Here is a 72,089-nt window from a genome sequence, read left to right as displayed (position 1 = left end):
CTGATTTTAGGCACTTGTTCTACTCACCCTAATGTGATCCTTTCTTGATTTGATATCTATCCATATCCCTTGCTTTGTTTTGATCAACTGGATGTATAATTGCTACTTTGTTCCTCAAAGTCTTTCACACTTCATACTGAATTTTTCTATAGTCTCCCCATGCACTGTTCTCATCCACATACAAAATGGGGTTTTCATCCTCCTTTTAAAGATTGTGAAGACTTAGGGTTAGGTATGGATCTACAATCCATATTGGAGCTTAAGTTCCCAGTTCTTCCTTTCATTTTTCTCATTGGTTGGATGCCTTCTCCATTTTTCTAATTGGTTGCATGCTAATTGCATAGGAAATGTAAAAGATTCGTTCTTATCCTTATCATCCTTCAAAATATTTCTATTTCAGCTCCAAAAATGGTTTACATGTGAGTTTGTGAGGGCACAACCTCATATGCTGATTCTGTGTTACTCGGAAAATACTAGACTATTGGTGCTTGGCACATACACTATCCTAGTTTGCTCGACACCTATCACATTCTATCTTGCTTGGCACTTGTATAATTCTAGCTCACTCGGTATACAAAGCACTCTGACTTTCTCGGCATCAACTGTGACTCAATACTTATATATCACTTGGCACTTATATAATGCTCGAAACCTAAAGTCACTCGACACCTATTGGAATTCTAACTCGACACACACTATGGCTTAGCATACATAGTGTACTCGTCTTCAATATAAAAGGTGGTTAAGTTTGTTGACACTCAAATATCAAAACCATTCTAAAAACAACACCATTTAATATCAAATTCCCCAATGATTCCATCTTACTATTGACACACCACACTTGGGTTATTTTCTTTGATGGATCATTCACACAACAAGGGTTCGCTACTATAATTTTGTTCATTACTACACAAAATATCCTCTACCCAAGGATTACAAGATTATTTTTCCTTGTACAAACAACATTTTTGAATATGAAGCCTTGATTAATGGGATGCAATTTATATATGAATGGAGGGTAGATGAGATGAAATTTTTTGGAGACTCATAGTTGGTGATCAACTAGGTCAATGATACTTATAAAATGAAAAGTGAAAAAGTGATACCTTACAAAAGAATGGTTGATGATATGAAACAATACTTTTCACATGTTACCTTCCAATAGATTCCTCAAGAAGACAATAAGATAGCTGATGAAATGACTACCCTAGCTTCTTTGTTACAAATGCTAGAAATGGCTTTCAACATGAGTTACTAGTTGAGATGTTACCCTACGATGCCTATGATTCCCCTTACTACATAGTGATCTATTCTATCATAGGACATGATTCATCTTTCTACCATGACATATACTCTTACCTTATCTAAAATGATTCACAATATGTCATCATTGCTAATGATTTTTTTAGGTGAGGCCTTTATGGTACACTCCTTAGATGTTTAGAACCTAGAGAGTCAAAATGTGCATTAACTGAGGTATATGAAGGAATTTGTGGATCACACTCAAATGGCCTAAAACTAGCTCACAAAATTATTAGAGATGGTTACTATTGGCCAAAAATGGAAAAAGAGGCAATAAAATATGCCAAGTCTTGTAAATAGTGCCAACTCCATGGAAATATGATTCATGCTTCAGACAGGGAGCTCATTCCATTCATCACACTTTGGCCATTCCAACAATGGGCCTTTGATTTTTTGGGTCACATTCATCCATCCTCCTTGAATTGAGACAAGTTCATCATAACAGCTACAAAATACTTCATGAAGTGGGTAGAGGTAGTACCTCTTGTTGAGGCTAATGGAAAAATTGTAACCATATTCGTTCTTAACTACATCATTTGTAGGTATGGTGTACCATCCTCCATTATTACTTACAATGGAGGAAAATTCAAAAACAAGGATCTCAAAGAGTTATGTTCAAATTTCAAAATCATGCAACATTGGTCTTCTATAGATACTACCCCCAGGGTAATGGGCAAGAGGAAGCATCCAATAAGACTATTTTCAAAATCCTACATCCCACAATTAAAAAATCTAGAAGGGACTGGCACATTCAAATCAATTTGGCTCTATGGGCTTATAGAACAAGTATCAAAACACCTATAGGGGCAACACCCTTTTCTTTGGTATATGAAGTGGATGATGTGCTTCTAATTGAGGTTGAGATTCCTACTATGGGAGTCTCTCTAAAGGGCCTCACTATTGATGATGACTATTGAATATATCGGCTACAATAGCTAGAGCTACTAGCTGAACATCGAAAAGTGGTGTTTGATCATCTATGAGCTTACCAAAAGAGGATGTCCAAGAGTTACAACAAGAAAATTAAACCATGAGTCTTCCAAGTGGGTGACCTCATTCTAATGGAGAACCCTAAGAATCAATAACATCAGGTACATAAGGTAAAATTTGAGCCAGGCTAACTTGGTCCATACATTGTCACTATAGTATTCAAATTAGGTGCTTATCAACTCTCAACAATTGAAGGAGAACTTCTCAAGGATCCAATTGACACCCTTCATCTGAAAAGATTTTACAATTGGTATCTTTTAAAGCTCTTTGTACATATCTAAATGTAATAATAAAATCCTAAAATTTGCAAAAAGTCCTAAAAAAATCTATTACCTAGGTAAAAATCTAAAAATAGGTGGCTTGGTAATACCAAAAAAAAAAATTGGAAAAGAAGAAAAGTTTCATTGATGAAAACCAGGAAAACATGCACTATGGTAGCAAAATTAGAATATCTACCAAGAAGGTGAAAACTTAGTAAAAAATTGCCTCTTATTTCAAATGCTCCATCTCATAGTGCACCTTCTTGCTTATGTACAATTTCTTTCCTAATTTATTTTTATGCTTGCACTCATACATACACTCTCAATTATCTTCAAGACTCTGCTCAAACCTACATGGACTGAAACTAGTCATAGTCTAGGGGGAAACACCCTATGTTTTTAGAATATCTATTTTGCACCAGTCACCAATTGTTCTAACTACATCTACTTACTATCACTTAGTCTATTGATGAGATTCCTCTTGAAGATCTCTATGATGTTAGTCACCAATTTTTCTAACTGCATCTATCGATTGAAGAGATTTCTCACAACCTTTATGAAATTCAATATTTGACATCAATCCTCTAACATTGAAACTAAAATTGAAAACTGAAATTGTTTGAGTTATGTTGAGGTTTTCTTTGCGTGTTTGTTTTCACTTTGTTATTCGCCTTCAAGAAACTTGAGGATGTCTAATTCAATTAGAGAAGGAAGGACTAGAGGTATGCTCTTTTCTTTACTTTCTATTTTCTCATTTAGTTTTAATGACCAAAAGGATCTATATAAAAAGGGTGTCCACTATAAGAGCCTCTATCTTGTGTTGGATGGCCATGTGTACCTTGAATCATTTTATATGGACACTTTTGGTAAGGTTGGTTCTTCTCCTTGTCTATTGAGTGAATTCTCTATGCTATAGTAAAACACTGATACTCATCCTGTAAAGTAAACATATGGGTCAATATGAGTATGCTTAACACTTTGTTGTCTCAAGTTATGAATGCTAGGGTCATTGCAAACATAATACTTGCTGATTACTTAGCATGCAAAGGATCTCTTTTGTATCTATTGTGCTTGTATGCAAGAAACATTTTGGTCATCCTAGCATTTATGCTCTAATGCTTATGTTCACTTGCCAAATTAAGAGGAAAAGATACTCTGGTCATTCTGGCTTCTCATGTCCTAAATGCTTACATCTAATTTTGACAAAACTATGGCTAATTTCATATTCATATCCTTATGATTGCAATGTTACTAAGGGTTGTACGACAACCAATGACCCTTGTAAAAGGCTCTACAACGAAAACTATATCTTATGGGTTTAGTAACCAAGTCCTAGGGATTACATCTAGCATATAAGGGCTACACTTCATTCCAAACTTGCATCTTGACATGATCATAGTTACTTCTTTGATTCAATTTATCAACTTGACAGGTGGAAGGCTTCTTATGTGTATCATGTTTCATCTCTACTACACAAGTGTTCAATCCCAAAGTTGATCTTTGTGAAAATTGATTGAGTACCTGTCATGAGCAATAAATATAAAACTTGCATGGGATGTTAGTACAGGTCCATTTTTACATCATCTTAACATCAATTTACACTTATGCATAATCAACTCATGTCATAAACATACATACCACATCTATATCTAATGCATCAGATATGCATTACATATCATATGACATCTACTATATATATTCATACATCATAAACATTTTCATAGATGCAAATAATCTATGAAACATCTTGTGCATGGACATTATCAAGAAAAATCAGGAGACACATGTGAAGATATTGAAAGGAGCTCTTGTATATATATCTCAAATGAGTCAAAATGTACATCAATACAAAAAAAATGCTACTCAAGCATTGTCAATCTCAAAATGATACAAGTGATGTTGATACATTTGATATACATGATATACAATCAAAATGTCAATAGAGAGTATCCTAACTGCAACCTTCCCCTTGATCTCTCGGTGGTGGAGGAGGAGAAGGAGCATCTACTCTAGCAGGTGGTCGAGAACCCTCTAATGCTTTGGCATACTTTGAGAAGTGGGGCACCTACTCTACAACCTTTGGTACCACCCCAACATATGCCTCATAATAATAGGTTTCGCATGCTATCTATGTCTGGGCCTCATCATGTTGTCTCTCTAGCTATTGTCAGAACTCCCAAATCTCTTTATCGTGCTCTACCAAGCATGCATCCAACACTGCCACATGGATTTACATCTCTCCTAGCTATTGTTGTACTATTCTAACTATCTCCCAAGATTAGCATATAGCTTCCTGCATCTATGCTATCACATCTCCACCCCATGGTCTAGGAGTAGGTTGATCCTAAATCTCCTCATCACCCCCTTCTCTCCATGGTCCTCTTGTTGTGGAGGTTGATCCTCTACCTTCTACCTCTACACATAACCACCAATGGAACCCAAGGTTCCCATATCTCCATGGGGTCTCCTTTGTCCAAACCCACTCTCACCAACACTAGAATCAAAAACTATGTCACCATCTATCAAGATCCCTTTGGCTATGGTTGTTGTAATGGGTGCACTGGCTAAATGAGAATTGTCATGCCCATTGGATCTATAAATCATGGAAAGGGATGATTGATAATATGCTTTGTGAAATCAGGAGTCATCCCTCCACTGCAAGAAAGTAATCCCAGTGGGTGAGTGTCAATCCTTGTACATCTATCATGGATCACCTAATATCAAACCTTGCTAACCACACCATCTTCACCTCCTCAATGAAGTGGGCATATGAGAAGTACTCTGATGATATATCTTGTGGTTGACCATATTGTCTCCACACACGTGTAAGTGGGAATCTCTTGATCACCTAGATTGATCAATTGATCAGTGGTCGTGATGCAAACATATAACCAAGATGTGTTCATGCATCATCCCAAGCCTCTCTCTCTCTCTCCATAGTCTCAATAGTATTAATACTAGATCATCATGGTGAGCACTCTACTGCTCAGTCTTACCTAGCATGGATTGGGTCATCTATCCTATGTATCTAAAAATATAAGGCTCATGAGGTTTTCTCAGATCCCCAAAAATTGGAATCATCATGGGAAAGTGCTCCCATGGCCACATCTGTAACACATACACCCAACACCATGCTCTTCGTCTCTCTATAGGTGATCTCATGCATCTCATGGAACATATGAGCCAACATGCACTTACCCCAACCAAAATGAGCGACCTACTTTATCATCCTATGTAGCATCCTCCCCCAACCACACTCTAATCCATGTTGACCATTGTCAAGCATTAGGTAGAAACCAATAAATGCCCCTGGTACGACAACTAGTCTATGGGCCAGACCATACTATTGTATTATCTCATCCCAAGGGCTGGCCCTACCCATAATAATGTAAACCTAAAATATCATTCTCAATGCTAAAGTACCTAGCTTTGGTTGTGTATCATACTAAATACAAGGACCATGGAATGGGATCCTCAGAATCCTATAGATCTCCTATGCTGTAACTATCATATCTCCAAGAGGAAGGTGGAAGGTGTTCATCTTTGAATGGAAACACTCCACTAGTGTTGTCAATAAACTATGATTCACCTGAATGTCAAGGATATCACATAAATGAGTAAGAACCAATGAATTAATATGTGCCAACTCTATGACATCCAATTGTCTCACTAAAGCACTGATGGCTAGATAATGTGATTGGAATCTAACATCTACGAAGTCAACCTCCAACCAATCAAATAACATAACACAATCAATATGAAATCAATCAAAATACTATCTCTAAACACTGCAACAAGTTGTTATAACTGCCTATGAAAATGCTACAATGACTCACAAGGATGCTACAATGGTAAACAACATGCAATTTTACTCATGAATTGACTTGATAGTAACCAAAAGCTCACACAAGATTTCATAATCACACACTAGACATACATTTTTGTCATGCGAGGAAAGTTTCTAGGTTGCATGAGAAACCTCACTCATGTGAGTTTACTTTATCTGTGTGCAAGTTTTGACCCTATCCAAGGATTTCTCACGTGAGACATGGGTATGTCTCCCATGAGAATTCCCTCCTATTTGTTGGTGTTTTTCAACCACTAAACAACAAAAGCTCAATACCAAGATAATAATACTCACAAATCTAGGAATTAGCTACTCCCCATTAACAATTATGTATGCATATTACTTGGATCCAACTTCAACAAAACCAAGACTAGTTTTCTACTCTCTAGGCTCTACAGAACCAAGGTGGGTATACCTAGGGGATGATTCAAATGAATGTTGTTGTATGAGAATCCTATTAGTTTCATTCTGATTTTCATCTTCTATCTTTGACATATACATAGTTTATCCATTCCTTGACATTTTTAGATGATATACATCCCTTATAAGTAGATTTGGTCACAATTCTCCCTAGGTTTACAAATATTTCTAAAAATAGTAGCTATCTAAGACTCAGAAATCAAATGTAAACAAGTGTTGACCCTCTTTGAAACTCTTCAAATGGTAAAATAAAATTGATTTTAATTTTAGAATTGGTTATTCATGATCTTTCTATCTATAGACTGGATTAACTAGATTAGTGCTTCATCCATTGGGATTCTAAGTCTACTTCAATTTAGAGATCTAATTGATTGCATTACAACCAATACTATTAGTAATTCTTACTGGAATTCATTCTTATAGACATCCTTCCTATGACCTTAGCAACCCTACCAAACTCACTAGAGCATTTACTTAATTCATTGAATCAATAGCAATAATGAATTAACATACACTCTAAGTGAATTGCATTCAATTGGAAAAGATTTGCTCACACAACATCAGAATGACCAAGTAATAACAATGGAGACAAAATTTAGCAAAAATAGATATGGGGACAATTCGACTTTGTATTAATTTTCTTTGAAAATTGTATAAAATTTTAATAAAACTTAGAATGATTCTGCAAAAAACATTAGACCCCTGTAACATCAATATATTCCTAAGTATTTGGAGAGAAAATACATCATAAGTTTTGCACTAATAAACTAGACCAAACCATATTCAGTATAGACAAAAATTATCAATGAAATCAGACCCTTCTCTAGCCTTGGAATCTCACTTAAATAGAGTGAGATGCAATAAGCTTTAGGTATAGAGAACTGACAGATGTCAACTAGACAAAAGATATTTACATTTAGCTGTCACAAAAAGACAAAAAACTATGTAACAAAAAAACTTATATATCAAATTATTCCTTAGGTAGGCCCCTCCTCTATTACATTTTCAAATGCTACAAATCCCACGATTGGCTTTTAGTTATTTTGAGTCCTTGACACATGTAGCTATCAAGTTTGCTAATGATGTGTCAGGCTTTGATTCCTGAAAATTCACCTCTACTTTGGCATTTCCACTTGCATCATTATGTACTACCAAAGTGACAGTTATATTTGGTTTCATTTCTACCACATCATCCATCTGACCCAAGGTACTTTCCACATGAGATGATTGCCCTTCTTTGTTTTCTTCCCTCCCTCAATCTTCCAAAGGTGTATCAATGATCTATACTTATCTAGATTCATCTCATCATCATCACACTCAACTTCTTCCAACTGATCATCGAAAGCAACATTAGCCATCCACTTGTCAAAGAGAAGTGTCATCTGGCTAGTTAAACTATAGAATATCACTTTTCTTTTTTATCACATATTCTGCCTCTTTATCAATATTAACAAAATCTTACTTTAAAAAATCAAAGAATAACTAGGCCCTTACTATTTCTTCTATTGTGGCTGCCCATCATGCATGTCCTTTTTCATTTATGACTTCATTCATTCTTAAAAAAAATAGATCATCTAATTTGTTATCCCATTCATCTTTATTTTTCAATTTATTTTTCTTATCCAAAGCAAGTGGAAATAAATCAAATTTGTTATGCTTGTACTTATCCAAATAGCTAACAATTCTTCTTTGTAGCTCAACTCTCTTATCATCAAATTCTGTGTGATCATGAGCAAAATCATAAGTTATTTCAACATGATCATGTGAAGACCTTATGACAGAGTAGCACGAGAATGTGATTTCATTTCTCCTCTTACTCCACTTATTAACAATAGGTTTCAAGGCCTCATCACTTGTTTTTATTTCATCACACCTATTTATTACTTTTTCTAATTGATCATAAAACAATGGACATTCAATTTTATCAACCAGATATATGAGAGCCTTTCTCAGTTTGTCTTCATATTGCACATTTAGCTCTACATGTAGTGCCCATAGTTTGTTCTTTTTTCTTCAAAATCTTCAACTGTGTAATATTGTGGCCTTTGTGGAGAATTTGGTATTTCTATGAGAGGAGTAGATTTAAAAGGTTGCACTAGTGTGTGAGGGTATGTGATCCTAGGCCTAGTAGATCATCCCAACACCTTAGTCTCAAGTTCAATTCTCTTTTGAACTTCTTTATTATAGGCTTCTAAAACCTTTTCATATTTACTCTGTAGTTCAAACATTGCCTTCTCTTCTTTCTGTATAGTAGCCAGAACTAAGTGAGATGTTCCAACATTCATATGTGCGGCCTCTACATGGGTGGTATCTACTACTCTTTTTACAATGATATTTTCCATTAACCTAGAGTCATCTAGTTGTGATGAAATAACCCTTGATCCTTTCCTTAATGAACAAATAACTAAGGTGGTTGTAATGTCCCGTTTAGGAAATTTTCTTATTTTCTTCTTTATTCCTATAAATCTTCATGATAGTTCCTATCTAATATCCCTAGTCTATCATTTGTTCTCTTATTTATATATTTTATTACCCATCTACAATACTGGTCTAGTATTTTATAAAGGGATAGCCAACCACCTTTTATACTCACAAATTGGTGAGTTGCAGTGCAAATTGAGAAAATTGACCCTCTTCCCCTTTTCGCCAAATAATTTTCCTCCAATCCTCCTAGCTGCCACAAACACTCAGCTACCCCTAGCTTTAATGGCACCTAGTAGGGTAATACATGAGGAGTTCCTTTGAAACCATAAATCCTAAAAATGGTTGAAACAGAGTATGGGATAATGTCTCCCCAATTATGTGATACTTTCAAATCAGTAGGATTATCCATGGGCCTGATAAGATTTACCAGTGCCTTAGGCACTTTGGGATTGTCACTTAATAAAAGGCACCTCAATTTTGAAGCAAAGTACCTATCAAATCTGACAAAACTAGCTTTTTCCACATCCCATGTCATATTTGCACTCCATAACTAGACTAGGGATGCTTCTCCATCCTGTTCTTTGTTCATCTTCATTTCCTTACCAAAATATGCTACTCCTTTGAATAACAACATATGCATCAACAAAGAATAGTGACCAAAAGTTTTATCTACCTTGCCTTTTGTGATCCCCACCAGGCCTGTGTGAATTTCTTCTGCTAAATAGGAGGCAAAATAAAAAATAACATTAACACCAAAAGAAGAAATCTGAATGATCATATACATAAAACTTATGGGCATACAATTCTATCATCTTCACTAAAAACTCTACACAGGGTCTTGTATGCCTCCACAGCCCGAGTAGTGAAATACCCCTTTTTGAAAGGTTCCCTAGAGGATTTTGTGATTGCTGGAAAATTTCCAATTGTGCCTATATGTGCCCTTAGTGCACCTTTCCTAATTGCATCCTTCTTTGATAAATATTGTTTTTCTAACTCTTGTAGGTCAATGGGTACATGATATTTTGTTAGTGGCTCTAGGCCAAATACCTCTCGAATTTCCTTAGGGTTGATTATGATCAGAATCTTTCCATCAATTCTTCTCACTACTCTGATTGCTAAATCATAATTTTTTGCAACAACCTCTAAGAGGTCATAGTCCATAAAGACACTAGGAACCACTAGCTTTCCCAAATCAAAATTCCAGACATTTGCATGAGGGGCAAATAAATTCCTTTCTGAAAACCATTTTTTAAACAAAGAAAGCCTAGTTTGAGAAGTTTTGGCATCCCTAACCCAATTCCCCTTATTGTATAACCCATCTACAATTTTGAGTCTAGGGTTTAATGAGGTTAACTTTTTCACTTTCACAATTTCATTTGTGGATTCAGGCGATAATTCAAGAAGATTATCATGGATATTCCTTGCCAAATAGTCTTCCTGACTAGAGAAAACCTTCTTTGGAGGCATAAGGAATGCAATTTAAAGAAAACCAGATTACTTTGATAAGTACGGTTCATAGGAACTTACTTGATTCTCTGCTTATCTTTCTGTATAATTATGCGATGTTTTGTGAACAAAGGAAAATTGTTTCACATTTCAATCATGCCCAGCATAAATTCTCAATGACTTCTTCTTTAGAGACCTAAAATTTTGTTGTGTAGGATGGAAATGGAAAAACTTTCTACAATATACTCTATTTTATGCTCGCACAAGAAGCTTTCATTCCTCATTAATGAACTATAAGGGAAATAGAGTGGCACCACCTTCTACCTTCAAACTTGCACCGTTGATCTTAGAAAATTTGATGATCTAGGAGTGAAAATGGGGATGTCTCATTTTCCACTCTCCACACTGGAAGTCAATCCAATGAAATTTCTCCACATGTGCTTTTCCTTCACTGCTGGCAATATAAATTGGACCCACTAGTTCTAGAGGACACGTGTTGCCAAGTTGCTACATCACTATGCATAAAAAGTGAGCTTGTTGTCTATGTGACATAGCGATAACCATTGATTTCATTTCAATCTAACGATGAGCATTTGATTGATGGTTTAATACAATTGTGGTGGGTCCCTCCTTTTCTTCTTTTGGTCACTATGTTGCTACCCTTAAAGAACGAGAAATTCCCCACAGCGACTTGGTGACGATTGTTGATCCAATTTTAACCCAATGATCACAGTCTTTTATCTGCCCTTTCCTTTTGGGTGTGGGTCCATGTCACTGTCTAACTTGGAAATATCTTGAAAAGCTAGAAAATAATTCAATATTTTAATTCCTTTATGACATCACAGGACTGGGCTTAGTCGTGTTTCATATTTTCAGGTTAGGTGCTATGTCGCTACTGGTAGAAAGCAAGGACTTTCCAGTCATGACATAGCGACCTCTCGTGTTCTTGAAAAATTTGGTGCATAAACATTTCTTTGTAGGATGCCAACGTGTCAAGGCAATTATGTGGCTTATTTTTTATGAAAGGATTGGGACCCACCTTTTAAATTTCTGACACAAACCCACTTTTCCTCAAGGTGCTATATTGTTACCGATGGGATTCCTTATTTTCTTGATTGTGACATAGTGACCTCCTTAATACTATTGAAAATACGGTGTCAGGAACATCTCCATGTTTCCATCATGATTACCATAATCAATGCCTTTGACAAAGTAATAAAGGCACACATCGATATTACAACTGAGAACTTTACGATGCCCATCTTTTTTCAAAAACCTGTCATCCTTTCTATTCTCTGGGAAGGTGCTATATCACTATTGGCAGGGTGCAGTCTTTTTTCGGTTACCAAGAAAAACCAAATTCCGGTGATGCCAATTTCAAATTGTTCCCACTAGTCCCTTCTCTGGCACTGACAACTCTAACATTAATCACATCACAAAAAGTTTGAATCAATCATGATTCTGGCACCCATTTTCCACTTTCTGACATTGCCATTCCAATTCACAATAGTTGCTATGCCACATGGGTTAAAAACCTCAAATTTTCTTTATGCGACATAATGACTGCTGTAGATCTTATAAAGATTGGATGGTGCAAACAACTTCAATAACAAGCACTGGAAAAGTGGTAATTTAATTGGGTCCCGAAGGAATATTCAAAATTCAAAACAGCTTCACACCTAATTAAAATTTTAAAAAGCACAAGACTTGGGCATAAAGCTTAGGGTTTAATAGGGTTTCTCATAGGGTTTTAAAAAATTGCAAAACCAAAAAACCAAAACCCTAGCAGGCAAGACATAGAAATTATTCTGATTTTTATACCTAGAACTAGGAAAATTTTATTTTGTAAAAATCAGACCAACACTATCCACACAAGCTTGTGCTATTGCAACATTTACTCACACTTGGAATTTGGTAGGCCTATGCAAGGAAATGAGTTCTTGCATGAGAACCCAATTCTTAGCAAATTGAAATGATCTATAATAGAAAATTTTTCAACCAAAACATATAAAATTTGTAATCAAAACAAGGTTTATTGACTACTTACAGGCAGTCCATAGTTTGTTGGTAGACTATGTTGCCTGGATCGCTCAAATCGATGACAACACATGGGGTCCACCATTTTCATCTCAGAGCTCCTTCAGAAAAGACAAATCCATAAATGATTTGAAAATGACCTTTTGGGGCCTTATATAGGTTTTGATCTAATTTATCAAAGTGCTTAGCTTCACGTGAAAATCACCCCCCTAGCTAATTGGACTACTCTGAACTCATTGCCATGATCAAATTTGAAATTTGACACTCCTAAATAACTCATAATCACATTTTAAAATTTTGGGACTAACGTGATCTAAGGCTTGTACACTCAATCTTTCTAATGCCATATGCATCTCAACATCTCATCATATCAACATTTTTTCAAAATGCTCAACTTTTTCCTCAAAAATCAACTCTGGTCAACCAAGGTCAACCTTGGTCAAACTTGGTAAAAAAACACCCTAAAATCACTCTAAATGGACTCCAAGTCTTTTGCAAATTCTTTTAACCTTCTTTACATTATTTTGAATCTCTGGTCACATCTTTATCTTTGAATCTACTACACTTCTTCATTGTTCAAATGTGTCATCTTTTGATTTCGCTCCCAAGGGGGTAGGATGATTACATCATTGAATCAATCAAATCTTTCTTCAATCTAATCTAAAATCAATGTCATAATTGCTAGGGGCATCTCATCACTAGGGGAATCTTTTCCCCCCCTATATAGCATCATATGCCATCTATCTCATTTATCAATTAGTTGATCAAACTTATAGCAGTCCTTATCATAGCATGATGGACAGGTATCTAGGCATTTTCTTTGGACTCTTGAGGTTTAAGCCTCATTCTGGGGATAATTCTATGAACCATGATAGGTCTTGCTATCTCCTTTATGGACCAGTATTCAAGTGTTCTATCTAGACTTTAGAGGATTAAGCTTCATTCTAAAGATAATCCTAAGCTTTCTTTCAATCACTATTTAATGGACATGCATTGAGGCATTCTAAACCTTACTCCTGAGGATTAAGCCTCACTCTGGAGATAATCTTGTGAATTGTGATTGATCTTATTGTACTTTAATGGATAGGTATCTTAGTGTTCTACTTAGACTCCTGAGGATTAAGTCTCGTTTTGGGGATAATCCTACGATTCATGTTGAGTACTTGTTGTTATCTTTTAATGGACATGTATCTAGGTAATCTTTGGACACCGGTGGGTTAACCTTCGTCCTGGAGATAACCCTACAAATCTCATCAATCGGTCTTCGTATCATCAATCTCAAAGCCGATCACAATTCTTGATCTATGCTTCAAACTTTAAATTTATTTGAATCAATGTGATGCTCACACATTAATTCAAAGAAGGACAAATATAATACCCAAAAATTGGCACATTGTCATTTTGAACCAATTTCGGTGCATTAATCTTAAAACATCAGTCTCTTGATCATAAAGTTCTATTTTACTAGGCATTTCTGACCACTTGCCGTTACTTGACCTAAGTATCAAATGCAGAACCCTTAATTTGCATTAATCACATACTTTATTTAATTCCTAAATCTTGACTTAAAATAGCTAAATAACCCTCTTAATCAAATTAATTTAATTATAAGTTCTAGCACATTAATTAAATTAAATCCACCCCCTTTAGCTAATACACATGAGGAATTAAATATGTTTAATACATTAAATACCTTATCATAATTGTTGAATTCAATTATTCAAATAATTAACTTATGAGTTCATATTTAATTTATTAAATTAAATATTCTCCCCGAATTCCCTCTTCAGTTTAGAAATAGAAACTCTAAGTTAACTTGAATCAAAAGGGGAAACAAGACTAGTTAACTCCTTATTCACTCCAAAAAAGTGATTTAACTCCCCTTTGACAAGGAAACTTTCTATTTGAACTGAATTCTCTTTTAATCCCCATTGTTCATCTGGTTTAATCTTGATCATTGATTGATGTTGAGATTCTATAAAATAAGCCTTCTTCTTCTCATCGCGGGGGATGCATTTTCTGAGTATGGAATCATTGTCAGTTTGAATACTCAAGTAATATTGCATTCAAAATACTCCATGACTATCACTTTGCTTTTACATACTCATTCATTCACATAGATTGTGATGCATACATTTAGATTAATTTTCTTATCTTGTTTGTAGATTAGCTTGCATTGCATTCTAGCTTAATTTTTCATTCACATAGCTATCAAATCCTTCATTTTAATAATGGTTTATGGTTTATTGAACTCTCAATTTTAAAAGCAATTAAAAAACCCTAGCTAGATAGAAGGCAATAGGTCACATTGTATAGACATTTAAGATGAGTAATCTCATGTTCACTCTTGGACGAACTTGACAAACAATGACTACGTTGAAGTGTGTAGTGGGATTAGAGGCTCATATTTAACTCATATACATATACATATAGATATACACACACCCTCATTCTTTGGTATTAACACAATTTCTCATTTAGAAAGGGTTCCTTTTGCAAAAAAGAAATTACCACTCCAAAGAAATTGATGAGAGAGCTTTTCAAGCAAAATCAATTACAAGGTAGTGTGATGTCTAACAACAATAAGAGGAATGCCCAAATAAACAAGGAGAAGAGACCCAACATAATATCACAAAATGTCACTACATCCATGAATGTTCTTGATTATGTTATGTTCTTACAAGTTGCATTGGTTCTTGTCTTTTTATCTTTATCTTATTAAATTTCCTTTTCTAATTTAATTTATAATATTTATTTTTATTTTTATGTGTTTCTAAAATACTCCTAACTTTTGTTTCAACTATTAATTGATTCTTTACTATGTTCTTATTCTTGCTAATCCTATTTATTTGGGTTCCTTTATAATGTTTTATGATTTATTTTTTATTTACTGGTTTGCTTCTAATTTTTTTATACTTTTGTTTTTATGTTTTAATTCTTAGATGTATTCTCTAATTTGATCTGTTATCTTATTAATCCAAAGTGGAGAAAAGAAATCACAATCTTTTTAATCCAAAAACTTCAACAATAATAATAATAACCTTCAATTAATTGAAATAAATTATATGGACAAGCTTTATGGTTTATTGGAGATCAAGAAACTCCACATTGTACGCTATGGAAATCAACAAAACCTGGTAAAGATGCGACAAGCTTTATTGAGCACACAAATCCCAAAAGGCGTCCATTATTTCATGTCAAGTTTTGTTGCTGTTGTGAACAACGATTGCCGGCACAATGAAAAGATCTTCCACTTACCTTCTTAAAAATATCAATCATTTTGTTTTTGTACACATTCACTTTTATCAATGGTATTAGGGCAAAGTAGAAGCTTGTCTGGTATTCACAGGTAAATATATTATCAATAGTTTATCTCAATGCAGAAATGGTCAGAGGAAAGTCCAATTTTTAAATTTAAGAATTTTTATCTATCATTTTTCTGAATTTAATGCATTAATGTTTTCCTTAGATTATAACGCTCTCTCAGTGCTAATAGTTATTTCAAAATACATGTAATATTCAAATAATTTTTGATATACTATACTTTAAATTAAAAAAATAAAATATAAATTAAATAGTAGTGGCTTTAGAAAGGTAGTATAGAATGAGTTGTATTTTCTTTAACCAATTTTTTTAGTAGAAGTTTTTTAGTGGGTGAAATGGTAAATTAGTTTACTATAGTGATGGAATGTTAAAATATGTTTTTGCATTGACATCTGTTTCAATGTGTTTTATATATTAATTATTTGAAAAATATTTTAATGAATATTAAGTATTTCACAAGAATTTAATTTTTTGTGAATGAGAAAACAAAGATGATTATTGTTTAAATATTTTAAATTATATTTGAAGGTTTTATTGTATGAATGAGATTATTTATATTTTTAGTTATTTTTAAAATGTGAAATGTCAAATTGAGATGGATAAGAGGAAATCATTTCAATTTTATATTTTTAATATCTTAATTGGAGAAAGTTATCTTATCTTTTTCGCATCTCATTTTTTCCTAATATTCATTTTTATGATAAATAATCTTACTATGTTGTTGAATTGTATATCCCATTAATCAAATTGCTTGGAATAATTCAGAATTTTTAAAATTAGAAAATAAAATATAGTACATCATTCAAATTCAATTACCAATTGGCATGGGCTTTGGGAGTTGTTTCTGTGGCATCGACTACAGTGTGTAGAATTTGCAAGTGGTTACCTTACAAAATAGTATCTTGAATTGAATCACTCCTACACACCTATGTGGAATGTACAAACAATTAGATCAAATACTCACAAATATGCCAAAGCTTAACAATGTGGTGCATGATAGAGTAGTGCCAAAATTAAAAGAAGCAATAACAAAGATATATATGGTGCAACAAAATGCCCACAATCCTTTATTTTTTGCAAGCCCATATTACATAAACAAGGATAGAATGTTATATTAAAAAATAAAGGTCACCTCCAAGGTTTTGTTAGCATGAATGCTGATGATATTCCTATGGGGTAGTATCCTCGAATTGCTAGAGCATTGGGGAGGTTGTTAGCATGACTGTGTGTTGCATTTGTGACTGTGTTTGTCATTGATATCAAAATACTAATGATTATCTGAAAACTGGCAGAGTAGCATACATAGATTGAGATCATGAGGTTTGAGGATTGAAGATGAGGTTATTTGCATTTTTGGACATGTTTTTATAGAGTGTCATGATGGCATCACTAAGAGAACATGAAGAAAGATGAGGACAATTGACAGTTATTCAAGATTTATTAAAGATATCGTTCTGGTAGAGTTCCTGAGGCAATTTTGGTAATTGGATTATATATCTCTGAACAAGGATAGAATCTAGTTAAGCAGAGTTGTATAGAGAAAGAAGAAATGACAAAGATGGCATGGTTGATCACACTAAGTCCAATGTTGCATGTGTGAAGGATTGTAAAGGCTGTGAGATGATAGTGTTATCTAATTGTGAAAAGATGTAATGTAACACGTATTGTATTATCTCAATGTGTTTCTATTGTAATTGTAAATTGATAAAGCCTCAACATCAATTGAATAATTAGTTTGAGGACTTGGTATAAAAGAAAGTTAGTTTCCTTGGATGTAAGTTTGGTGTTGTAAGTGATTGAGGATATAAGCAATATATGTGTAATGCAAGTGAGTGAACTTTAATGTGAGATCCAATGAACCTAATATTGAATGGCTTGAGATCAGACGAGTGTTTGGTGTGGATAAGCCATGATGAGACGACAAAGATACTATATTTGGCAAAGAGGTTGATGTGGATAGTTTTTTTATTTGTATTATTCTACGAAGGATAGTACTAATATCAGTTGGATTGTGAGTTCGATGATCTTGCCCCTACAACTATTTAGACATTGCATTGTTCTGCCTTCCACAACTCCTAATAGGGTTAGCACAAATAATAATAGCATTGAAATCTCCTTCAAAGTCTCTTAAAAGGGACTAATATGTACTAAATGTATTTCATTGACTCCTAATAGGGTCCATCTTCTTACAAGGAACTTTTGTATTGGTACATAATTTAATAGGTACCATCTCCACCAAGGTTTTTCCTCTAATCAAGGGTTTCCCTAGTTAACAAATCTGGTGTTATTGTGTATGGTGATATTGCTCTGGTTGTTGTACTTATTGATTACATGTTTCATGATTTAATAAGATTGATAAAAGTTGTTTTAATTGGATAATTGATTCACTCCCTCCTCCCTCTTAGTTATCTTGGTGGACTTTACCTTCTAACAATTGGTATTAGAGCATCAAGCCATTGAAGGAAAAGCTTAACAACTTAAGGAGATCTATAGAGAATCATTTTAGAAAAGAAAGTGTGAAGTTCATGGAACCAACTATGACCATTGGAAAGAGAAGATGAAGACACATTTTCTATGCATGGGTCTAGGATATTGTATGATCACTAAAAATGAGAAGGAAATAGTTGATTAAGATAAGCTTGAAACTTGTACAAAAGGTTTGAGGTTTGTTAATGTGTAATAGGCTTGATAGAGAAGCACTTTTGATAGCTCTTCTTGAAAATGAGTACAATTAGGTAAAATGTTTTAATTTTGCATATAAGATTTGGAAAGCTTTAGAATCTACTTATGAAGGTGATAAGCATCTCAAGAAGGTGAGATTGCAAAATTGGATATATCTATTTCAAGAAGCTAAAATGATGGATGATGAATATGTAAGAAGTTACTTGGGTAGAATATCAGAGATTGTTGCATGTATTAGGACTTGTGATGGAATGAAAGATGAAGATGAAATTGTATGGAAGATCTTGAAAAGTTTGACACTTGCATAAAAGCACATAGTGCAAATGATTGAACAAGTTATACCTTGCACAAAAATATTCAAAAGAGAGAATCTTCTTGAAATATTGGAATCAACAAGGATAATTTTGATACAAAGTAGATATTTACCTAGAGTTGAGACTGCTTTTAGTGCATTGAGTGTTTGACCTACATTGACAATAAGTGCAATTACTATCAGAGAATATGCTAGCGGAAACAAAGGAAGATTTGAAGATGATAGGGAGATTGAAGAAGGAATTGGTCTGCTTGTGAGAAGAGAACTTGAAGGTAAGAAAATATTTAAATGTTGGACATGGAATGAACACGGTCATTATACCTTTAAGTACCCTAAGAGAGCTAGCGTGGAAAGATTTTTGAGTGAAATTGATAATGAAAGTAATGAAATAGGATTTTTTGCAATCAAAGAGGAAATTCCCAACAAAATAATAAATTAGAGAAGAAAGGGAATTAGTGTTAGAGGTTGAAAAGAATAAACCTTATTGGATTATAGACAATGATTGTTCACATCATATGACTAGCGATATGAATAAGTTTGTTGAGCTCAACAATGTGATAGAGGAATTTTTAGAGTTGGAAACAATGCAATGTGTAAGTTTTGGGTATCTGATATATATCAAATACCCGATATATCATGTATTTGACATATCAAATACCTGATAATCCTTGGTGTTTTCTATTTTGCATTGGTATTAGGAGTGTGGGCAAAAATTTAGAGCAAATTTCAAATCAATTTAGAATGTTTTTAGACCAGTTTTTTTTCTCACATCGTTGGGTTTTGTCCCAACATGATCCTACACATAACCTTTAGCTATAAAGAAATAAATTCAAGATAATAAAGTTTTACATAATTCTATTGAATCACACCCAATATCTGATGCTAGAAAGATTGAGAACCCTACATGGGACCAAAATTACCCTTGCTCTAAAATAATGCAAGTCAGCCTCACATCTTGGCTCCTAGTTAAATGTGAAGACCTAGTTGGATCACATGAACAAGAAAGATACTAACTCAATGTGCCAACAAGGTAAAATGAGTCATCCTAGTCAACCCAAAGTATATAACCCTTACATCCTCCCCTGCTAAACTAGTGGCAGCACCTTCGACACCTAGGCAAGTTTGCTTTGTAGTGGGAGGTCAACCATATGCTTAGTTATTCAAAGATGAGTTCCTCCCATAGAGGAACCTAGACTCCTCATTGACCACATTCTCCATCTTGTCTAAATTCTTGGTATGGGTAAAAGCACAGATCTGTGTCACCATTTATGATACCAAAACCTATTATGGTCAAATCTCATTTCTCTATCAAAACTCAATTTTTTCCAAAAACTAAAAATACCCTTTTATAGATCTCAGATTCAATATCATCATTCTATAAATTTTTGAATGTTTTAATTAGTTATAATATGTTATAATCTCAAAATATTATAAGTCGATATTTCAACATTTTAGAAGATGCTCCCTCAAAAAAGAAAAAAAAAGTAAATCATATCAAAAAAATAAAAAAATAATATTTATCTCTAGAGGAGAGAATCCTCTTCATGAATATGTAATTTTTTTAAGAGAAGGTATAGATTTGATAGGGAAGTTTTGATGGGACGAAAAAACTGTTGGATTCTGATAAGGTCAAACTTGAGTACTTATAACAATGAAAATATACATCAAAAATAATTTTTTTCTTTTTTTATTCACTAGCTATACATGTCATCTACAAGATATTTTCAAATTAGAACAAAAAAAGATGATTTGCATATTCTTGTTTGATGGGAACTACATCCTATATTTTTTACAGTTAAAAGGGGACTTCAAAATGAAATAAAATGAATAAATTCTCACTCAAAAAAATTATAAAAATTATAGGCATAAAATTCATCCAATTCTACACATTTCATCAGTTTACATCATCTTCATATTTTAAACACAAATACCATTTTTTTGTCATTAATGTTGAACTATCACATTTTGATATCACGTTTCTCTATAAAAGGTGACACAGGTTTGTGCTTGTACCCATATGGATTCTTCCAATAGAACTTGATTTTCCTAGAATGGTTCATAAAATGCCTCCTCATGATTGTCCCAAGTCTCTATGACTTGAGTGCAATGTGCCAAGATCTTTGAAGTACCTCTGCACCTCTCCGAGTTAGAAATATCTCAACTACCTCCAAGGTATACCATATCTCTAGAATGGATGGACCCATGATGATCCCATACTATCACAACACCATCTTTATGAAGTCCATAATTGAAGCCAATGAAATTTGTAAAAGTGTCTATATTATCAATACCAAGATGTGTCGAATCATTACCAAACTATGTCAAGATAATGGGGAACACATGAGTCTCCAAAGGTATGCTATCTTGGTCTACACCATAAGGAAAAGTCCCTAACTTTTCTACATCTACATCTTTAAGTTGAGCTACTATAGAACCAACACTGCTATCCTCAATGTCATGCTCCATAATGCATAGTGTGTTCATCATGATGCTAACACCTCTCTTTGGTTGGATTAGAATAGGAAGAGGTTGTAGGAATCCTATAAGATACATCATCACCACTTTGTCTTGTTAGAAAATGAGATAATTTGTCACATATTTATAAACATCATCCCACATGTTGCACTAATTAAAACCTCTCTCCAACAATGCCATTATTTTCTTCTATCCTTTATTAAAGCACGCCCAATATATGATGCTAGAAATAAGTGGAACCCGAAGCCCAAATTAACCTTGCTCTAAAATAATGCAGGTCAACCACACGTCATGGCACCTAGTCAAATGTGAAGACCAGGTCAGCCCACATAAACAAGAAAGATACCAAGTCGGTGTGCCAACAAGGTAAAATGAGCTAACCTAGTCATGCCAAAGTGCACACCCCTTACATCCTCCTCCACTAAATTGGTGACAATACCCTCATTGCATTTGAAGTAATTATTTGAACTTAGAGGTCAACTAGATGCTTAGTTATGTAAAGATGAGTTCCTCCCATGAAGGAACCTAAACTCCTCATTGACAACATTCTTTATCTCATCATATGTATTCTTCCAATCAAACTAGTCTATCCTGGAATGGTTCGTAAAGTGCCTCCTTGTGACTGGCCCAAGTCACCATGACCTAAGTGCAATGTGCCAATATCTCTGAAGTACCTTGACACCTCTTCAAGTTAGAATATCTTAACTATGTCCAAGGTATACAATATCTCTAGAATATATCGACCCATGAAAATCCCATGTTGTCATGATATCATCTACGCCTATGAAGAATGCACAAAGAATCAAATTAGATTCTCCCACGTATGTAAAAGATTAACAATGTGGTGCATGAGATAACAATGCCAAAATTTAAAAAAAAGTAATAACACAGACCAAGACATGGTTGGAAAAAATTCCCATAATCCTTTATTAATGCAAGCTAATACTACATAAACACAGATAGGATGTTGTATTAAAAAATATAGACTGCCCCCAAGGTTTAATCTTGGCAAGGTAATCTTGACAGATCTTATTACAAAGAAAAGAGCCCCTAGATCAAATACAAAGTATGCTCCAAAATTTGCCTAGTAGGAGTACCCAATGTTCTCATCTACTCCAAGTTCCATCACTAAACTACTTTGTTGCTTGAATGCAAAACAGAACGTGCTCTCCATAACATCATATTCTTGGGTAAGAATCCATAAGTTACATTAATTAAGAAGCCATAATGGCTACCTAGGTTGCCCCCAAAGAACAATTTTTAAGGTAAAAAAGTGTTACATGACTCCATTGAAGAGTGCCCAATATCTTATGCTAGAAGGAATGAAAACCCCACCGTAGGACCCAAATTACCCTTGCTCCAAAATAATGTAGGTTAACCTCACATATTAGTACCTAGTCACATGTGAAGACCTCGTTGGCTAGTTGGCTCCTAATTTAATAGTGTTTAAATAACCAGGAAAACTAAAACAAATTACATCTAAGGGAATCTAACCCTTATGATTGATGCACTCTGAATAGAACCTAGACAAGATAACAAGGCTATACTTCCTCTACAATTTAGGCTCTACAAAACCTAGATGGATAGACCTTAGATTCATCCATATGACCAGTGCTAAAATGTAGATATAAATCTAAAAAAAGAAAATAAAAACAAAAAAATCATCTATACTTATGCAATAAAAAAGGTATGCAGTAGCTAATTATAAAACCTATGCATTCACTAGCTAAGTGAGGGTTATCCATTCAACTCTTCAATATAAAAGGGAAATATATTTTTCATATATGTTTATAAATGATTTTAGCAAGAACCGATATATGAAACAACAAAAGTATGCAATCTCCTATTTGAGATCAATGCCCTATCCATTAGGTGTTACTCAAATCAATACATACACCATGATCCTTGCAATCTATCCATTTTCTTGGTAAATGAGACATCAATTTTCACTTTGAATCTTCTACTTATCAAAATCCTTACATAAGTTCTACAATTATGTCAAAGTATGCTAAAAATTATTTGATTCATTGAATTAACAACAAAACATATAATGATGTGCAACTCAAAAAAAATTGTAACTAAGATATGTGTTCTTTGCCCACATAATATAGAAAATTATAGAACTCAGAGATATGAGACAAGAATCACAATGAAATTATTGTAAAAGTTTCTTTACATTCATTTCCTTGACACAAAATACATCAAGATGTATTTAATAACTCAAGGAAAATACCAGATAGACTAGAACTATAACTATCATTCATTATTTGTTGTTCATACAAAAAGAAAATGTTGAAGAATATGGTGGAATCATAGCTTGAGACTTGTTTAAAGTGTTGGAACCAACCCTATATAATGAGGAAGAAAGAGAAGATATAGAAGAATGAAAGAGGGTTGGATTTGATTAGAAAGTGTCAAATTTCATCTTCAAACTCCATTTGATACTATTACAAAACTTCTCTCATCTCTCTTCTTCCAATTGAAAATCAAATCTCCATCATTGTTGTTGAAAAAATAAACTTGAAACTGCTCAATGATGAAGAAAAAAAATTGCTTTTTAGAAGCCAAATCGTCTAATAAAAAATGTGCTAAAATGCCCACCAAATGGTTTCTAAGGACAAAAATCAATGTGAGGGACATCTCCACCAAGTTTGGGACAAACCCAAATAATTGTTTGCCCAAAAACTAAAACTAAAACCCTATGGTAAAAACAAGATAAGTTGTTTGAGAAAGCCCCTATTTTACAAAATTGAGAATATCTTTTACGTGGTTCCAAATCCGCACACATGTGGCTTGCGAAAATGGAATCCTCATTTTGAGACCTTTCCAACGATATATAATACTCATATATCTTGACTCCAATGGCTCCTTCAGCATTCATTTGAACTTGCAGGTATTAAAGATGAACAGAACTTGAAATATGTAAAAAGATTTCATGTTATGATAAAGTTTAAAACTTTACAACATAATGAAAGTTTATTTAAAATTTCTCTCCAATTGACTCCATGTATGTAAAGCTTTGATTGACTCCTTGATTTGTGTTAGATCATCCAATCCCCAACCATTGATGTCATGCAATCGCCAACCACTGATTACAAAACTATTTCTCCTAACCACCAGCTTGACTTGTGAACCCATGTCGTAACTTTGTGACCTTATCTATAAACTATGTACGTAGTCTTGTGATGTCACGACCACCTCAGGAACCATGCCATGTGGTACCTCTCTATTGGTCACTTGGATCCATGTCACCATTGATATTATCTCCACACTTGTGAGCCAACATTGTCAAAATTACCTCTACTACATCGACCAACGTCACTGCGAGATGGCTTAAACATCACAAACTAAGGCTTGATTCCTAGGCTAAAAGTATTAAATATTCAAAGTTACCCTTATTTTTTCAAGTTTAATTTATTCCTTAGTGAGTGTCGTAACTTTGTGACCTCATCTATAAATTGTGTACGTAGTCTTGTGATGTCACGACCACCTCAGGAACCATGCCATGTGGTACCTCTCTATTGGTCACTTGGATCCATGTCACTATTGATATTATCTCCACACTTGTGAGCCAACACAATCAAAATTACCTCTACTACATTGACCAACATCACTACCAGACAGCTTGAACATCACACACGAAGGCTTGATTCTTAGGCTAAAAGTATTAAATAGTAAAAGTTACCCTTATTTTTTCAAGCTTAATTTCTTGGTTAGTGATGAGTGATGTTTAAAGGTGACCCGTCACTATAGACTCTCCTCATACATGATCTATGTGTCTCAAAATGCAATACTATTAAGATATTAAAGTATGGTTTTTTCTCATATAAAAACACTTTTAAGTTCACATGCATAGACAATATGGGAGAAATCCCATTACATTTTTTTTACGCTACATGATTATAGTGACATTGAAGCAATTCCAATCGCAATTTGAACTATGGAAACAATCCATCTGGGTGAATGCATTTCACAGGTTGATTTGGAAGCTAGTTCTACAATCTATGGATCTCTTATTCAGGATTGGAGTCAATGGAACATCTTCCATGCAAGTTTATAACAGACTTCACAAAAAGCTGAATAAATATAGGCAAATTGGGGGTGTTCTCTCTTACATGCAAATAAATAATTCTCCCAAACATATCCCCTCCTTGGAAAATTGAAATAATGTCCAAGATAATCCCTCATGTTCTTGTACTTTAGCACTAATTGGGAAGGAGATTCGAATAATGAAATAGTTTCATTGTAGCCATCTTCCTCTTGTGTCTTGCTAATATGAAAACATAATTCCTGTTCAAAATATTGCAATCACTTTAGAAGTACAATTCTAGTTTGAAAGGTCATTTCTGGGTCTACACACAAATCAGGTCGGTTGCCTAATGACTGCACACCCATTGCATTTGGTCATTCTCATGCTTCTCACACTTATTAACTTGAAAATTAGAAATACAGAAGAATATTTTCCATTCATTATTTTCACATAAAACTATATAGATACATATAGTTGTGTGCCAAATACATAAAGCTATAGGAAAAGAAATAGCTACAAGAAAGCTATAGGAAAGGAAAGAATAAAAGAATTGTTTAGGAAAGAAAGTTGTTTCAATATTAGAAACAATCTAATATTGTAGCACTCCCCCTCAAGTTGGTGCATAGATATCCCACATGCCCAACTTGCCCAAAAACTTCGAGAACACTCGACTTGAAACCGCTTTGGTAAGAATATCGACCAACTGATCTTCTGATTGAATCTTAGGTAGCTTCACAATCTTCTCATCCAACTTCTCCTTAATAAAGAATCTATCTACCTCCACATGCTTTGTACAATCATGTTGAACCAGATTATGAGCAATATCACAGGCTGATTTATTGTCACAATATAGTTGAATTCACCGCCTAGGTGGACATCCCAAATCTCTCAAGAGAAGTCTTAGCCACAACACTTCACATACTCCAAGTGCCATACCTCAAAATTTTGCATCTACACTTGATTGTGCAACAACATTCTATTTTTTGCTTCTCCATGTAACAAGATTACCTCCTACAGAGGTGAAATAGCCCAAAGTAGAATGCCTATCATCTGCTACTCTAGCTCAGTCAGCATCAGTATATGCATCCACACTTTGATAATTCTCATTTTTAGTGAATAAAATTCATTTTCTAGGAGCAGACTTCAGATACCTCAAAATGCACATAACAACATTCATATGTTGCTCTCCAGGATTATGCATAAACTAGCTAACAATACTTAATGCATAGGCAAGGTCTGGGCTTGTGTGTGCTAAGTACATAAATCTTCTTATGAGTCTTTGGTATCTTCCTTTATCAATTGGTACCTGATTAGACTCAATACATAACTTCAATCCTTCTTCCACGGGTGTATCAGTGGGTTGACATGCTGACATACTGGTTTCCTATAACAAGTCTAAGGCATACTTTCTTTGGGATAGAAAGATCCCTTTATCAGATCGAGACACTTCGATCCCAAGGAAATATTTCAAGGGACCAAGATCTTTCATTTCAAATTTTTTGAACAAGTAATCCTTAAGAGCCCTCCTTTCTTCAGGATCATTCCCTGTAACTATCATGTCATCCACATACACAATAAGTGCAATGATCTTACCCTACTGATTCTTTATTAATAAAGTGTGGTCTGAATTGCTTTGACGGTAACCAAAGGCTTTGATTGACTTTGTGAATCTTCTAAACCATGTCGTTGGAGATTGTTTCAACCCATATAGTGACTTCTTTAATCTGCACACCTTCAGACTATGTATTTCTGGTATCATGCAACTAGGTAGGAGTTCCATGCAGACTTCTTCAAACAACTCTCCATGTAGAAAGACATTCTTCACATCAAACTGTTGTAATGACTGACCCAAGTTCGCCGTTAGAGACAACAAATGCATGTCTTACCAAGAAAGACTTGTATAGTTTCTAAATTATTTATACAAATACATTGTTGTTTACTGTTTTGCCACATGTTGCTCATTTATAATACTTAAAATTGATTTCCTTTTCTAGAAGGACCATGTATCCTAATTAGGGAAGTCGTTTAACAAGTGCCACATAGTGGCTTAGTACTTGCCTTGTATTAGTTTTAATTTTGATATAAATTTAGTTGTAATTTTATTATATATTTATTATATGTATGAAATATATTAATGTGTACTTTCATAATTTTTAGTAATCATATTCAATGCTTTTCAAATATATTTTATAGACAATTCATTTTGTACAATCATATAGTTGTGGACAAATCATTCAAATTAAAGAAACATCAATTTTTGTAACCAACACATTAATTCACATAAGATTTACACATTACAATACATATGAAATAAGTTGAATAATAATTTTATACTTTAACAATATATAATTAAATATAATAATTGAAAGAATACTTTTTGTGTACTATGCTACATAATTTGAAAAAACAATGTATTCAATTTTGTTTTACAATATTTTATTTTTAAAAATTGTATAATATAATACTAAAATTTAAATAATAAAAATTGAAAGAACTATTTAATAAGTATTAATAGTGGATGAATGAAATAAATATAATATAAAACATTTAATAATATTATTAAATTTTTTAATATAATAAATCATTCAAACAAAGTTCAAGAATTGAAGGGAATAACACTCACTTAAGAGTTGTAATAAATAATTAAAGTAATTATTTAAAATATTTTTTAAAAAAATATTTCAATGTATTTATTTATAATTAAAAAAATTATTTATAATAGTTTTAGAAAATTAGAAATATCAAATTATTGATTATATTATTATAATATATTGTTTTCTATTGTAAAATCCATATGAAATAATTGAAGTGTTAAAAAACATTTTTAAAAAAATAGATAACAAATGTGCTAAACATGAGGGATAAGAGAAACAAATATTCTATAAAGAAACGCTTTTCCCAAACTTTTTCGCAAACTCACAAATCGGCATATAAGACTAATCCATTCATCCAATTAAAAGCTAAAAAATTAATATATATAAATTGTAAAGTTAAAAAATTGACATGTATTTCTTCATAAACATAATATTTATAGAAAAATATGAAATAAAATGAATTTTTATTGGTAAAATAAAAGTCATTTAATAACAAGTTAAGATGAGTAATTCAAAAAATGACACAATAGTGCTTAGCCTATTGACAAGTACTCATAAAACTTGACTTGCCTTTTAAAATTCTAGTACCATGCTGAACTCAAGTTACCGTTTTACATTAAGGGGATGCAGCTATAAATGGACGTACATTCTGAAGAACTTTACTATTCTGTATATGGTCCTCCTACCCAAAAAAATGTACCAATTTAAACCAGCCGTGGCTACTGGGAATCCAGGAATGTACCATGTGGAATCCCTGAGTGTACCATTTGAACCATTTATGGGCATTGGGAATGCATCAGTGTACCGTTTTTACCAGTTATGGGCATTGGGGAAACATGAATGTACCATTTTAGCCAGTTAAGGGCATTGGAATCCATGAAAGTGCTTTTTAAACCAGTTATGAACACTGGCAATCCATTAGTGTACCATTTAAACCAGTTACCATGAGCTTTGGGAATCAATGAATGTACCATTAAACCAGTTATTATGAGCTTTGGGATTCAATGAATGTCCCATTTAAGCCAGTTAAGGGCAACCATTGAGAATGCATGATTGTACTTTTAATCCAGTTATGGGCATTGGACACCATGAATGTACCATTTAAACCAGTTATACATGGGCTCTGAGAATACATTATTGTACTTTCAAGATGAGGCCAACCCGTCCTTGTCTCATCAGTCACATGGGTGTGTGTGGGTAATTTCAAGAACAATGGATGCCTAATTTATAGCTGTTTGTTGCAGGTTGTCGTTTAGGCATGGACAAAAGCAATCATTAAATGCCCAGCAGAACCTGTGAAGTAGATGGGCTTGGACAACTTTTCCTTGGATACAAATTTGGTAAGAAATGAATTGTCATTTGACCCTTCGCATTCTCCAAAGGCCAGATCTGCATATGCAGCTTTTCCATTGTACTTGGACTCATTCTCAGGACCCCGGGCTTTAGGCCTGCTCAGTTATTTACCAATATTCGCAAGATTTGAAGAGTATTAAAACATATAAGGGAGATGATCCAGTAGCAGTTGAAGTTGAGGTTAATTTAGACAGATGATGATTTTTTTAGGTGAACTTATATGTGGGTGATCGAAGAGCTTAAAGAAAATACTACTTTTTGTAAAAATGGACCAATCAACAATTAAGAAAGCTAAAAAATAATCAACTATTAATATTAATATATATGTAATCGGTTATTAGATGTAGTCCTCTTCTCTAGATAGATTAAGCTAAAACAATGTTCAAATTTTAGTATATGTTTGTAAAAATAAGCTATAGTTTATGAGTGAAAGTATATATATAAGCCGTATCACCACAATGGCCGGTTTATGGGCATAAAAGTGCTGCTATAGTATGGGTGGGTAGATTTACCCTTTAGTAACTCCGGATATCCTGTCCAAAAATCTCTATTGGCCTACCGACAGTGGCCTCAAGCGGGAGATGAGAATGTCGACAGTGGCCTCGAAGAGGGAAGGGTAAGCTACGTAAGGTCTATATCCCTAAAGTATATATATATATATATATATCAAGAGATTCAAAGTTTGTATTTATAATTTTTTCCAAAAGTAATATTAATAAAAACATCTTTCTTAATTTTGACATCATTTTGTTACTTTTGTAACATGTGAAGTGACTTGTTTTTATGTCTATTATAAGATTAGACATGTATCCAAACTTAATAATAATAAGAGAAATCATATATGATTCACAATACAATAGACTAAAGACATGAGCCAAGTAATCTAAATGGAAAACATATCTTTTAACATATTTAAGAATTAGACACATCTTTATAGAAGCTTAAAAAAAAATTCATTAAAATTGAGGCATCAAACTTCTTTAGAGTAAAAAAGAATATCATTTCAAGAAAAAAAAAATGGTTTATGTTTGGAAAAGGGCACTCATCTAAGTGATTAAGATTAACTAATTATAGCATAAATTTATTACTGGAGAGACATAATATTAAAGCCCGAATGCACATCTAAGATGTATTTCTAAAATGGACTTATAGTTTTCCATTTATTTGACTTCTAATGTAAAGGTAGATTGTAATGTGGTTGCTCAAAGGATCTAATATTAGTCTCATGTTTGTGCTCATAATCAAAAGAGTTTTGTCCCACATTTCACATTATAATAATTTTTTCTTATTCCATTATAAACAATGAAGATTGTTTTTTACTTCTTACCAAGTGTGGAAGGTTCTATCACTAGCTTGATTAAATTTCCCCACTTTTCAAGCACGTGACATTTAATTCAAAAATTCATCTCATCATTGACAACATAACTATTAATGTATTATTGTTAATATATGTAGTTAAGGATTGGACGATTAATTTCATGAATACCAACAATTTTGGTGATTTAATATTGATACAATTCCATAGTGTTGATATTGATATGTTATAAGTTTCAAGATGTTTAATATATTGAAGATACTCAAATGAGTTCTAGTATCCTAGGGCTTAGATTTGATTAAATACCCCAAGGCAACATGATTTTTATTTAGTATAATCAAAACAATATAATGTAATTATAAGAATATGTTGACAATCACATTATTAACTAGAAGATAGAGTCACAACTAAATTAGGATAAACCTAGAAAAAAAAAAGATAAAATAATTTACATATTTCCTATATTTTTATAAATTAATTCAAACAAAGTATTAATATAGTGAAACAAGACTCAAATTGGAATTCAAACAAACAAAGAGTAAAACTAAATATACACCCCTCCTTTATAAATATCTATAAAATGGTTTTAAATCCCAAGTAATGTATATGTAATAAAAATAATCAAATAGACTTCAAAAAGTACAAGAAATATTTTTTTATTCGTCATATGGAATTCATAAAGAAAGAAATCTAATTATCATTATAATATATGATAATGCTTATAATGATAATAGCATCTACTAAATCTAAAAAATAATTTGTGAAACTAAAATCAATAAAAATAAAATGAAGAAAGCAAATATAAGTTTGAAATATCTGAGAGTTGGTATTTTTGATACAATGTTGATAGGTTAAATATTTTTGATATTTTGTGACTTCACTAGTTTATAGCTTTAGATAAAAGTGTTTACCCCTATAAAAAAAAATGACAAATTTAAGAGAAAGTCTAAGTAATATAGATGAATAACATGAAAATAAATTTTCTTTTACTTGTTCACATAACTACAAATGTTCCATTGGCACAACTACTAGATTTGTAGTTACTTTTGTTATGGAAGGTTTGAGTAAATTTTGATGTCTCCTTATATATATGTTTGGGCATGCTCATTAATATCTTTAAAAACCTTTATTTTTTTCCTTCAATATTTAGTATTAGAGAAGGAGATTTGAATATTGTGTTTGGACCAAGTCTTTATCAGTAGGGAAGGTTTGGTGTAGTTTTATGTTTTGTGTACATAGAAAAATAAAAATTATAATTTGTAAAGATGAATGTGAAGCATATTGTGTGTAGGTTTGTAGTTGTTGAATGTTAGAGTACGATATAGATTTAATATTTGGTGTCTATGATTCTATTGTGGATAAAGAATATTTAAGTCCTCTGATCAAGTGATGAAGATTGAGATCAAAATTCTAGCGTTGGAGATCGCATTATCACTCTATTGAGACTTTAATCTCACAAACAACATCATTTTTAAAATGATCTTCAGAAGTTTATAACAAAAAAAATAGACCAATACTTTCTTCAATTGACCTTCCATACCTCTTCCACATACCCATTGTGCCCCTAAGTCAATTGCAAATTTATTTCAGTTTTACATATATTTAACTTTATAATTTGCAAGTCATTATCCAGCCCACAATGTTATAAGTAGTTCTTAATTTGGCAAACACACAAGAAGTAAACTATAACTCATTAACGAAAATGCTCAAAATATTAGTACACCTTTGTATATTTAACATTGGAGGGGGGTAAAAAAGAAAATGTATCATTTAAAATCTTTCCATATAAGCCTTTGAAATTTGAATTTGTAGATGCAATCATAAGCATTTGAAAGGATCTTCTTAAATAAGAAATAAGTTGGAGAGGCGCGGTCCTTTTTAGGTATAAAGAGCACCGATGCTTCTTTTATGGTACTAAATACCAAAAACTTCTACAATCAGTAGCTTTGAGTAAGATAGATATTGCATCAAAAAATAATTACATGATATGTTTATACAGAGTACTGTATGATTATCATTCTCGAACAACATATATTATAGTCACTTCTTTACTAGAATGAACCCAGTAAGAAAAAAGAATGAGCTTCATAAAATACTTTGGAGAATAAAATGGCGAACATAGAAATAGATATGTTTTCATAATTTTGGCTTTTGCTTCTTCCTAACCCCAAATCGGTTGCTATGTGGTAGAGATTAAACAATGAATATCCTTGTTCTTCAAGGGCCTAGTGTGTCACTCATTCGATCGGAGGAATTTAAGTTTAAACCCAAGAATTGCTCACCTGTCTTGGCTCCTCCGAAAATGGGCATATGAGAATTTGCAGTCGGAGAAAATGGTTTAGTGTCGGAATGTTTAGCCGCAGTAGTTGAATTGTACATCCAATCTGAAGAAGGATGACATATTCCATTTTGGAGTGAGAATCCTGATGATGCTGCCAATAATGAAGAGAGTGACCCACTGCTGTACAATTTCCAATTCCAATCCTCCTTTGACCAGGGTAACAGGGATGCAATGTCACTTCCTGATTTCCTTTTAAATCGCCCATCCAGATTGGGCAGCTGTTTAACAGTAGCAAGAAATTTCATCAATGTCAATATTAACAGTTGTAAGAAAATTCTAAGTCTATAATAATGCTAATTCTCTGATTGGTATTAAGATTTTGGCTCAACATTTTGAATTGCCTTAATTTAAGTTTTTCACTAGGCAGTTACAAAAATGACGTAGTTTTGCGGTGGAGATTGCCCTAACCATTTTGCTTGGTGACATTGGTATTGGAATATGAAAAATTGTTGTGGAAGCTGAAGTCAAGAATGCTTGTATTTTTGTCAAAACAGAAAAAGGTCAACTGCTGGTTTATAGATAAAAAGTGGTGAGCATCGGACTGATCAGAGCATTAGATTTTAGATCACCTGGCCAATAAAAATAGGAGAACTCAGATGACATGGAAAATTGAATTTCACATTTTAGGCTTGGAACTTATACAAACAAGAGTCCTTTTTAAGCCTTTTCAATAAATACATATAAACCATCACTTATACAAACGCGAGTGTTTGTTAAGCTTTTTTAATATATAAATAGAAACCATCACTTGTGTTGCATTTGGTTTGGCAAAGATCTGGCACTATCATTTTATTATATTTAATAATTAAGGTGATTGTATCCAAAATTATTGTCTGAAAGTGGTTAATCTACGGATTAAAAGTAGACCAACATACCTGGTAATTAGGAAAGGACAAGGGCTGAACGCTGCTCCATTGATGTGCTTGGTCCACAGTGAGGTTTGCCTTATCATCTCTGGCGTTGGGAGGAAGTGGTATTGGCTTAAGTTTTAATCCATGGTTGGTTTGGAACTTCTCCCAATTGGGAACATCAACTTGAACCTGAGAGGAAATTGAGAATATGAGAAGATACAATTTATCATAAAACAGGGGGAACTTGAACAATAGTAACAACTATAATTTCTCTAGATAACTGAACGATAACTTATTGGTCATACATTACTAATCAAGAGTAATCTCAAACCCTTGAACAGCAATAGAATAATCAACCTTATGATTCCTGGTGTAGCAAAACATTTTGAATTGCAAGTAAATTATAATAATCGATCAGGTCTATTGTGTTGGGTGCATATGTGAAGCCCAACAGTCACATTTTTATTATTGCTCATTTTATTAATGTTCCATCAAATTGTTTGTCTCTTCATTTCCTTTGAGACTTTATAAATATGTTTTGGAGGTTGTTCATTGTATATTGTATTGAAGAGCTGAAGCAACAGCTGTGATGTAAAGTTCAAATATTTACATTAATAGAGATCTTCCTTGCAGTGTGGACATAGCCACAATTTGTAGTGAACCACAATAAATCGTGTGTTTGCATTTCTCTTTTCTTTTGCTTGTTTTGTTCATTTCCAGTTTGCACTTTCAGCAAACTTCAAAATTGATATCAGAGCTTGGCGTAGATGTTGGAATTGATTTTGGTGTTTGAAAATCTGGAGTCATGGAAGATTTGCGAGTGCAAAAATTCTCAGGACAAAATTTCAATTTGTGAAAAGTTCAGATGCGTTCATTATTAGTCAAGCAAGACTTGGCAGTAGCAATTGATGGAAAGGCAAAGAAACCGGCTGCAATGAAGGATGAAGATTGGGTTAAAACTGATGATAAAGAAAAGGCAATAATATTTCTTTCTTTATCACATAATGTTTTATTCAATGTTCACAATGAATCTTCGATAAATGAAGTTTGGGATAAACTTCAAACTATGTACGAAATGGCCTCAGCTGCAAATAAAATATTTATTATGAAGAAACTCTACAAGTTGAAATTGAAGGATGAGACTGCGATGTCAAATCATATAAATGATATGATTTGAACACCTTGCTATGCCAAGCAACCTCCGTTGGCATGACACAAGATGATGAATTTAAAGCTATCATCTTGTTGTGTTCATTACCAGACAGTTGGGATCTCGTTGTACAGCAGTTAGTACTTCCAACTCCTCGAACAAGAAGTTGGTCTATGATGAAGTTATGGCAACTCTACTTAGTGAGGATATGCGGAGAAGCAATAAGGAATCCTCATCCGGTGAAGCCTTGATAGCGGTTAGCACCGAAAATAGAGGAAGAAGCCAAAATAGAGGAAGGAACAATCATCATAGAAGATCAAAATCAGTTAAGCACTCAAAGTCAAGGGAAAAGAAAGGAGGAGACTGCTGGTTTTGTGGCAAAAGTGGTCACGTAAAAAAAGATTGTAGAGGTTATAAGAGAGCACAAGAAAGAGTGCAAGAAAGTCAAGCCAACACTGTCTATGACAAAGATGATAGTGTGCTGATTTTATCTACAACTGAGACCACTTTAGCCTCATGGGTTTTGGATTCCGGCGCATCATTTCATGCCACTTCATGTATGGAATACTTCTCGAATTATCAAGAAGATAAGTTCGGTGAAATATACTTGGGTGATAATAAGGCATGTGAAATAATAGGAAAAGGAGATATTTTATTATCTTTGAAAGGAGGCATTAAATGGCTATTAAAAGATGTGCGTCATGTTCCAAAACTAAAGAGAAATCTAATTTCCGTAAGTCAACTATTTGCACAAGGTTTTGTCACTTCTCTAACTGATTCATGGAAAGTCACAAAAGGATCCATGTTAGTTGCAAAAGGAGACAAGATTGGGAGCTTGTATATTGTAGAAAATATAGGTGAAGTGGGGGCTACCATGATAGTTGAAGATAGCAATTCAGAATTGTGGCATCAAAGGCTTGGTCACATGAGCAAAAAGGGCCTTGCTATTATACATAAAAGAGAGCAATTACTGGGGCTGAAATTAGTTGACTTACAATTTTGTGAACATTATCCCTATGGAAAATAGAAGCGGGTTAGCTTCTTGAGGACCGGACATGAAAAGAAAGGTACTCCTTTGGCACTTGTTTATTTTGATGTGTTTGGACCCACCGAGGAAAGCTCTATTGGAGGAGCAAACTTCTTCATCACCTTCCTTGATGATTGCACAAGAAAGGTATGGATTTATATATTGCATAAGAAATCTGATGTTTTCAACAAGTTTAAAATTTTTAAGGCTTTAGTTGAGAATAAGTCAGGCCACAAAATAAAGTGCTTGCAAATGGATAATGGTGGAGAGTTTTGTTCATTAGAGTTTGATTCATTTTGTGCGGACAATGGCATTTGTAGAATTAAGATTGTTCCATTCACCCCACAAGAAAATGGAGCAGCGGAGAGGATGAATAGAACAATTCTTGAAAAATCTCGCTATATGCTTTCTAATGCTGGCTTAGGCAAGGAGTTTTGGACAGAGGCATGTAATACAACAGTATATTTAATCAATCAAAGTCCCTCTTCTCAGTTGAACTTTGGCATACCTGAGGAAGAGTGGCTGGGAAAGAAAATCTCATATTCCCACATTTGGGTGTTTGGATGCGAAGCTTATGTACATGTTCTGAAGGAGAAAAGACAAAAGCTTGATCCTAAATCACAAAAAGGCATTTTTGTGGGCTATGGTGAAGACCGGTTTGGTTTCAGAATATGAGATCCAGTTGGAAACAAAATCATCAGAAGTAGAGATGTCGTCTTCAATGAGAAGGTATTTCCAACATTACACAAAAAGAAAAATACGGAATGTGAATATGCCCTTTCTCTATTTTTGATAATAACTCCAATGTTGAGAGAGATCAGAACAATGCTCCTCCTAGTAATTTATCCCCAAATTCACTTCTAGCTCCTGCCCCTTTTTTTGCTTCATCCACTAGCATGTGGAGTCATTCCAATACTACTGATGAACAGAGTATTGAAGAATTAGGAAATCACAGTCTCAATAAGGAACAGGATATTCATCACATTTCAAATCAAAGCATTGCAGACAATCCTCTATCTAAAGGTGTGGAATTTGCAAAAGCAACTATCTTTCACGGTAGTAATATGGAACTTCACAGTTCCAACCCACATCACAGGCTCTTTACTCCACATTTAGATGAATGTATGCCCACTCACGGTTCCATTGCTCACTCTTATGGCTCGTAGCACACCTTGGATGCAGACATGAATAATATGGTTATTAAACCCACAGCTCCCAGTGAAAGACTCAGTGATAGCTCCATATCACGTGGTCTGTGTGAACATGCTTCTAACATTGGCATTGAATGGCTTGAAGTGCACACAAACTGTCATGGAATTGAAACCATTGAAAAGAATGATCAGCTCGACACCTGGTGTCAGGACTCTTCAGCAAACCGCATGTCCTACAACCCATCACATAAGGAGATCTCTTATCGTGAGAGTAGAGGACATGAAAATCTTGAGTCGGGTTGCCAACATAATCAAAGCGTGGAACAACACCTACCTGCAGATGGAGACATTCGGCTCATCCACTCTAGTTAGAAGCTTACCCACGACTCCCCTCCTTCCCCCTATGATTCACAGTCAGAAGCTTACCCACGCACCTTTCACACTAGCTGACAGGATGCTAGAACAAGACAAAATCTTTTGCATGAGGAGGTCTCTGGCTGCCAGATAGGCCATGCAAGGGATTGGAAATCCAATCATGCAGAGCATGAATTGAGCCAGCTTATGGTTAGAGTCACTCGGCCTAATCAAATTGATAGGGATGTATCTACCGCAGACAGGGACAAGACCCATTTTACTTGCTCCTAGTCACAAGGCAATACACCAGAAGGTAGACGCAATCAGGATTGTGTCATTACCAACAATAGCAGAACTCAAAAGAAGAGTCATTTTACATCTTCTCAAGGTAGTGATTATGAATCACTGAGAAAGACTTCTCATGATATTGAAAAGGAACATGTTGATGGCAGTATACAAAATGGGGATAATTTTTAGGGGCTGAAAAAATCTACAAGACAAAGAAGACTTTCTGCTCGATTCTCTGATTATGAACTCTTGTACTCCAAAGAAGTAGAGCCGAAACTCTTGCTTTCAGACCAAGTTGAACCAACAAGCTTTAAAGAAGCTCGTAAAGCATCGGATTCTCACAAATGGGAGGCACTGATGCAGGAAGAGATGGATTCTCTAATGCAAAATAATACTTGGGATTTGGTTCCTTTTCCAGCAAATTGGAAAGCTCTTAAAAATCGATGGATTTATCGACTGAAAGATGAAGGTAAAAATTAGAAGCGGTATAAAGCCAAATTGGTTGCTAAAGGTTTTGATCAGCAAAAGGGCATAGACTTCAATGAGATCTTTTCTCCCATGGTCAAGATGATTACAATCCGGGCTATTCTTGGTTTAATTGCTGCTCATGTTGAACTTGAGCAGTTGGATGTCAAGATCACATTTCTCCGTGGTGATCTAAATGAAGAAATTTACATGATGCAGCCAAAAGGATTTATTAAACGTGGTAAAGAAAACTTATATTGTAGATTGAGGAAGAGCTTGTATGGTCTCAAGCAAGCTCCGAGGCAGTGGTACCTCAAGTTCGATCAATTTATGACTGAACATAATTTCATTCGGTGTGAATCTGATCCATGTGTCTATTACAAGAAGTTACCTGATGGTTCCTTTATTTTTTTACTTCTCTATGTTGATGACATGCTTGTCACCGGTTCATCTACGAAGTTGATTTTAGAATTGAAAGCAAAAATGTCAGAAAGGTTTGCCATGAAAGATTTAGGGGCAGAAAAATGGATACTTGGCATGGACATTATCCATGATAGGCACAAGAAGGAAATAAAGCTTTCTCAAGAACACTATGTTCTTAAGGTTCTAGAAAGATTTGGCATGGCGCATGCCAAACCGGTCAGCACCCCTCTCGCTGATCATTTCCAATTGTCTTTAGCCATGTGTCCCAAGACACAAGAAGAACAAGACTACATGAAGAACATCCATTATTCTTCAGCAGTCGGTAGTCTTATGTATGCAATGGTGTGCACTCATCTAGATATTGCCCAAGCAGTGGGAGTTGTCAGCAGGTTCATGAGCAATCCGGGTAAACAACATTGGGATGCGGTAAAGTGGATCTTGAGATATCTTAAGGGCACTTTTGATTTTGTACTGTGTTTTGGTGGCACTTCACTTAGAGGTTATACGAATTTAGATATGGCTCAAAATTTAGACAATAGAAGATCTACTACTGGTTATGTCTTTACATTTGTTGGAGCAGCGATCAGTTGGGCATCAAAGTTACAACCAATGGTCTCACTTTCCACTACTAAGGCTGAATACATTGCTCTCACTGAAGGAGCAAAAGAATTGATTTGGTTGCAACGTCTGTTTGGTGACTTTGATTGTCCTCAACAAGGTTCAACCTTGCATTGTGATAGCAAAAGTGCTATTGACTTAGCTAAAAATGCAGTGTTTCACAACAAGACCAAGCATATTGAGGTTCGCTATCATTTCATTCGAAGTAAACTTGAAGAGGGCAAACTTCAAGTCTTGAAAATTAACACCAAGGAAAATCCAGTCGATGCATTAACCAAGGTTGTTCTACGAGCGAAGTTTGAGTTCTGTCGAACTTCTCTTGGTGTTGTAAAGAAATAACAATAGAGGAATTCAGGGGAGACTCATACATTACCACTGTTGGACTTCAAGTGGGGGTTTGTTGGGTGCATATGTGAAGCCCAACAGTCACTTTTTTATTATTGCTCATTTTATTATTGTTCCCTCCAAATTGTTTGTCTCTTCATTTCCTTTGAGACTTTATAAATATGTTTTGGAGGTTGTTCATTGTATATCATATTCGAAGAGCTGAAGCAACAGCTGTGATGTAAAGTTCAAATATTTACATTAATAGAGATCTTCCCTGCAGTGTGGACGTAGCCACAATTTGTGGTTCACCACGATAAATCGTGTGTTTGCATTTCTCTTTTCTTTTGCTTGTTCTGTTCATTTCTAGGTTGCACTTTCAGCAAACTTCACATATTGCCGGTTCTCTAATTGGATTCGAATGAGCGAATGTTTTCTTCATCAAGGTTTCAGATTACAGTCCTTGATATATCATGAGTATGGTAAAGAGCATAAGGAGATTAATTAATTTTCTTATCAATCCAGTCATACTCTTTAGCATTGTGATGATGGATTAGAAGTGAGATCCAAAACATTGATGAAAAAACATTCATGCAATTGAGTTCAAAAACTACAACAGACAGTCTAATAGATTGAGGAAATCTACTAACATCAAGAGGAGATGTGTCAAAAATATTACCATTGTATTGATACATCGAGCTTTCTTACAATCAGGATTGACAACACTGTTACTGTTAGACTTCATTTTGGATACCATTGTGTTGTTAATTGCTGGAGAAGAAAGGCCGAGGCTAAGATCCAGATTGTGATCTACACCTGAGAATATCATTTCCAGTTAAGCATATGAATATTTTTTAATATTTTATCAGAATGGATTTAGATGGCCAGTAATGAAGAAATCATACGTTCATTGTCCGGTTGATTTGCATGAAACCTCTCTCCATTATTAGGTTCTGTGAGATATTCATTGATGTAAATGCTGGGATCAAAATTTGTAACTGCCTCCTTTCCATTGCACTTAATAGCTGCCCGGTCATATGCCCTGCAAACATCAGAATGAGGATATATTCTCAACATTATGCACGGTGTAGCATGAAATCATTTACTTCCTATAGTGAAATTGGCAAATCTAGGGTTGGCAGCATACATTGCAGCTTCCATTTCATTGTCGAATAAGCCCAAATATATATACCTGCCAGTATTTGTGCATTGGCTATAACTTAAGTCAGAAGAATGGAGTCAAACTCAATCATAAAGTTAAAAGGAATCAACATAAAAATACTGAAAAACAGAAATGCAAAGGAAGAACTCAATTTACATTACTTTTTGCCAAGGAATTGACCCATTCTGGCTTCCCATCGGCCTGCCTTGTGGAGGGTGACACCTCTATACCTCGAACTTCCTCGAGAGAAACCAGTGCTTTGTCGACGAAGAATGTGCACAAATTCCTCTTTTGTGAGATTGATCATCTGATTTTTAAAACAAAAGAAAAGAGATCAAACTGATAGAAACTCTCGAGCAGACTTAGAGAAAACGACTGTGAAATTAGGGCAGACATATACCTGCTTAAGGTCTTCTTCATAGTCTGAAAGGTTAAAATTTATATCAGCTTCTGGTCCTCTGAATTTTATGGCTGCCCTATCATATGCCCTACAACAGACGGAAAAAAAAAACCTCATAAATATAAACTTCTCCGCTGCCCCCTCTCCCACTTGCTCCTCAAGGGAAAACAAATAGTCTAACTTCTTTTGTACGTAGACAATTTGGAAAACAAAAATTTCTTCTCAAAGGGAACTAAACCCTAGAATCGATAAACCTTACATCTGGACAGAAAACTAGATACTAGATGCTTTTCCATATATTGTATTAAAGAAAGATTTAACAAACACATAGTCAAAGCTTTCAAAAAAGACAAATAGCTGAAACAGCATCCCAAAGAGGAACTAGCTCCTGCTGAGAGAAACTACAGCAGTAGAAACAGTCATAAACCCCTAGTTACAGCCAAAGGGCCGAGATAACCGACAGCAATATTCCTAATGCATAGACAGAGTTTCATACTTATACGAGAACAATTATTTGCAGGATATGAACATGAAAACATTGACAGTATTTTAGAGCTTGAATTTGTCTACAACAAGCCATTCTGTGTACATGCCAACACTGGTCACAATCTAATTGATGGTGGCTTGAACCTTGTTTAGGTAGTGATAGCTTACTCTCTTAACTTTTCCTTCATTGAGGAGCATGCAAGAAATAGTGGAGAGATGACTAGATTCTCTGAGATTGTGAAATTGTACTCAGATCACTCAGATATCATGTACAAGTTGCTAATGGATTCAAATGAGTTAATTATCTGATGACAAGACTTACTACAATAGAAAAAGCACAAAGACAATTGAAAATTGTGAACAGCACTTTTATATGCATTTCAAGACTAAAGAACATAATAAAAGCAATGAGATTTACAATGAATCTGGTCAATCCTTGAATTGCAAAGCTCTGAAACGAAGTAAACAAATTACAAAAGTTGAAGTTTGTAGGTCTCCTGAACTGGTAGTATACCAGCAATGGTGATTGCAAACTTTTTCAGTAGGGTGGTGAAGTTGTAGTCGTTAAGCTAAACACTCGTTATTGTTAATATTCGGCTAACAGCTTCAATCAGAGTAGCTATGTGACGGGAGCCCACACATGAAGGCCCAAAAGCCTTTCTATTTAAAATTCCCTCAAAATATATACAAAAATTGTATAAGGTGGTAAGCTAGGTGCTGCCAGACTTCCAAAAGCTTTAAAAAATCAAACCCTTAAGAAAGTATGCCTGAAAATTATTTTGATAAATAAAAATTATCCTGGTACGATTATCTAGATGAGTTATGTCTGCACAGATGTAGGCAACTGAATAAAAAAAGGCATACAAGGGACTAGTCTAATCATTGTTTCTTTTTTTTTTTATTAAGACGAGAGTTTTTGGCATGGCATGAAGCTATCAAAGGGGTAAATAGACCATGATCAGAGAAGATATAGCTAAAGAGAAAACCAAGCAAACAACAGATCTGTGACAAAACAATGAACAATAAATCAAATATAACAAAACAAAAAATTCTACTCTCCTAACAATAGGAATTAATACCCACTTTTGTTTATGTTTTAGTTTTAGTTTCGTTTAATGTTACATCACTCGGCCCATGAGGGTTTTGTTAATAGTGCTTTTATGGACTTTGGTTATAATGAGTTTGTATATTTTAAGTTGTATACCATTTTTGGTTCACAGCATTGTAGTTCGGACACATTAATATGCGGCACTTTGAATTTGAAAAGTCGGGTTGGTTAATTATGGACTTGCTTGATAGTTAGTTGTTTTTCAACATCTTGTTCTTCTGGTTAGGCCCCATTTTGGCTGCTTTCAATTTCAAAAACAAATTCTATTCTCGTTGAAAATTAGACTTGGAACCCAACAATGGTTCTAATGGGGCAATGCATAAAAGGGGAGTTAAAAGAATCACCTCTTTGTCCCAAAAATTGTAGTCCAAGAAGCATCATAGAGCTATTTGGAGTAGGGGAGTGTTGTGTGGTTTTCACACCATCGTCCTATTGCAAATGGGGACCCTGGTGCAGGGGCCCTAGGTCCTAAATAAGGTGGTCAAACATCAAGGAGGATAGTATAGGTGGTCAATAAGTGTCCAAGATGACACAAGATAGTTTAGGCAATCTCAAATATGCATTTAGGCAAGTTTTACATGTTGTAATAAGTATTGTAGACAAGTCACAAGATGGTCAATGGTTGGTCAACATTGTAAGTTGACCAAAAATCTTCATTTTCATGTTTCCTGATCTTCATGCATGTTTTGGTAAAGTTTAGTAGGCATGTGGAGTGTTTTTTTTGGAAGTATATGTAAAAGTTGTAAAAATTGCAAAATTGCTATAAAAGTTGTTATGCAACTTTTTTGCAAAATTTCTTGCAAAATAAAAGGCCAACAATTAGTTTACTATTTGGGTCAAATTTGAAGGAAGGAATTTGTAAGGTCAAGTGGTTTGACCTATATATTGTATATCTTGAACCTATGGAGGGGTTGGATTTGGATGGTACGGATTTGAAATGAAATAACACATCTTTTTGGTGGGAAAATCCTTGTACATCAGAGTGTACCTTTCTAAATCTGCTTGCAGAGTGATAGTAAGTTTTGGTTAAGTTTTTAGAAAGTTGAGTTTTTACTTATTGGTGAATGTAATAACTTGTTTCACTTGAGTAGGAGAAAGTTGTTTTGGATTTGAATTTAGTTCAGTCTGTTATTTACCCTAGCCCGCAGTCAGGGTTTGAATGAAAAAATGACTACCTCTCCTAATTCCCATGGTGGAAACTCTTGATGGTTGGTGAGTAGAAGGGCATGAGTATGGGGAAAACATTCTTGTTTTTATTTTAACAACTTCCACCTACCTGTACTATTCCTTCAACATCTGAGTCTTAATAGTCAAACTATTGGACGTGTTGACAAATTGAGATTACATTGAAGAGATCAGGGAACGAGTCTTAGAGGTTGGAGTTTTGGTGGATAATAAGGTGGAAGGATGAAAATAGTGATGGGAAAATAAAATCCACTATGGGTTTCAAGACTAAGAGCCTAGAAGACCAAACAATGGTTTTAAGCCTAAAAAAGCCTAAAAACTAGGGCTCGAGGGCTAAGGGGTTAGGAGTAATGACCCAAAAGCCATATTGTGGGTTTAGACATTTCCTATTATTTTATAAGTGATTTTGTAATTTATTTGGTGGATTGTTTGGAAGTTCTTGAAGTTTAGTGATTTTTTTGGTTGAATAGGGCTACTAGGAAAGAGCCCCTATTAGGCCTCCTAATGTAACTTGTAGATTTTGCTTAGGAAGAAGCCCAAAACATATCAGAGGTTTATGAAACTAGGTGGAATGGTGGAGAAGGATGTATTGGTGTTTGTGGAAGCTTGAGATCTTGGAGGGTGCAAGGGAGTGAGATGTGTGGAAGCTTGTTTGCGTTGTTAAATGCTATAGACTACTTGGAAGATAGGGATATGATTGTGAAGGTGAAGTTGGTGTGTGAAAGAGACCAATCACCACTACCTTAGTCTTGAGTAGGTACTAGGAAGGGATGGTAGGATATCCTATTGGGTTTACACCACTTATTTGCATCATACGTGGTATTAGAGCTCAACTTGGAGCTTGTAGTTTGGATGTTTGCACTTGATCAATATTCTACATCTAGGATAGACAATATGGTGAAAAATGTTGAATTGGTCAAGGAACTTCAAGAGAAAAGAGATGAGAACCAAAAGTTGAAATATAGGTTATTGTAGTTGGAAAAAAAGATAGTAGTATTAGAAAAAGCTATTGAAAAGATTGAGGAGGACCTCAATAAACGTTAAGAAGAGATGGAGGTAGAAGAAGAACAATATGCAGATGATGAATATAACATGTTTGCAGATCCGGTAGCATTTGTAAAGGTCCTAGAGAACGTTGGTAGTAAATCTATTGATAGTCCTATTTTTGGAGGGAAGATGAACCTTTATGCTATTATGGATTGGATGGAGACCCTTGAGAGTCACTTTGTATGTCATGGAATAACATAAGGGAAGAAGGTGAGGCTAGCTCAATCAAGGATGAAAGGGGAAGCACTCACATGGTGGAATTTCATTTAGAAGGAGAGAGTCAAAGAAGGTAAGAACAAAATTACCTCTTGGAAGGTAATGTCTAATAGGATAAGAGATACATATGTTCCAAAGGACTATGATGTCTAGTTACACATGAGAAGGCAAAATCTAAGGCAAAAGGAGTTAACTGTGAGTGCATACACTAAGGAGTTTCATAGGCTTTACATCAGGTCAAGAATGGTGGAGCCAGATAGTGTGAAGGTGGTCAGATATTTGTTTGGTTTGAGGTATAATATACAAGAGGAAGTTGCCATCTTATGCCCCAACACAATAGAAAAGTGTTTTTAGCTAGCAGTAAACATTGAAGAGAAAATAAAAAGGAGACATGAAAATTCTAGTAGGGGCAGAGAAGGAAGAACCAATCAGCAAAGGGGAAGAGGAAATTTGCAAAAGAGGCTAGAAGAAAATCAGCAAAATAGTGAAGGTGGTAACAGAGGTGAAATCTCACAAAGACAAAATCAAGGATTCAGAGGAAAGAGGAGGCCATATAATAGAGGTAGAGGCTATGAAAGTGGACAAGGAAGGGGACATGGAACCATTAAGTGTTATTCATGTGGGCAGCCAGGGCATACAATGGCCCAATGTCCACTCAAGAACACAAATCCCCCTTACCAAAATAGAGATAGAAAGAATAAGTTGGTAATGACTGAAGAATATTGCTACAACAGTAGTTCCACACAAGTTGGGAGTGCAGCACCAATATTTGATGGGGAAAATATGAGGTTGAGGAGGAGTATGCTGAAAGTACCTTTGAAGACAGAGCCAGCATAAAGAAAGTCCTTGTTCAAAAATCAAGGTAAGGCATATGGAAAATTATGAAAAATTATTGTTGACTTTGGATCAACAGAGAATGTTGTATCCTTAGAGATGGTCGAGAAGTGTAAACTCAAGAGGTTACCCCATTTGGCTCCCCATGAAATTTCATGGTTAAACAAGAACCATAGTTTTATAGTTGAAGAACAAGCATGGGTAGATTTTTGACTTGGAGAGTATAAGGATAAGGTGCTATTGTGAGATCATTCCTATGTATGCCTATCATTTGATCCTAGGAAGACCATGGAAGTTTGATGTAAAGGCACAACATAATGTTGAAAAAATCACATTTCTGATAGAGAAGAATGGTAGATAGGTCAAGATGGAACCTTTTCCTAATCATATGGTGAAAGACCAAGATGATAGTGCATTTAAACTAATTGAAGGTAAAGAGTTCTTGCAATTGACTAAAGAAGATGATTTCCAAGGGTATGCTTTGTTTGCTAAGCCAAAAGAGGAAGTCAGAAGTAAAGAACCAATACCTGTAGAGGATGTAGAATTACAAAAATAGTATCCTTCCATAGTTGCAGAGGAGAAACCAAAATCTTTACCACCTGTCAGAAGCATAAGTCATCAAATTGATGTAATGCCCTATGCAACCTTTCCCAACAAGCTCACATCATTGTAGAATGTAGAGGTAAGTAGAAAAGTTGTGTATTTATTGAATAAAGGGTTGGTGAGAAAAAGTTTGAGCCCATGTGCATGTCCATCAATTCTAACACCCAAGAAGGATGGCAAATGGAGGCTTTGTGTTGATTCAAGGGCAATAAATAAGATTACAATTAGGTATAGGTTTCACATGCCTAGAATTGAAGACCTAATGGATTATCTAGGAGAATCATATGTTTATTCTAAATTAGATTTGAAATCAAGATATCATCAAATTAGGATCAAACAAGGGGATGAGTGGAAAAAAACTTTTAAGACTAATGAGGGACTATATGAGTGGCTAGGGATGCCATTTGGCTTGAGCAATGCACCTAGCACATTCATGAGATTAATGAATGAAGTTTTGGTACAATTCATTGGCAAATTTGTAATAGTTTATTTAGATGATATTCTGATATTTGGTAGGAATAGATAAAAACACTTTGAGCATCTTGAAATGGTAATGAAAAATTTGCATGAGGAGAAGCTACACATCAATTTGGAAAAATGAGAGATCTTTAAATCTGAATTAGTTTATCTTGGTTTTGTGATTTCAAAGGGATGCTTAAAAATGGATCCTAGCAAGGTAGAAGCTATTTTGAATTGGCCAAGTTCTAATGTAGTAGGTGATGTTAGGAGCTTTCATGGCCTAGCTACCTTTTATAGGAAATTCATTAGAGGATTCAGTATGATAGTAGCTCCTGTAGTTGATACCATAAAAGGAGAGATCAAATGTAAGTCTAGATGGATTGAAATAGCAAAGGAGTTTTCAATGTTTGAAGAAGTGGCAGAATTTCCCACCCTAATGTTACCTAGTTTTGACAAGGTGTTTATTGTGGAGTGTGATGCTAGCAAGTATTCTATAGGAACAATTCTTAGTCAAAAGAATCATCCCATTGCATTTTTCTGAGAACAGTTGAATGAAGCAAAGCAAAAATATTCTACCTATGACCTTGAGTTGTATTCCATGGTTCAAGCACTAAAGAAATGGAAACACTACCTCATGCTAAAGGAGACCATAGTGTATACTAATAATCATGCCCTCAATTTCCTAAATAGGCAAGATAAACTCAATCATAGACATGCTAAGTGGGTGGAGTAGATTCAAGCATTTATATTCTCAATAGAACACAAAAACGAAACAACCAAAAAGGTGGCTGATGCTTTGAGTAGGAGGGTACTTGCAGTCCAAGAAGTCAATCTACAAAGTGTGGGATTGGAGCAGATTAAGGATTTGTATAAGGAAGAATTTCATTTCAGAGAGGCCTATAAAACTTGTTTGGAGTATGCTAACACTTTTCATAGTGAATTTTTTGACTATGTGTTGTAGGATGATCTATTATTTAAGGGCAATGCCTAATGTATACCTAAGTCATCAATGAGGGAAAACATCATCAAGGAGAAACACAATGGGGCTCTTGGTGGACATTTTTGAGTAGACAAGACACTAGAAAAAGTTGCAAGGTTCTATTACTGGCCTGTATGTAGAATGAAGTTAGGAGATATGTGGAAAGTTGTCTAATTTTCCAAAGAGCCAAAGGTACATCATCTAATGCAGGCTTATATCATCCTTTTCTAATACCTACTAAACCTTGGGACAACATAAGCATGGACTTTTTCCTTGGGTTGCCTAAAACTACTAGAGGAGTAGAAATGGTCTTTGTAGTAGTCAATAGGTTCACAAAAATGGCTCATTTTATGCCTTGTAGAAGAAACCATGATGCATCTCAGATTGCAAACCTTTTCTTTAGAGAAGTAGTGAGAATTCATGGACTTCCTATGACAATAGTGACTAATAGAGACACCAAATTCATTGGGCATTTTTGGAGAACCTTGTGGAAGAAACTTGGCACACATTTGGCTTATTCATTAGCTTATCACCCTTAGACTAATGGGAAAACTAAGGTGGTCAATGGGTCCTTGGGAAATCTACTTAGGTGTCTCACAAAACAACATGGTTTGGTTTGGGATTAGGTAATTAGTCAAGCTGAATATGCATATAATGATTTTGTTAATAGATCAACAGGAAGGACACCCTTTGAAGCATTATATGGTTTTCATCCAAGAGAATCCATGGAACAAAGGGATTTTTAGGACATGAAGTCTAGAAGTGCCACATGGGAGACACTTGCTGAATTATTGAAGATAGTATATGATTAAGTCAAGGATCATTTGAAGAAATCAGTAAATAAGTACAAGGACAAGGTGTATTAGAAGAAACAAGGATAGGTTACCTAAAGGACCAAGAAACAAACTATAGATGAAAAAGATAGGTCCTTGCAAATTTTTTCATAAATATGGGAGCAACTCATATGAATTGGAACTACCAAAGGGGATAGACATATCACCCATTTTCAATCTTGCAGACCTCACATTGTAAAAAGGGGACAACAACATCATGGATTATAGTAGAAACAATACGAATTTTTTTGAAGTGGAATGGGTGAAAGACCTACCACCCAACAAATCATTTCAATTAGAGTGCATATTGGGTACCGAGACAGTAAAAAAGACTAGGAACAAGACATACAAGGATTATTTGGTGAAATGGAAAGGCCTGCCTAAGGTGGAAGCAATTTGGGTGACAGAGGAAGATATCATCAAGCATGGCACAACTCTTCAGCATTTAGCAACTCAAGGGACTTGAGTTTTCCAAACTAGGGGAGTATGGTACAGGGCCCCTAGGTCCCAAATAAGGTGGTCAAACACCAAGGAGGATAGTATAGGAGGTCAATAAGTGTCCAAGATTGCACAAGATAGTTTAGGCAATCTCAAATATGCATTTAGGCAAGTTTTACATGTTGTAATAAGCATTATAGACAAGTCATAGGATGGTCAATGGTTTGTCAACATTGTGAGTTGACCAAAAATCTTCATTTTCATGTTTTGGTAAAGTTTAGTAGGCATGTGGAGTATTTTGTTGGAAGTATATGTAGAAGTTGTAAAAATTGCAAAATTGCAATAAAAGTTGTCATGCAATTTTTTTGCAATTTTACTTGCAAAATAGAAGACCAACAATCAATTTATTGTTTGGGTCAAATTTGAAGGAAGCAAGTTGTAAGGTAAAGTGGTTTGACCTATATATTTTATATCTTGAACCTATGGAGGGGTTGGATTTGGATGGTACATATTTGAAATGAAAAAACACATCTTTTTGGGAAAAACCTTGTATAGTCAGAGTGTACCTTTCTAAATCTGCTTGTAGAGTGATAGTAAGTTTTGGTTAAGTTTTTAGAAAGTTGAGTTTTTACTTATTGGTGAATGTAATAACTTTTTTTTCTCAAGTAGGATAAATTTGTTTTGGATTTGAATTTAGTTCAGTCTGTTGTTTACCCTACCCTGCAGTCAAGGTTTGGCCAAAAAATGACTACCTCTCCTAATTCCCATGGTGGAAAATCTTGATGGTTGGTGAGTAGAAGGGTATGGGGATGGGGAAGAAATTATTGGTTTGTATTTTAACAACTTGCACCTCCCTGTACTATTCCTTCAACATTTGAGTCTCAATAGTCAAATTGTTGGACATGCTGATAAACTGAGATTACATTGTAGAGATTAGGGAACGAGTCATAGAAATTAGAGTTTTGGTGGATAATAAGGTGGAAAGATGAAAATAGTGATGGGAGAAGAAAATCCATTTTGGGTTTCAAGATTGGGAGCCTAGAAGACGAAACAATGGTTTTAAGCCTAAAAGCCTAAAAACTAGGGCTCGAGGGTTAAGGGGTTAGGAGTAATGATCCAAAACCCATCTTGTGGATTTAAACATGTATTTTTGATTTTATAAGTGATTATGAAATTTATTTGGGGGATTCTTTGTAAGTTCTCAAAGTTTAGTGCTATTGTTGGTTGAATAGGGCTAGTAGGAAAGAGCCCCTATTAGGCCTCCTAGTGTAACTTGTAGATTTGGCTTAGAAAGAAGCCCAAAACCTATCAGAGGGTCAAGAAACTTGGTGGAATGGTGGGGAAGGACGTATTGATGTGTTTGGAATCTTGAGATCTGGGAGGGTGCAAGGGAGTGAGGTGTGTGGAAGCTTGTTTTCCTTGTTGAAGGCTTTAGGCTACTTGGAAGATAAGGATAGGATTGTGAAGGTGAAGTTGGTGTGTGGAAGAGACCAATCACCACTACCCTAGTCTTGACTAAGTCCTAGGAAGGGATAGCAAGATATCCTATTGGGTTTACACCACTTACTTGCATCAGACCCCCTCTCTTTTAGTTTGGGCAAGTGGAAGTCATCCTTTTAGGTGGCTTGATTTGGCAACATTTTCAAGAATCCAAGTCCAAAGGCGAGTTCGAGCAATTTTGGCTTGCTGGGAAGTAACTTTTCTCTGGGGCTTGTCTAGGGTCTTGGTGTCCGGTTGTGGTGTTTTCTTACCCTAATTCTGAGTGGAAGGGTAGAATTTTAGTCCAAATGGTAATTTTTTACATCCTTGGGAGAAGGATTGTGAGAAAAATTGAATTTGGTGGAGATCCTTAAACTTTAGGATTTCCCGCAATGGAAATCCTTAATGCTAAGGATTCTCACTAGCTATCATTTTTCCCAAAATCTTAAGATTTTCCCCTTAGGACAAGGTTATGTGCAAGCATTGTGAGGGGTTTTTATTTCGGTGGAAAACTAATCAATGCAATGCTAAAATGATGAAGAGAAGGAAAAATGACAATTTTCTTAAGGAGAACTATCATAGTGAATTTGGTGGAAACCCTTAGTGCAAGGATACTCACTTGTGGAAGTCCTTACTGGGAATCTTTAATGCTAAGGATTTCTCCCTCCTCATCAACCCAAAAGAGATGCAAGGTCATGCTAAGGCATGACAAATAATTTTTTTTGAAAGAATGGGCATAAGGGGCGAAATGGAAAGTTTTGATCTAAGTGGAAAAAGTGAATTTGGTGGAAATCCTTAGCACCAAGGATTTATTCCAAGGATTTCCACCACATTAATCGTCTAAAAATTCCACCACCCTCTAAAACATTCAAATCCAATTTATGGCAAGAAGGATACATCATGAGGAAAAATAGAACAAGGAATCATACTTGGTGGAAATCCTTTACAGTAAGGATTTCCCCTAGTGGAAATCCTTAATGCTAAGTATTTCCACCACTTTCTTACCCTTTTCATTTTGGCACCAAAATGCATTTCAAGAATGTGTTAGGGGTAGAGGATGTTGAGTTAGGATGAAATTGAGCGAAAATGATGAAGTTTGGAAGGTTTTAAGAAAAAAGGAAGGCTACACCATATTTGGTGGAAATCCTTAACATTAAGGATTTTCACTAGACAACTCTTGTCCTCTATAATCGCTATAGTTGCCCACCATGAATTTTTTTTGCAGCCCAAGGATGTAAGGAAATGTAGTGCCAAGTGAATTTGGTGGACATCCTTAAAGTTTAGGATTTCCACCACAATAATCCTCTCAACTTTGAATTTCTCTCTTTCCCTTTAGCCTTATTTTCCTCGTGTAAAATGAAAGACAACTCAAATGGGTAGTTTGGAGAGTTATGAAACAAATGAATTTTAACGCTACGTGGGATGAATTTTTTTCATTATTAATTTGATTTGTTTACAAACTTAATGCTTTGCTCCTTTGTTTTGCATGGTGAATTCAAGAAGGATGGCTGAATTGAAATTCATTATTGGAAAATCCTTGAAAATCATACAGTTGTTGGTGCACATACCCTCCATTGTCACATCAATAGAAATTGATGCTATGAGGAGAAGCTAGAGGGAAAGGTGGTGACTATGGCCTAAGAAATTTAAGTGGATACTAGAAGAATATGGCTCAAGCCTAAGGACTCAAGTGATTAGGAAGGATTCATATTCAAGCTTTCAACTCACAAATTTAGATTGCAATCAAGAGGAAATTCAAGAAAGTAAGAAAGATCCACCTACATGAGGACATATTCAAGGATAATCAAGAAAGATCAAGTTCACATGTTCATGGAGATGCAATTGATTTAAGTCAATTCTACAAGGAAATTTAAAAGGTTAGAGAAATCTCAAACATTAAGAGATACTTTTGCAATTTTAACAAACATTTTCTACAAGCCAAGACTCCAATCACAGGATAAGGATGATGAGATGACAATTGTTTGTCTCCTCCAATTAGAAAAATTTAATTTCATGAATAGTCAATCAAATCGTGCCAAATGAAAATTTTCTCATTGGTTGGGAAAATCATTTTATTTTTCTAATTGGCATGTGAATTGGTGCCTTCATGTTATTCATTGTAAATTTGGAAACCCTAATTAGGGTTTTTGGGAAGAATATTGGCCCTTCATATTTATTCAATCTTTTCCCTTTTTTGTAATAGAACTACTATAAAAGGCCAAAGACACCTTATTTGTAAAGGAGGATCTTAGAAAATTAGTTTAGGAGGTGAGATTAGAAAGTTAGAGTAGAGTAGGATAGCTAAGGAAGAGACTTAAAATCAAATTGTTTTTATGATGCTTTCGAAGTAATGGATAGTTCATTATTGGTTCTTAATGGTGAATTATTTGTTATTGCTTTGGAGTGTTGCATGTTTTCACTTGGAGTGAATTATTTGTTATTGCTTTGGTCCTCAATCTTTCACTTGGAGTAGATTTATTTTCATGTTGAATTAGTTTAGTTGAATGGAAGTTGTTGTGGATGTTTATTTTTTTGAGTCAAAAATATCTGGGTTAGTAGCCTCTTGTTGATGACAAGGATGCCTTGTGTGGTAAGATGGTGATTGAATGCCCTTCACTTCAATTGATATTAATTTTTTAGTTTGCATTCATTTGATGGGATTGGAGATGAGATTGATTTTAAAACAATTTGAGTGTTTCTTAGAATCTTGCACTAGGTGGGTGCAGTTGGTGAGATTACATCTAGTAGAGTCCAAGCCATCCATTATTCCTCACATTCACAATTAGAACTAGAAGTTATAAGGTGGAGTTGGAGTTGAAGCAGAAAATTTGGATTTAAAAAGCTATATTTTCATTGCACATTGTGAAGCAAAATCTTTAGAAGTGCAAGAGTTGATATCCATTGGATGAATAGTGTAAGTCCCTTTGTGAAAACCAATATATCACATTATAAAACAGGGTGAATCTCATAGTTAAGAAGGAACCTTGAAGTTATTTCATGATTTTACATTGAAATCTCACAATGAGAGATGACCTTATATCAAGAGAGGATTGAGTGTTTGGTGTTTCTCCTTGAAATATTAAATATTTGATCATGCATGTTGTAGTGGAACAAAAATCACATCAATAGAGAGGAGGTACCTTTCATAATAGAAAACAAATCAGCTAGGATGGTATTGTGTAGAGAGTCAAGAACCATTGGTAGAATAGGTTCCAAATGCATAGAAGAGAGCGAAAAAAAAGCAAGAGACATAGTAGAAGGACCGCACAATCTAGTAGGAGAAGGTAGTTCCAAATCAGCTAAAAACTTTGAGTCATCATTTGGAGGAGTAGAAAAAATGAAGAGATGGAAATAATAAACATTCTCTCCCCAAGTTGGGGAAACATGAAATAAGACCCACAGGAGAAAGAAGAAGCTAGATGACTATTAGAAAAACATCATTTGCAATGCAATATTTCTTCCATACCTTCAAGATTATCTTAGAATATAGAAACTTTGAGAGACCTAAACATAGGAAGCGTGGGAGAGGATTTTATAGTATTTGGGTCAACTTGACTCTAGCTTTATAGGAAGAGTTGCAACAAAAGTGGGTGGGGGGAGGGGAAGGTAGTCATCCTAATAGAGTAGTAGATACAATTAAGGGTTGAAAGAAAGCATTTAGGGGTGAGGCGATAGTTGGTGAGGGACACATTTCCAATCACTCATGGCTGAAAATTAAACTTATTCTTTTGTGGATTAAAAAATATATACAAAAAAAAAAACCATGAGCATAGGGGTTTATCTCCACATTACTTATAACCACAAGGCTCAAAATATTTGAAATCTAGGACTCTAGATCTAGTTCACAAGCAAATCAACCTACAAATCAATTTTCTCTTCTCAAAATAGTAAAAAAATTCCTAGACTTCATAACCTAGTACCACCTGTGAAGTAGAGTATGCATAAAGAAGACACTTTCTTGTTGTGCCAAAAGGCCCATTGAAGGGTTTGTGCAGAAAATCCACAAAAGTGGTTTTAAGAAATGAGTTCATATTTGTCTTTGGAGAAAACACCTCTATATAAGCATTAGGATTAGATTCATCATGGATAAGAGCAAAATTGAACTTAAAATATTGACTAGTAGGTTGCAAGTAGGTGAGTCATTAATGCCTATTTGATTGGGTTGGAATCCAAAAGTTGGAAAAAGTGGGGAGTAGGGAGAGTAATACTCCCTCAAGATAAATACCAATGTTCCTTATTAAACAAAAGATGAAAAATATTTTCCATAGGATTGTAGGAAAGTTCCCAAAAGCTAGTAATTTGACATACACTCAGATATTGTTGAGGCACTCCAAGCTTGATAATATAGTAAAATTTAATAACAAATACATATAAAGTTGTATAATAAACAAAAGGCTATTGGAGTATCCATACCAAAAACCTAAATATATAGCATTTACTAACAAATTCAAATGAGAGAAGCAAATTCAACTTGTTTAGATGCTCTAGTTGCAATGGCGAGCTTTGATTTTCTCTACCAATTACCAAAAGCAAGTATGGAAAATGAAGATATGATTATGAACCTATTGATGTGAGTTTTGTTCCATTACAACATGGATAATTATATACTAAGTATTCCAAACAAAATACCAAGTCTCCAACTCTCTCTTTAATAATAATTATCACCTCTATTAAATACTTTGATCTTTTACATGTATTGAAATGAATTGCCATTGCTCATGAACCACCCACTTGTGAGCTAGTTGTGATCCCTTGGGAGCTTCTATTGCCTGCTCTTCTCTACTTGTATCTCATCCTAGCCATGGCATGTGTCATGGGCCAAGCCCTAGCATTCCATTCCATTTTTTCTGTAAAGGGAACTGTGTGCAAGGGCCATTTGCCTCATGCAGACCTACCCGTTTTCATTGTAGTGATCCATAGGAAAACTTCACTATAGGAATTAGTCTTCAAACATATTTTAGGAGTAAACTTCTAATTGGGTGCTAACTATTTGAAGGATTGTGCATCACATTTAGTCTGAGATTCTTTGCTTACTATCATTCCTACACTCTTGACTAGACCTCACTATTGTGTGGAGGTCATTGTGGAATTTGACACATTTATTGTGGGCCCATGGCACATGATATGCTAGTTCTTGGAATGGTTAGCTATCTATAAATTGTTTGACAAAATGTTTGGTCTATGGTAATGCTATGAGTTTCTAGTGGCACCTTCTTTTTGTAGGTGTACCTTTCTTCTTTGTGAGCCATGACACTCATATCTGATCCAATTACACTCCAATAGCTTGCTAATTGCTTGCCTATAGTAGAGTCTAATAATGTTTTCCTAAAATGTGTTGTTGTTCTATCAAACTCACTCTATATTAAACTCATTGAATGGTTGGCTATGCTAGATTCTGAGAACCACACTCTATGTGATACTATGCAATCCCTAGTCACTAAAACTACATGCCTCAAGTCAAATTTGAACTCTACTACCATGCAGCTTAGGGAGTTAGGCACTCTCAAAGAGAAAAAATTGGAGGTCGTGAATAGGCATTCTTCTTTGTTAACTAAGACTGAATTGAAAGTGAATTCTTGGGCTTCTTTCTGCAACTCTATGGCTAAGGTACCCCTTTGAGGTGTTGAGAAGTTAGTACAAGGGAAGATGGATGATGAGAGGGTTAGGTAGACCCATGAACTAAACATATAGGTTTGTGGTCTCTCCTCCATTGATGATCCCTCAATTGTTGGATACTCTTTTCTCAAGGATCAACTAGACATTTTAGACATCACACTTGATAGGTGTTGGCTTGGCCCAAAAGGCACTCTCTTCATCTGGTTCCTTCCCCTCTCTGATAGGTTGTGGGCTCTTAGGGAAAATAGAAATTTATTCTCTCTTTGCTACCTAGATGAGGACCTCACTCGATCATAGGTGGTAGAACTCAAGCAATCTTGTGCCCTCATTGTGGCTACTCGACAAGAGGGTAAATATGCTATCATGAGAAATCTTAAAGTAGTAATCCATGAAACCTTTCCTACAAGCTAGGTTTTGAGGGTAGCCTCTAAGGCCAAATGACATTCTCAGCAGTAGTTGAGCATAGGTTCTTTATGCCTCAACCACTAGAACGATAATGGTATCCTCTAGTCTTTTCCTAGCTTACTTAACGACACTATTGGTTTTGTTGACCTTTTTATTATAGAGGCACATGAGAGCCCCATGCGTCCTCTTCCTAGTATTACTAGCTATTAGTGGCTTTCCTCTTTTAGAGATGAGGTTAGGTGTTATGGTGGGGTTAGAGGTTCTGGTGGGGTCACCTGTCTTATTCAGGGCCACCTTTTACTATTTCTTTGGTTCACTCTGACAGCTATGCCAGGTGCATGTGGATTTGTATCAATTAAAGGACTTTTCTCTATAGGGATGCCTATATCACTATCTACTACTTCTTGCCACCATCTTCGTACTAGGCAATAGGCAATTTTGAGGGTGGCGACCCCTATGAGGACCTTCTTGAACACATTGCCAGATTCTCTGCCATGGGGGACATCATCATTTTGGGAGACTTTAATGTGTGGACTAGAGACCTATAGCCTCCCCTCCATGATTTTAGGTCTGATCCCATGTGTATGATTGCTTCTGATCCAAGTTAGGTGGGTTTGCACCACCTCTCTAAGGATTTTCAGGGGCCCTTCACTTGGTATGGTCGTAATTTGCTACAACTTTGTGAGTCCTCGAACTTAGTGATCTTGAATGGGCACTCCTACTTTCTCAACTCTGAGCTCTTCACTTGTTGGCCCCATGGTGGTGGCACTAGCATTGTGGACTATGTTCTCTCCGTTGCCTCCTAAATCCATTTCATTTGCCACTTTACCATCTTTCACCTTCCTTTGGCTGACCATGCCCTCCTTAGCATCACCATTCGGGGGCCCCTAACACCTTCTCTCCCTTGATCCTCTGCTTCTTCTTGCCCCCCTCTTCTAGTAGCCTCCCCCCTCTCCCTCCCCTATGCTCACACTTCTTTTCGCTTCACTGATGGTGACACGGAGCTCTTCATCCACCACCTCAGATGACTTCTCCCCCAAGATCCCTTCTCTGACTCTGGGGATGTCACCTCCATGTTCCACTCACTTGCATCTACCTTGTGGGAGTCTATCCTTCTCTCCATTCCCCATTGCACTCCTCTCTCACCCTTCGCCCCACTCATAGATCTTTCCCCATGAACTAATGGTTCAATGAAGACTACAAATCCTTTCACCACATGCTTTTCTCTGCTCCACCCACCTCTTCCTCCTCTTCCTCTCAATTGAGGCTCAACTACCACCACTTTCTTTGCCACAAGAAATAGATGTTCACTTTGTTATAGTGTAGATCCCTTTGTCCCATGATCTTCTAGTCTCCAAATCTCTTATAGCGCACCATGTATCTTCCCTCGCCCTTCCACTTTGAAACATCACTCCCTTGCCTCCCTTGCCTCCACCCTCTAATATTTTTGGCTAGCCCCCTCTCCATCTCATCTACCCGCCACCCATTGCCACTTCTTCTCCTCCCACATTAGTGAGGTAGTTAGAGTTATGAACAGTACCTGAACACCAAATGAGGAAGGGTTCCAAGTTGAATTCTTCAAGTTGGATATCTCTGTCCGAGGCCTCTTTCTTATAGTGCTCTTTAATTGAGTTGGTTTGCATTAGCTTTCCAAACTCTTGGTCATGACATATTATCTATCTGATCCATAATTTGGGCTAGCTTCCAACCCCAAGAACTATAGGACCATCATGGTTGGGCATACCTTCGCCAAACTCTATGTGATTGTGTTGAACAATGTCCTATCCAAAAAGCTCAATCAATGGCATTGTCAAGCTAGGGGTCAAGCTGGGTTTTGTATAGATTTTTAAACCACTGATCACATTTTTACTTTCGCAAAGCCTTTGACTTTTTTCCTTAGGTGGCTCTCTTTTAGTGGCTTAGGGACATTGGGATCTCAGAGATTCTCCTTACAACTATTATGAGGTTATATGAGTGTGTTGTGGGTAGATCCAAGACTCCACAAAGCTTCTCTGACCCTATCTAGAGCACTATTAGGGTGAAATAGGGCTACCCTCTCTCCCCCACTCTCTTTGGCATCCACATCAATGAGCTTGAGGCATTTCTCCATGATTGCTTGCTCCTTGGCGATGGTTATTACTTACAATCAAGTGTTGATCTCCATTCTCCTATTTGCTAATGATGTGATTCTCCTAGCATCTTCCCCCAATGGTCTTCAATGACTCCTTGATGGCTTTTCCTCTTTCTACAACTCATGTGAGCTAGTTGTGAATTTGGGCAAGACTCAGGTCATGGTCTTCAATTTTTTGAAGAATTCACACCTCCATTTTTACTTCTAAGGTACCAAAATCGATATCGCATCTTCATATACATACTTGGGGGTTAAATTTTTTGGACCTTGATTCAACCTAAGACTAGCCATGTAGCCCCGAGTCAACAAGGGGCTCAGCTCCCTCACTATTCTTGAGCAAAAATGCTTTTGACACCACTTCCAATACACCATGACTAAGATGTCCCTTCTTAACTCCCTGGTCAAGCCGACTATCATCTATGGCTCTAGTGTTTGGGACCACTCCCTCTTGGAGCTTGACTGGGCCTCTATTGAGAGAGTCCAAACTCTTTTTCTTTGGTGCATTATCAGATGTCACTAGTCCACACTGCACAACATCGTTTTGGTAGAGTTTGGAGCTCACCCTTTTAGATTGGGGACCATCTTTGATTTAGTTTGGCTTCTTCATTGGCTCTGGAGCTTTGATGATTCCCCTGACAGTCGTCACACATATTCCTACTTAGCTTACTTTTCCTTTAAGGAGGTTGCAGGTTTGGACTGCCTAGGCCTCTGTCCTCTTGGGCTCGATTAGTATTAGTATGAATCATCTTCCCCCCTTTTAGTTTTATCTAGATGCTCTAGCCAACCTTCTTCCACCTTAGCAGGAGTTGAATGAGCATGTTAGACTTGACATCGATAGACAGTATGTTATCATGACCTAGAGAAATCCCCTAGGTGGGCTCCATCTACATATGGCCTTCTATGCTGAGCAGTTCCTTGATATCCAAGACGGGATCATCCTATGCCCTTTGTACCTCACTCATCATTGGACTCACACTCTTCGCATCTCCTTGGGATCTTTTAGAGTGGGATAGATCATCGGCTACATATTCAGACTGATCACTAGATTGATAGGGAGGACAAGATCTTTCGACTTTGTCACCTTGAGGAGGTTGAGACAAAATCTCACTTTATCTTTTGTTGCCCCATTTACTATGATATCTAGGGGAAGTTCTATTGTCTATTTAAAGAGTGTTGATCTCTTCCCTTATTTTTCAGATATACAGACTAGCATTATCTTGCACTCTACCTTTAGGAGACCATGCGGCTCTGTTAGCACACTCTACAGCTCCAACTTTTCTTGACATCGACCCCTATGTATCTCATCACCTCCTTTTTCAGTCCTATAGTTCCTACCTAAGGATTGAACCAACCTCTCTACACTATCTTAGTTCACACTAGATCCATGAGATCACACTCGATAGTGTCTCTCTACTACTACTACTTCCTCTAGGCCTCAAAGGTGACCTTCCAAAGAACCTGATTGTTCAAATGCACACCTTTCCATTCTTGACCACTTCTTGCTTGTGAGGAGTTCTTAGTTGTTGCTCTTACTTCTCTTGGTTCTTTTTTGTTTTGCTTTCATGCGAGCTTTCTGTGAACACCGTTTGGTGCTACCCCTTGCTAGTGTTTTCCCTTTGTACTCTTTCCAGTCCCTTAGACCCTCATTGGTCTCTTGTTGGACATTACTAGATTTATCTTATCTTATCTTATCTTATCTTATGCTAAACAATGTATATAGATTTTGTGATCTTGAGTGAGACAACCTCAAGGTTTCTTCGTATATGGAATCACTTATTTTTCATGACATGATATGTTTCTTATTAGAAAGGGACTAAATTTTTTCTATGAATAGATATCAACTACTTCAAATTTCTATCCAAACAAACTAAAAGGAGAAAGAGTTCAGAAATTCTAACTCTTCAAATGTAAGACAATGTTACTGACAGGGGAGACTATAACCACTCCTTTATTTTCCATGTCAACTAGGAATAGGTGGGTTCTACCTTCTAAAGGATATGGGAATGGTTTTCTCATTGTCAATACTCATTGAGATACCCTATGAGGTCACAACCTAATTGAGCATTTGCAATAGAAGTTAATGCTTGCAATTTAGGTTGAGACTAACCTTGCACTATTACTTGAAAACAAGTACCTAAAGCTATGGACTCTAACTCCACTATTAATAATCACTTAGAAATATCTTTCATTCAAAATCAAAATCTAAGTGTAGAAATGAAGAAACCATGCAATGCTCTAAAGAAAGTCAAGTAGTCCAGCATGAAGGCCAACAAGGATTTAGTAATTACATTGGTAACATTAGGGAAATAATTTCAACAAGTCTCTCCTAACTACTCTATCTCCAATTTATAATGAGTTACAAATGAGAAGGAATTGGAAGTTTATAATATTCACTAGTATAATGAGTGCCCAAGATTGATTTCAAATCAAGGCATGATTTAAATTAAGGTGTCATATGCTCTAAATTTAAGGCCCGATTTAGGAATTAAGACAACATTTTTCATAATAGGGCCCATGAATTTGAAAATTAAAGTCACATGCCATCACTTAAAGTATATGTATCATATTTCATGCATGTTCATTAAAATCAAGGCCATATTTATTAATAACAATAACCTATGTGTTTGATTAAATAAGCCTTGTGATTAGCCTGTTTCATCTATATTTCATACATGCCCAAATTTGGAATTGCAAGGTTAGAGTTTTGAGACCACTTGGATAAAATTAAAGGCTTCCATGATTAACTTAATATTTCTATCACTTAATATTTCTTCCTCCTCTCATAATCTACATGCTTTGTTTTCCAATAAATTCCATTTAATTTCATTTACACTTAAGGAACTGGATTCCACCATTTTTTTTGTGAAGGTGCCACTTAAGGAAATCAATTTTACCTTTTAATTTGTCAAGTCACCACTTCAAGAAGTGGGTTACACCTTTTTATTTGTCAAATTTCCACTTAAGGAAACATGGATTCCACCTTTTTATTTGTTAATTAGTGCTTAAGGAAGTGCCTTGCACCTTTATTTGTTAAGTTTCCACTTATGGTAGTGAATTCCACCATTTTATTTGTCAAGTTACTAGTTCTGATTAGATAAAGTGGGAGTGTGCCCAAACCCTTAACAAAAGAATAACATCGCATCTAACATACAACAAAAAAGGGTTCACAAGGAGTGAGACCTAGTAATTAAACTAAAAAAAACTTAAAATAAACTAGAAAACAACTAGTTAAGAAAGTGGAATCCACCTTTTTATTTGGAAAAATTAAAGAAATGACATTTTAAATTTTGTGTTCTCCAATGGAAATTTAAGATGGAGAATTTCACAAGACCCAATTATACATTAACTTCAATATTTGAAGGTTTCCATCTACGGAAGTGGATTCCATATCTTTATGTGATAGGTTACCACTTAAGGTGGTGGATTCTACCTTCTTATCTAGTACGGTGGAACAACCTTCCTATCTAACTTAAGTGATGTAAAACAAATACTTGGTCTTCTTTTCAACTACATTGACTATCTTGATTCAACACTTGATTCTTAACCTCTAGCTCACATATTTATTCAATGTTTAAATATTGAGAGAATCCTAAATTATTTTCAACCTACTCTACTACCAAAACACACCAATGGGAAGAAAAAAGAGTTCAAGTTTCCCATTTGCAATGGGATGATGGTGTGAGAAAATCACATAAGGACACTCAAAACCTGAATAAAAATAGACATCCATTAGATCTCTATAAATGATATGATACCATAACAAAATGTTATAGAGGTCACTTTGATTCCATATCAAATTTCATAAAAATTATTTACTACCATGTAATAACTTTATAGATTCTCATGCATACCCATGATCTAGATTACAATTCTAAGTCACAAATCCAAATGACACATGGAAACAAAATATTAAAGATGTGAAATGTGACTACTAGATATTAGAGTGAAAGTGTAACTACAAATATACAAGATGAATATAGAAAGAATCTTTCAAATGGATTTTATGGTATATGCCAACAAGATATGTGAGTATACAATAAATGAGAGATAAGTGACATAGTGCACATGTGTAGTATAGATCTCTATCATATACATAGATTACATCTAATTTTATTGGATGTATGTACTATCTTCTCAAGTAGATGCTTATATTGTGCAAGGTAGATAAATTCTATCCAATTAGATACCTACCTATATTGTCTTATTCTAGATGTTCAATAATATTGGTGTGTAAAAAGATATATACATGAAAAAAAAATCCCACAAGATAAAATCCTAGGAAAGCTATGTAATCATGGTGTTCATGTCTTATCACTTTACTACCAAGCCATGAAGTCATGTTTATAGGTGGCTGATTTTTTTCCAAGTCTTTTAAACCTTTAGTCTTTCATTGAGAGTTGGGAGTAGATTTTTGAGCAATAGATTAGGAGAAATGATTTAATTTTTGATCGCTAAATGGAACATATAGTGAGAGAAACTTATTAAATGATGATATTTTCATTTTAAGTTGATTAAAATGTCTTTTGAGGGCATTGATGACATCACTACAAGATGATGAAAGATGTAACATATATGGGGAAAGGAGAAGGAAATGAAGAGTCAAAGAAGAGATAGAGCTTGTATCTAAGACAAGAAAACCAAAAATTACTCTTGAAAAAGTTAAGTTTAGATTAGAATAGCCAAGTTAGAGGGGCTAGGCAGAAATCAAGATACAAACAAATAGGTACATAAAACATATAGATTTTTTGAGATAGTTCATGTTAGGATTGTGAATTAGCTTTGAAATAATAGATACATTATTTTTTTTTCTTTTGTAAAACATTATGGGAAAGTGTAGAAATCATGAGAGTAGAAACAATAGACCATGTCTTAGAGACTAGACAAACTAGATCACCCATTGGGAGAGTAACTAATATAATGAAGAATATGGTCCATAATGTAGGGGAAATTTTCCTTGAAACAATAAAATCACAATAATCTACTACAAATTGCACATATGAAATTATATATTTTTTCTTTCATATTAACAAAAGGTCTCTATATTTCAACTAAAATTTGGGAGATAATATTAGCAAAACTAGACAATGAATGGATTTTTAGGCAAGTTGAACCCTCACACCATAGTGAAGAATCTAAAAGATTACCAATTTATATTGGAAATAGTACACTATAATCAACCATTAACTCTATGAACTATCACATTTAATAAAAATCTTTCATGTAACTATAAAATTACTCAACTCCTATAAATAATTCATTGAAAAATGTCAAGGAATTAATGTTTTTATTCTCAATAAAAAAAGAATATTCCAATTCAGCCAAGACACTCTTGCAACACTATTTTGTAAGTACTCCATGTGTTGTTGATTAAGATCAAGATTTAAGTCTTTAAGTTGCAATTATGGAGACTATTTAATTCCTTTCCAATATGTTCCAAGGATTAAAATTTGTAGTATATTTGGATGAAAAAATGAATCAAGTTTCTCAAAGGTGAATACCCTTCTATTTCTCTAACAATATATTTTCTATTAGGAACACACCCTAATTAAACACGTGTATTACTTAAGGTTCTTTCCTATTTTTAGTGAATATGATATAGCCAAAATGTGTCTAGTATAGCTCCCATAGCCCAAATGAAGTTTGTGTTAGATGATTACATTAGCTCTTAGAATGTTGTCAAAACAAAGAAATACAAACATTGTCAATATTTCATATGATTGTCTTAAAATCAAATAAGTCCTCTTGTCCTTCAATGTGATACTAAGAATAAAAGGAACCATTAATATGGGAGTTATGGAGACATACTTCATTATCAAACGGTCAAGTATCATGAGAACTGAGGTTAGGATATTTCAACATAAAACTAGTTATATGAATAGCCTTTTAGAAGCTAAAGAAAGCCAAAAGAGGTGCAAGATATCTAGAGCATGAGTCACAATAGCTTTTTTGTGCATAACAACATGCTATTATCAAAAAAGTGTGAGTTGAGAGCATTAGATTTTTAAGAAGAGAGATGATGAGGATGAAAATATAATATTACATGTGCTATAAGAGGCAATCAAGGGAATTAGAAACAACAAAAAGGTGAAAAGTGTCAAGAGAGAAATTTTGATAAATAGGTCTTCTGAGGGGAAATTAAGAGGAGAAAAAATATCATTGATGACCGATCCTACACTAAAGATTTAGATAAACATTTTAATGTGTTACTAGAATTTATGGATAAAACCCAACTCGTTGTCACACTCTGAGAATGAAGGGTCAATAAATGTGGTTGTAAGCCTAAATAAAGTCTTTCTTAATTATAAACGAATATTGGACTTGTTTTTCATTTTAAAGGTAGAGACAAGTTTTCCATTATATAAATTTAAAATTTTTCCACTCAAGGTGATTGGATACCATCCACTAACATCGTGCTAGCTTTCTACATGAACCATGATTAATCACTTGTTTATACTAGCCCCCAAAGTTTGGGTGTCAATATATTCTAGATATAAATGGTAGAAATCATCCTAAATGTGCCACCTCCTCACCATGGAAGATATTGATGAGCTTGTGTACCAAATATCAATATTTTCATATGTTTTTAAAGAAGTGAATGACCTTAGGGATTGTTGATTTCCAATATAGTTAATGTTAGAAGTCAATAGGAAAATTATAATTGTTAATGTTATTAGTTGTGAGGTTAGGAAATGAGATTAAAAAAAACTAAAATGTGATTGGTTTTGTATGATGCATTCATTAATTTTATATGTGGTTTTTCATTATATGAACAAAATCCTTAATTGTGCACTGGGCTTATCCAATTTACGTGAACTATGATTTGTAGCCTATGAAATTAGTTAGTTTTTTTATAGTATTAGTTGTATGATATAATATTTAAGTCTTATGATGTAATTACATAGAATTGAAAAAAATCAAAGCAGTACTATGATCAAGAAAATGAGATAGTGGTGAATAATATGTCAACAATAAGCTCAACCATTTTTTTCAACATCATGGGATCAAGAGAAATATGCCTAATGGTTTTAAATAAAAAAAGAAAAAAGGAAAAAAAGTGTTCAAACATAGAATAGTACACGTTGGTGTAAATATCAGGGTGCATCATATGATCATAACATTTTATTTTGTTATTTTGGTAGATGATGCAAATAATATATCTTGTAACTTTAATAGATCTCTTGCCACTTGTTGTGGAAAATTGCTCGAGGGAGAACTTAGAGGTCGAAAACAAATGTGTATTATTTGGATAAGTTGGAAGAGAATCATTTGCTCATATGAAATGATATTAGATCATACAAATTCAATACGAAGAGTTAAGTGAATATTTCTTGGTTTGATGATAAAAATAGACATGATACCAATTGCATGATCTTATTGTGGAAAATGTGTTGACAAGTAGAAATGCCAAGTTTAATAAATGGTTTAATACTATGATGAACTACTCTCCAAATCTATAATTGAACTCAAATACTGATTTGTAAATTTGTAGTACCTTAACAACTAGAAAATTTCAAAGGATACTTCTAATAAACTTGAGTAGGTCATACAAATGTTTTGAAATATTGTGTTGAAGTAATCTTATATCCCTAATAATAGGAAGCAATGTCTATGCAAGTATCAAATCAGGGCCTCACAAGACAAATTTCCTTCATTTAATAATTAAATGAAAGATCAAAATAGAGTTCTCTTCAAAATTTTCATTTTAATATTAAATAAAATAAATCATCTTGTCAAACACCATTATTATGCTTGTATAGATATTTCCTTATTAAGGGGGATGTCATATTAAGAGGGGTGTAATCATAATAATGTTAGTGGTTGATAGCCAAACTAGAATGGTTGGTATGAGTAGTTGTGAAGTTGAACAATAATATGAGAAGATAAAGATATTACAATAAAATAAATTAGAATAACATGTGTAATTGGAAAACATATACACCTGTATATAAATTATGTATGGATTAATAAATTTCATTTAATTTAATTCTTTGAAATATGACATAGAAAATTTGATGAAAATGTCATATTGTTGTTGCTTAGCTCTGCATTCAGGTATAAAATAACCCCCGAACTTTTAAATCCCAAGCATGACATTTTCTGTTTTCTTTCTTGGAAAAGACAGAGAGGTAGAGAGGTATAGTGCATACAAGCAGGTTTTCTTAAAGAGAAAAAATCTAATTGCAAGCGTTGGTCGTTCGAGGCAATATTGAAAAGAAATGATAAAGAAAGGTCGTCAAACATCCCTAATGAGAAAATGGAAGTCCATATCCATATCAAATCGATGAAATGTCAGTCAAAGCCATCTCAGGAATTGCATGTTAAAGTGAAAATCTCTTCCCTCAAAGGAACTTCATGAGAGCCTAAAAGAGTGACAGTTTCTTATAATCTTTCACCATTATTAAGCCAAATATAAAATGTAAAACATGAACTAGATAAGCACTAAAGATTCCAATCCAAGCAAGAACAAATTAAAGATGTCACATTGCGGAGTTGTCAATATGACCCAATAAAACAAAAGCACAGTATGAATGATTTGTTCGCATACTACGGAAGTGGTCAAATAACGTATTATGTTCTATAATATGGCGTAAATATAATGATGCTTAATACTTAGTGTTCTGCAAATACTACAGAAGTGGTGAAATAACGTATTATGTTATATAATATGGCGTAAATATAATACTGTTTAATACTTAAGTGTTCTGGAAATGCTACAACAATGGTCAAATAACGTATTATTTTCTATAATATGGCGTAAATATAATGCTGTTTAATACTTATGTTCTGGAATACACCGGATTTTGCAGACTCGTACAGAAGAGCAGAGAACGGGAGAAAATGTTTTTACTATCATTTCAGTAATACCCAAATATATATTACCACAACTCGAGAGAAAAACCAAGGCTTTTAATGGAGTAGATATTACTGCAACTGGAGAAAATCTAAGGCTTTTAATGGTCGGGGATAACTCTCTTTTTGAAAGAAAAGAAATTAAAAAAACCAAAAGCAATCACGCGCAGATGCTACAGAAGTAAGATTTATAATAAACTAATGACATTGAAAATAGCAAAAGATTTTGGGAGAAAACCAATATACCTGGCAGCAATATGGGCAGTATCAAATCCACCTGCACTCCATGTGTCGAATACGGAAAAAGTATGAGATGATAATCATAAACGCTGTGGACCGAACTGAAACATCATAAGATTTTTCACACTTACCGAGATAAACCTGCTTTCCACAATCCCTACACAGCCAAAATGGAAAAGAATCAATGCAGTTTGGGTATTATTCAACAATTTCTTTGTGTACTTCCAAAATGGTTTCCTTAATCGAGCAATCCAGTCAAAGTGCAAGGAATTTTTTATGTTTTTTTTAACGAAATGTGCAATTTTGATCGAGCAATCCAGTCAGAGTCTAAGAAACAATGATTTTTTTAAGAGTGAGATCACTAACCAGATGTGCGATTCCCATCGACCAGTGCGTCTATAGAAAGTAACGCCGCGGTATTCAGAGCTTCTCGATCTGGGCCCTCGCCTGCTCTTCTTCACCTGCTGTTCTTGTTGTTGCGGTGGCGGAGGCAAAAGATTCAGCCTTGCGTCTGCCCAAAATCCCCCAGAAAGCTGATTTTCTGATGGAGGAATGATGGAATCCGAGGAATTTTTTGGGGGAAAAAGTTGGCGTGTGATATAAGTTTCGAACCGGGGTTTGTCCGTGGAGAAACCGAAAAGATTGCTTATGTTGGAAGAGGAATTTGATGGGATTGGCTGGGTTGATGAGGATGAATCGCATTCCAAGAACTTTGTGCTGTTGTCCATGGGAGATGCAGAAGTATTGACGACGGAAGAATTTGATGTTCCAGAATCGTCTCTACGGAATAAATCTCTGGCAGGGTTGCGCGAAGGCTGCTGATCCTCAGATTTCACGGTCACCGTAATGACACGATTTGCAGATGTTTCGTCGCAGCAAATGGAACAAGAATCTTCGGCCTCCAGAGATTTGGCGGTTGCCTGATCGCCAGGGAGGACTAAAAGGGAGAAGCTTTGTAGAGGAGGCCTCGAATTCGTGGCGAATACACTGTCTGGAGGCGTTGAATTGAGATCCCACTGGATGCTGTCATTTGCTGGAGATTTGGTTCCGGTCATGCTTGTCATGGGCTGCGGAAATCTTCTACGCCGTAGAAAATTCAAAGCAAAGAAAATGTTCAAGTTGGGATAAATCTTCTAGATTTAAGATTTGCAACGTGTCTTTGCCTGAAAATGTCTGTCAGCAAATATAACAAGAGGAAGTTCTTTAGATTGCCGCCCTGGTTACTAACCTTCAAAGTTTTCAAACCTTCAAACCTTCAAAGTTTTCAAACCAGACAGAACTTTTACAATTTTCTTCTCTAAACTAAGAGATCTTTGGAATTACTCTCTTGACAAAACTGCTTTGACAATGAAACTTTGTAAAGAATGACCTTGAAAGTTATGAGATAGACAGAAGCTTTGCAATTTTCTTCTCTAAACTAAGAGATCTTTGGAAAATATTCTCTTCAAAAAACTGCTTTGGCAATGAAACTTTGTAAAGAATGACTTTAACAGTTATGAGATAGGCAGAAGCTTTGCAGATTTCTTCTGTAAACTGAGAGATCTTTGGAATCACTCTCCTGAAAAACCTGCTTTGGCGATGAAACTTTTGAAATAACGACCTTGAAAATTTTGAAATGGATAGAAGCTTTGCAGATTTCCTTTCTATTCCAAGAGATCTTCGGAGTTTCTCACTTGAGAAACCCGCTTTGGCAATGAAACTGCTGAAATAATGAAATACTCCAAATTTCAGCCTTCCGAAGTACGACTTTCGTCAATTAACAGAAAATTCAACGTGCGCAGCGTTGCAAAGTGTGCAGTTCACGGTTCCAGCTACGTACAAAATGTGAGGGGCCAATGAACGGTACAGAACACGGAGCCAAAAGAACTGGAAATCTCTCGGCTTCCAATCATCATTCAAATGGACGGAAGCTTTACCAAATTTGGAAGCTTTGAAGAAAAAAACTGAAGCTCATAAAAGACCTCAAAGTAGCGATACTTTTTTCCGGCTAGAACAAATAAAATTTGTCGCTTCGCCGAGAAGCTCCAATTCCTTCCAATGAATGCAACGACGCAAAACCCGGGGAAATACTCTCCTGACGGCCTCTCAGAACTGCTCTCGTACGAAAAACAGACATCTAGCTGCATCACATCGGTCTCCACATGAGCCATGGCCGCGCAAATTCCATGTTGGAAACCCTCAGCCCGAGCTCTAAACATTAAGCTACCATTCTCCTGCTACAAGGCCAAATTTCAAGCAAGAAATTGTTGTGCATCCCCGAATTAACACAGCATGAAGGATGATAGACTCAAAACCTAATGCTTTAGCCTAACGAATGACATTCATTCAATCGACAGACTCCACTATTTAATCCTATTTCGTCTTCAAACCCTTCAGAAAAACCTTGATCCCCAATCAGATCCCGTCCGAATCAAGAATTCCTCGAAAGCATCATCAGGTGCGTTCAAACCAAAGTGATCCTGCCGCCGCCGATTACCTCCAAATTCAAAGCTGCAACTTTCCACACCTCAAATCCTTCTCAGAAATTCCCATCCAGAAAAATCTCTTCCAAGTTCCAGACTTTTCTGCCACATCTTAACACACATCTACTGAAACACGACTCTTTTCCAGGGACAAAACATCTTCCATACCGCCTGCTTCAAATCTCACCCTTGTCAGAAATAACTCCGTAGTCCATACCCCTCCGTCACGAGTTCGATCCCCAAGCCAGCTTTTCTTGAATAAACCAGAAAATCAATCATGGAGGCTATAATGAAACACCGCCGGTTTCAAAACATGGAGGCAAAAGGAAAAAGCGGTTTGAATCAAAACAGCTTTGCAGAAGTGGTCTTAGTTCCCTCTGAAATGGAAAGGAACTGAATAAACTATCCCTCTACCTGACAACGTTAATTGACGGGAAAAAGCACAATCTAGGAAACGGGATAACTGCGTTGACTACTTATACAAGACAGCAAATGACTGACAACACTTTGGGAGAACAAACGTTAGGTATATTCTTCACCCTTTCTATTTTAGTGTATTCAAACCGAAAAACAACAATATACTTCTTCATTGGGAGAATAAATTTATTCACGAGCCTCAAAGGCATCTCAGGATAACTTACCAAATTAGGTCTAACTAGGGTTAAGGGGTTTAGTGGGAGGGTTACCAGATTGGGTAGGTGTAGTTAATTAACCGTGGTTTAAGCATGATTAAGTAAGCCTAGATAAACGTATATTTAAAGCCACTAATACTCCACGTGGTTTTGACATGTAGGAAAATTAATAGTACAATAAACATAAGTAAAGAGGAGGATTTTTAGGTTTTCCCATAAGTCTTTGTCTCGCATGATTTCCACGAAGTCCAATCTCTAAAAATAAAGTCTCTTCTTTGCAAGCTTTTAAAATAGAGTTTTCTATTTTTAAGAGTCGAATATGCTAAAAAGGTATTTCTATTAATTAATAGTTAAAAGGTTTTGTTTGTGATGATATACAAGTGTTTGTTTCTACAATTATGACATTTGAAAAATGTATGGGATTTTAATATTTTATCATTTTTAAGTTGGGATATAGAAGATATAATTTTTATATCAAAGTCTAGTCATTAAAAAGATTAGATATAAAATGTATATTTGTATGGAAATTTACTATTTACAACTCAAATGGTATTGCGTATTGAGTGTTCATAACTAAATCATCATCATCATTATTATTATTTGATCTAGGAATTAATTAATTTATGAATAATTATAATGTTTTGTATGGATGATACATTGCTTAATGTATCATATGTTTATGTTTATAAATTGTACGATTTATTTATAACTATTTTTTTT

The 72,089-nt window shown here is 35.0% G+C and overlaps 1 protein-coding gene across 3 annotated transcripts; it reads right to left on the bottom strand.

Annotated features, from left to right (window-relative positions):
• Window positions 1–32,687: 32,687 nt before the first annotated feature.
• Window positions 32,688–70,022, bottom strand: LOC149533316 (ethylene-responsive transcription factor RAP2-7-like). 3 transcript variants are annotated; one of them, XM_089804086.1, is made up of 10 exons: window positions 68,642–70,022; window positions 68,407–68,432; window positions 68,282–68,312; window positions 41,367–41,454; window positions 41,128–41,273; window positions 40,952–40,996; window positions 40,710–40,846; window positions 40,484–40,620; window positions 34,029–34,193; window positions 32,688–33,371 (listed from the first exon to the last, which is right to left on the bottom strand). In XM_089804086.1, the coding sequence occupies exons 1-10, from the start codon at window positions 69,337–69,339 to the stop codon at window positions 33,030–33,032; spliced, it is 1,815 nt and encodes a 604-aa protein (XP_089660212.1). In that variant the 5' UTR covers window positions 69,340–70,022; the 3' UTR covers window positions 32,688–33,029. The 3 variants fall into 3 exon arrangements, with proteins under 3 accessions (XP_089660212.1, XP_089660213.1, XP_089660214.1); XM_089804088.1 differs by lacking the exon at window positions 32,688–33,371 and adding an exon at window positions 33,580–33,722 and having other exon boundaries at window positions 68,642–69,481; XM_089804087.1 differs by lacking the exon at window positions 34,029–34,193.
• Window positions 70,023–72,089: the final 2,067 nt, after the last annotated feature.

This window comes from Cupressus sempervirens, chromosome 10 (assembly GCF_028749045.1).
Source record: "Cupressus sempervirens isolate cs-2001-9-10 chromosome 10, ASM2874904v1, whole genome shotgun sequence".
Classification (NCBI taxonomy): Eukaryota; Viridiplantae; Streptophyta; class Pinopsida; order Cupressales; family Cupressaceae; genus Cupressus; species Cupressus sempervirens.
This window is presented reverse-complemented; position numbering and strand designations above follow the sequence as displayed.

Excerpts from the sequence above, each read along its gene's own strand:
- LOC149533316 (XM_089804086.1), bottom strand. The coding sequence starts at position 69,339 with ATGACAAGCATGACCGGAACCAAATCTCCAGCAAATGACAGCATCCAG. Across the intron at positions 68,433-68,641 it reads CGATGGGAATCGCACATCTG|GGATTGTGGAAAGCAGGTTT; the intron begins GTTAGTGATCTC and ends TTGGCTGTGTAG. Across the intron at positions 41,455-68,281 it reads ACTGCCCATATTGCTGCCAG|GGCATATGATAGGGCAGCCA; the intron begins GTATATTGGTTT and ends CGTCTGTTGTAG.